This window comes from Quercus lobata, chromosome 9, assembly GCF_001633185.2.
Source record: "Quercus lobata isolate SW786 chromosome 9, ValleyOak3.0 Primary Assembly, whole genome shotgun sequence".
In the NCBI taxonomy this organism is placed as follows: domain Eukaryota; kingdom Viridiplantae; phylum Streptophyta; class Magnoliopsida; order Fagales; family Fagaceae; genus Quercus; species Quercus lobata.
The window spans coordinates 23,926,819-23,998,907 of NC_044912.1; the positions used below are offsets into that span (position 1 = coordinate 23,926,819).

Consider the following 72,089-nt stretch of genomic DNA (forward strand, 5'->3'; position numbering starts at 1 on the left):
AATGATAAAGCAGACTAACATTTGCTGCAGGAATTTTCAGGAAACCTTTGACTTTTGTGGGTAGAGTCACTGCAAACCCTCACGAGAGTAAACTCGTCCACTAGGGTGACCTAGGGGTTCAAAGACTTGCTGCACATGGGAAGTGCAGTCGTGTAATCTACGAAAGTGGCTTATATTTTAGTTTTAATTTTTCACTTTTAGTAGACATGGGTGCTTTGTGGATTGCTAGGGACTAGCAAGATTTAAGTTGGGGGGTGTGATAACGTCTTAAAATGTATACTTGTTATATATTTATATGGGCGTTATCTCCTTATTAGTATGCTTGGTTTGTATAATTAAGCCATGATTTGCATTAGTCCCTATTATTTATCTTTACATAATTTCTTGAATAAGATGCTATTCATTGTGTTTAATTTTCTACTTTCAGGAAATCATGTGAGAAAGATGAGTTTACAGGAATTTGTGAGAGAATGGAGGCTAAACTAGAATTAAAGTGGAGCTAAAGGACCATGTTTAAATGTCTAAGGAGGTGCAGCTGGAGTGCTTGGATCGTCTATCATGATTGGAAGCTCCAAATAAGGAAAGAAATCAAAGAGGCAGAATCTGAAAAGGAAAAATCTAATTTGAGCAATGATCAGTAATTTGGACGTATCTCTCTCCTCAAAATTCCAATTGACACAAGGCCAGATGGGTTGGAACCATGATTTAAATATCTACAACTTTCCAGTTTTGAGTTTTGCGAAATTCTCAATTTTTGACGGCCGAAATTAACTCACAAGTTACTGCTGTAAACCTGTACGGAAATTAAAATAGTAAATGTTTTATTTACTTTGGACACTTAGACATTAGGGTTTAGAAGGAGGCTGGGCAGAAAGAATTTTGGAGAGAAAACCTTGTATTTTCCTTTCTCTAATGGCAGCCTAAACTCTTTGCTAGGGCTAGGGGTTATGTTTCTTCTATACGGTATGAATATTCAATGTGATTCTTTCTAGGATTTTATCAACAACATATTTGATTGTTCAATTAGATTTCTTTTGATGTATTAGTTCTTCCATGCTTTCAATAAGTTCAATCATGTTTTTCTTATTGTTTAGAGGAATTTCTAATAGTTTCAAATAGAAATCAGGTTTTAAAGTGAATGGGTTTTTCTGAAAACTTTTCTAACCACATTATTAATTGAGGTTATCATGCGTTCTTGAATTGTCTCAGTTCAACCGAATTATAAGTTTTTAATTGTATAAGAACAATCAATTATAAAATAGATATTTTCTTAGATCACAAAGAATTTCATATCGATATAGGGAAACACCCCAATGCCCTAGTATTTACATTATTGATTAAAATCAGTTTTTATTATTATTCTTGTTTACAATCACCAAGCAAAAGTATTTTTCTTCTTCACTCAAATTGTTATTTAATTATATTGTCTTCGAATTTACCCTGCTCCTTGTGGTTCGACCTCGGTACTCCAAGAAATATATTGCTACGATCTCCTGCACTTGGGAGTGAGCAAGCACTCCCCACTTCTCTGCCTGTGTCTCCCCAGTTCCTCAAAAAATATGTAACAACAAAGTCTCTCTTTAACAGGTTCGGTCTTTCATTCACTCTACCTCTTTCTCACTCCCAAAAGTGGAATTTCCTATTTTGTAAGTTTAAAAAACAGGAGTGTTCACCGGTTACCTTTTGCATTTTTCTTTCATTTTTCTCCTTCTTTCTGCTAGGTTTTCTTGACTTACTTAGATTTGCATTTCGTGTTTAGTACACTTATATATTATATATATATATATATATATATATATATCTACAAGACAAATACTATTATTATAATACTATTATTATACTATTGTCACAGCTTCAACAAATTAAATACTTATATTCTTGAAAAGTCAATAAGATTCTAGTCTCCTTGTAGTTTTACAGACAAAGAAATACTCAACGGTACACTAATCAATATTATATTATTATATTTCCACAACAAACACCAACCATTCATTCAAATATATTATTTTAATCAAAAAAAATTTCAGCCATTCATTCATTAGCTTTTTGGCTCAGCACTCAACCATCCACTATCACTTTATCTCTATTCATGAGGGGATTTATTTAACCAGAACGTGCAGTATAACTTAAAACTATACAAAAAACTAAAGTGCAAGCAAAGAGAGTGAGAGAGAGTAAGTGATACTAGTGGCTTAGCAAGGCAATTGGATTCTGGCAAGTATGGAGAACGATGGTGTAGAGATAAGCAAAGATACTAACGGCACAAGAGAGTAATTGTAAGACAACGTTGCATTTTTTATTTTTCTTTTTTCTTTTTTTTTTTCTTTTTTTACTGGGAATTAGGGATTTGTTGAGGAAGACAGATTTCAGATTTTTTTTTGTTTTTTTTGTTTTGTAATTAGGGATATGTTTACCTGAAAGGAATTTCCTATATTTTTGGGTTTTTTAAAATTTTTTTTTTTTTTTTTGAGAAGATGGGTTTGTTCACATTGTTGTACTTTATTTTATTTTTTGAATTTTTTTCGACAAATTTATAAGGGTCAATTATAAAATTTTAAAGTATAAATTAATTTTTTTTTTTTTTTGGATGATCTGAATTTTAAATTTTTTGCTGTCAAATTCTAAATTTTGAAAGGGGTTGGGGTAGGAGGGAGGGGGTGGTGGTAAAGAAAAAAAAAAATTCGCTGCCAAATTTTAAACTTTTAAAGTATACATTCTTTCTTTTAAAAGCAAATTAACTATTTACGGCAGTTAGCATGTTTGTCATAAATAAAAACTCAATTAGGAAAAAAAAAAAAAAATTGCGATGGATGAATGTTGTCACAAATGTGAAAAGTAAGGGGGGAATTTTCCCTCCAAAATATTTTACCATTTTCGATGGCTTCATGTCTGTTGTTAATACCTTTTTATTTATTTATTTATTTTTTTTTTTTTACAATGGAATCATGTTTGTCACAAATAATAACACCATAAAAAAAAATATTTTTTGTATTCTCGATGCACAAAGGCCATCACAAGTGTTAATATTGTCGACAGTGTTTCTTCTGTCATCGTAAATAATACCCTCTTTTATATTTACAATGGAAGATTGTTTGTCGTAAATACTAACACCATAAAAAATATATATTTTGTATTTTCGATGTACCAAAGCCGTCACAAGTGCTAATAAATCCGACGGTTTTTCATCAGTTGTCATAAATAATACCTTACTAGCGACGAACATTTTTATGCTGTCATGAAAAGTAAGGCGGGAAAATTTCCCTCCAAAAAAAATCACATTTTCGACAAAAATAATAGGCATTTTCGACAGACTCATTTTGCCATCACAAATGTGTTGATATTTGATGAGTCATTGTCGATGGAAGAGACTTGCCGTCAAAAAAGCTAATTTTTATGATGGCATTTTGTAATCTTCAAAAATGTTTCGTTGCAAATAGCAATCTTTTTTGTAGTGCCAGTGAAGGCTTCTCAGAGGGGTCCTGCTTTTTCTCATCTATTCTTTGCAGATGATTTGATTCTCTTTGCTAAAGCTGATGGGGTTAACTGTGCAGCCATTAGAGATGTGTTGGACACATTCTGTAGCATATTCGGCCGAACGATGAGTGATGCTAAGTCAAGGGTATATTTTTCTCCAAATGTGGATAGGGATACTAGGGAGTCTCTTTGTGATATTCTGGGGTTTGTGTCAACACCGTATCTTGGTAAGTACCTTGGATTTCCACTAAAACAACCAGGTTCTTCCTCTTATGATTATAACTTTATTTTGGAAAGAGTGAAGCAAAAATTATCCGGGTGGAAGGCAAACCATTTATCCTTGGCTGGTCGTAGGATACTCATTCAGTCATCATTGGCTGCCATTCCTTCGTACATTATGCAGTGCTCTTACCTTCCGAGAAAGGTATTGGATGGGCTAGATAGAGTGAATAGGAACTTCCTTTGGGGGTCAACAGAATCAGCCAAGAAGATTCATTGGGTTGGTTGGGAAAAGGTGACAAAATCAAATGAGGAAGGGGGATTGGGGCTACAAACAGCCAAAGGTAGGAATGTAGCTCTCTTATCCAAGCTTAATTGGAGATTTCATATGGAAGGGGAGGCACCGTGGGTTAATGTTTTGAAGATGAAATATTGCAACAATCGAAGGAGAGCAGCTGCAAATGCAAATAAACTTCCTTGCTCCTTAATATGGACTGCTATGAAGAAGGGGGAGGGCACTTTCAATAAGGGTTGTAGATGGTTGGTGACAAAAAATAGCACTCTAAATATTTGGCACAACAATTGGACGAATGGGGGACCTTAGAAAGTTGATCCAAGGACCTATTTCCCAAGAAGCCAATCATTTGGAAATTAAAGATATTATGCTTGATGTGGGATGAGATTAGGAGAAACTAACATTTGATTTACCTGATGAAGTCAAGGGATTGATTTGTGCAATTCCCATTTCAACCTTAGGCGGTGGCTTGGACAAGTTGGCTTAGGCCGGGTCATCCAATGGGTCTTTTGATGTTAAAAGCGCATATGAGATTGCCATGGAGTCTTCTAATGTTATTCCCTTTTCGGCTAGTTGGATTTGGAAGGCAAATTTGCTGCCAAAAGTTAGATTGTTTCTTTGGTTGTGTGCTCACAATAGTATTTGTGTCAAAGTTTGTCTAGGAAGAAGAGGAGTGGTTCAAGATTAAGTACGTCCTATTTGCTGCAGTGGTGGTGAAACTATCTTGCATGCCTTAAGAGATTGCTCCCACCTGAAACATGTATGGAACCAGCTAGGGGTCACGACTTCTAATCATGAGTTTTGGCATGTTAATTTGTTGGATTGGCTGTCACTGAATGTAAGGAATAATGATAAGATGCATAGCTCGGGTACCCCTTGGAAAATTGTGTTTCCTTTTACTCTTTAGAGCATTTGGAAGAGTAGGAATGATATCGTTTTCAATAGGAAAGGCCAGAGTCAAAAATTGGTAATGGATATTGTGTATCAAGCTAAGGAGTATCTTTACTGTGTGGCTGCACCAAGATTGCAAACCCATAGAATCTTATGGAGCTTTTGGTGGGAGAGACTAGAGCAAGGGTGGAGGAAGTTGAACACGGATGGGGCATGCAGTGAGCTTCACGGCCTGGCTGGTTGTGGGGGAGTGGTAAGGAATGAGGATAGGCAGTGGGTAATCGGGTTTAGCAAGCGTATTGGGATCACTAGCAGCTTTACCACTGAGTTGTGGGGGCTACATGAGGGCCTTAAGCTGTGCTGCTCCTTAAATATTCGCTGTCTTGAAATTGAGATGGATGCCAAGTCCATTGTTGAAGTGCTTCAGAATGCAGATTATGTTAACAACACTATATCTCCTATTTTAGATGACTATAGGCAACTGATTACACGATTCCACCATGTCCGTATTAAGCATTGCTTCCGGCAAGCCAATCAATGTGTTGATGGCTTAGTTAGGATGAGTTGTAGGATGATTGCTGATTTCCTTATTTATGATAGTCCATCTGTGGACATTTTAGATGTATTTGAGGGAGACCTCAATGGGATGTATTTCAACAAGATAGGTCTTGAACCTTGTATTGGTGTTTAGTTTTAATGTTATCGTCTTTTCATCAAAAAAAAAAAAAGATCCAACCTTACTTTGTAGACCGCAAACCTATCTCTTCTTCTGTGTATATATGAACAAGTCTAGTGTCATAATTTGTGCCACAACTGGCCCATATGGTAAGTTGTGGTTGATGAAAGGGTGATAGTAGACTCATATAGGAACACTCCTCTACCAACCACAACTCGCCACAAGGACGAATTGTGGCACAAGACTTATTTGTGTTTAAATTTGAGATATATGCGTGTAGCATGATATATTGTACCTGATGTTGGCCCAACGTGTAGCCTAATATAATGCAACTGTTGTTTTAAGTTTTTTGTCTCTTGGGACCGACACTGGCTTTTGGCTGGTCCCCCCATGTCCTAGATATTGTCCTGGACTATTGTATACGCTTTTACTCTGATCAATACAATTTCTATAGTTTCTCTCCAAAAAAAATATATATATATATATATATATATATATATATGTGCATGTTAGGTTGCGTTTGTTTCGGCTTTTAAAAGTAAAAATGCGCTTTTTGAGATCAAAAATATAAAATAAGCGTTTGATGATGATTTCAAAAAATGCTTTCCCAAAAAAGTTGTATTTTGAAAAATCTATCCGTTTATGTTTTTGACTTTTGAATCTTCTACATCTTTCTATTAGTTCTGTTGTGGTTTACAACCTGCACATATTATAATATTATATTATTTTATTTAATTTTTAGTTTTAGTTTTTAGAACTGATAATAGTACTATCTACATACTACAATTTTGATAGTCATGTACAGTTTTTTAATCTTCCGCTATTGTTATATTATTTTAATTTATATTTAGTTTTGATTGTGGTTTGAGTAATCACACTAAGTTATTATTATTGTTAAATTAAAAAAAAATGTCATTATTGTTAATTGTCGTTTAACATATATTATTTGAGATAGTAATATATGTCCTTATTTATAAATAATATTAGTCATATGAAAGAAGGGAGCGTATAACCTTTTTATTTTTATTTTAAATACTTATAAAAATAGGGGGTGTACTTAGTTAGATTGTCTTTGTCGAGGATAAAGCAGAAGCCCACGATTATGTCAAGGTCAAGGACCAAAAGACAAATATATAGGGGGTGTTATTTTGATAGTCGTTTAATCAAACTAAGTAATCTATGTACTTATTTAGACGGTCTCTGTCGGGGATAAAGCAGAAGCCAACGATTATGTGAAGGTCAAGGACCAAAACACAAATACATAGGGGGTGTTATTTTGAGGGACAGACATGTGAATAGGACTATAATAATGCAATGATCCTATGGCACCCTCTTCTAGCTAGGACACTATTCTTCATAAAAGAACTACCTCTCAAATCTCAATTGCAAAGAGTACTGTTGGTGCGTATTGACTAATAGGTGAAAATTGCCAAAAACCACCATTTTCAGAAATTTGTAACAAAAAAACATTGTTTCGGAACTAAATGGGAATATACCACTTTTTATTTACTCGAGTTCTAAACGGTACTCTGTCTCTGAGCACAGAAGTAAACATAATAAACTGCACATGATTTCGTGATACGTTTTATTTTTGCAGAAGTGTGAAAATCGTGATAAGAATAATTCATTGTAGACTAGTATTGCTTCAAAAAGATTATGAGAGAAAAAACCTATATATTGAAAATCTATTAACAAAAACGTAGTATATGTAACAGTTACTAAGGTATCCACTTGATGTAACCGTAGCTCTTAGGACACAACTTTTATTGTATGGTATACGATATAGATTATTAATAGTGTATGTCTCACACAATGTGTGTGCATGCTATAATTTCATTTTGAAAAATTCAATAAAAATTATTTTTATGACTCATGTATAATATTAGTATGTATTATAATATTTTGAGAATTAATTTCAATTATATTACATATCATTGAAAATAAAAGAATATAAATTGTTAAGAATAATATGGTTAATATTCACTATAATATATTGTCCTTTAAACTTGGGGGTACATGGACTCCACAAGTATGGTACCCACTTAGAGAATTCACATTCGGTTTTTACAAAAAATTCTATTTTACCATCTCAAAACCTACTTTATCATTTATACCATACCATTTTACAACATACCCAACATCCTAATTTTTATTTTCCTATTCAACTCATTAAAATAATATATACTACCCAATAAAATAATATAATCTCATCTCTCTTACTCCCTTCTCCCCCATCAATCTGTTTATCGTTTCCTCACTATCTCCCTTTCAACCACCCATCACCACCACCTCTGTCACAAGAAACCCACCACTACCACCGCTAAAAAACCCATCACCACCCTCTCTACCACAAGAAACCCACAAAAACACAAAAAAAATCAAAGAAATCAAATAATTCACCACCACCACAACACCACAAAAAAATCTACGACAGCACAAATAATCCACCACCACCACCAGCAACAACACAAAAAGTCAAATAAAAATCTACCACCACCACGGCAACAACAACAACAACAACAACAACAACAACAAAAAATCAAAGAAAAATCCACCACCACGGCAACAACACACCCACCACACCATAGACAAAAACCCACAAAAAATCAAAGAAAAATTCACATGAAAACCCACCGGAAATCAAACGCATCAGAAACCTCTACCACCACCACACTAGAACAAAAACCCACCATTACAGCCCCTACCACTACCACCGTGAGGCACACAATGCTAGTCTCACCACACCACATGCCACCTCGACACGCCGTGCCACGCCCACGCTGATCTCCACGTCGTGCCAACGCCGATCTCCAACCTAGCTCCGATGGCATACTTTGTATGAGAGAGAGAGAGATGTGAGAGAAGGAGTGAGGATGAAGACAGAGATAGAATCAAAGGGGGGAAAAAATTGAGTGGCTGAGAGAGAGAGAAAAAAAAATATATAATATTTATCCAAGATGCAACAGTATCGTCATAAAAGTAAGATGGTACTGTAGTAGTAATGTAAAAAATTTTACAATTAGGAGACCAGGTAATGGGGGATTTTGGGACTTTGATGCTAAATATTTCCAGCATATGGCATTTACAAGACCCAATGTGAATGCTCTTAGAGTATTCACGTTGGTGGAGCTTTTTTTTTTTTTTAATAACTTTTTAGCAACTCAAAAAGTTACTTTATCTATTTTAACATCTTATTTTATAATACACACAATATCAGTGGTTGTAATTTTTTTACCTCTTTATTTAAATATTATTTCTTTATTATTTTCTTTTTCTTTTCCCATGCCCCTTTCTTTCCTTCTATTGCTCTTTCTCGTCTGAAGCAAAACCCAGTCACTTCCACCAGCAAAACCAACCAATCACAGCCACCTACCACCACAACCACCCACCATCCACTGCCACAACCACAACCGGCCCACCACAACTCTGATTGAAAAAAACAAAAACAAAAACAATCACCACCACCTCAAACCCAGCAGTGAGGCTTCTTCTGTGTCCATTGAAGCTCCCAGAGGCTGCCTCAGGTGCTTTCTCTCTCACCATTCTTTTTCTACTTCTTCTAACTCTACTTCAAATTCGGAAACCCCTTTTGATAGATACAAAACTCTGTCCAAAACACCCAAATCAGCCCCTAATGAGATGGTTTCAAAGCTATCCAAATCTAAGCTCTCAAGGGAGAGCAAACTGTCAAAATCAAATCTTGAAGAAAACCCAGATAGACCCATATCGCAGAAAGCACAAAAAATTAAGAAAAACCCACCTTGCTTGTACCAATGGCAATCTGGGAAGAGGAAATGGCAACTTGTTCAGCTTGAGCTAGTAATCTCTTTTTCTCCACCAAAATCTTCTAATATTCCCAAAGTTCCTCCTGTTCCATTTCATTTATTCCTTTGCACACTTGTCCACCTTTTTTTAACACCATGTGCTCGGGTTCAGGAGTTTCCTTCACTCTCCATACAGCTTCGACAGTAGCGCTGCAACCATCATCAGACAACCAGACTTCTTCAAAACAAAAAGGTCTTTGAGGAGGGGGAGTATCAATACCATCAGGAATTAGCCAAAAGGAGAGGTGATCGGAAGTATTGTGGGATTTGATGTGCTTCAGTATGTAGTTATTAATTATTATTAATTAAGGCTATGTTTCATGTGATAGAAAAGTGGGGTAATTGAAGATATTATTAAATAGGGTAGTCAACAGTGAGGGAAAATTTAATACTTTGCAAGGAGGAAAATTTTCTCTCTCCCTTGTAGGAGTCCATCTCTCCACCTCTGTGTGGTTTCTCTATCACCCCCTATGTGATCTCTCCCTACCACTATGTGGTTTTTTCTCCATGTGTGGTTTTACTCCACTTTCAATGAGTGGATTTCTTCTCCCCACTATCACTGTGGGTCTTTTCAACTAAATCTGATTTTCCCTAATCTTTCCCCAAATCTCAATAGACTTACCCACATTATCATACCCATCCTCATGAGTTTACTCAGGGAGGCAATCAGCGTCGCTTATTTGTGGGTCTGGTTTTGTCTTCTCTGTATAGTGGGTCAGCTTGCCGTTTGTGGGTCCTAGTGCGGGTATTGGCCAAACCCACAGCTGTGTGGATCGAAGTCCTTTTTGATAGCTCCGCCAGTAGCAAGTGCTTTTAATCTGGATGGTGGGTCTCGCTGCAATTACTCACAAACAAAGCCAAATCAATGCCAATCTTCGACAATGATTGCGTCTTCGGTGAGGAATCTTCCAAATGGTAATTTTTCTGATGCGTTAATTGTTGGGCTTTTTTGAGGTTTGGTTTTAATTTATGCTTATGGGTTGGTGATGTTATTAGCTGGATGTTGGGTTCTTTAAATTTGTGGGTGGTGTTTATAACAATTGTTGTTCTTGTATTGGGTATGAGAATTCTATCCTGGAACTGTCGGGGTGCTGGTAGAGCCCCAACAGTCAGAGCTCTCAAGGTGCTAGTTCATAAAAAAAGCCCAGATATTATCTTCATCTCAGAGTCAAAAGCAAAGTCTCCTAGGGTAGAAAAAATTAAAGAATGTTTGAAATTTAGAGGATGTTTCTATGTAAATGCAGAAAATAAATCTGGTGGTTTGGCCTTATATTGGGTTAATGGAGTTAGTTTGGAAGTTATCTATGATAATAAAAATATCATTGCATGTCTAGTATATTCTGATCCTCCTTCGAATGTCTGGCTTCTTCTTCTAGTTTATGGATCCCCTAAAGTTGCCCACAAAGAAGCTTTTTGGGAGTTAGTCACAAACTTGATAGAATCATTCTCAGGCCCGTGGATGCTACTGGGCGATTTTAATAGTTATAGTTCAAGCTCAGATAAGTGTGGTGGGAGCAGTAAAGGGGATTCTTCCTCCAAGCCTTTTCGTAATTTCCTATCTAATGCAGCAGCTATTGAGCTTGGATTCCATGGGCCCCAATATACATAGGTGGGTCGTAGAAGTGGTGGAGTTCATGTAAGAATCAAATTAGACCAGGGATGCTGCAACCAAGAGTGGCAGGAGATGTTTCCTAAAGCAGGAATAAAGCATTTGGCTGCCCCTACTTTGGACCACAAGCCAATACTTCTCGACACCCATTTTGAGAATAATATCATAAACAAGCCTTTCCGCTTTGAGGCGATGTGGGCTAGAGATCCTGAATGTGAGGAAGTTGTTGACCAAGCTTGGAGAAAATAATTTACTGGATCATATGGATTCAATCTAATGAAAAAAATAGCCCATTCAGGCTTCCTGCTGAGTAAGTGGAACAAATCTAGCTTTGGTCAAACCAAAACTAAAATCCTGGAGATAGAAAGGCGGATTGAAGTAATCGAGTCAAAACCTCCCAGTATTGAAGCTTTGAAGGAGGAAGCAAGCCTTATGATGGAATTAGAAGAGTGGTAAACCAGAGAAGAGATTAGGTTGAAGCAAAAGTCTCGTGAATTATGGCTAAAAGAGGGGGACATGAACTCTAAGTTTTTCCATGCCTCCACGCTGATTAGAAGAAGAAGAAATAATATATTAGAGATTAAATTAGAGAATGGGGGGAGAATTTATGGCAGGGAGAATATTGAAAAGTATTTTGGAGATCATTTTAATGAGCATTTTAGCACTTCAAACCCATCCTTCCCTGCTGACTTGGAGAAGCTAATTGAACCATGTATTTCTGCAGCCGAAAATGCAATGCTGCTCAAAATCCCTTCGGAAGAAGAAATCCAAAGAACGATCTTTGAAATGAACCTTCTGAAAGCCCCTGGGCCAGATGGTATGCCGGGATTATTTTTAAAAAAATTTTGGCATATTGTAAAGAACCAACTCATACTAACAGTTCAAAGCTTTTTCAGAGATGGTTGGCTGCTAAAGGAGATGAATGAGACCTTCATCACCCTAATCCCAAAGGTCCAAGGAGCTCATAAATTTGGGCATTTCAGACCTATTAGCTTATGCAACTTTTGTTACAAAGTTATTTCAAGAATACTGGTGGCAAGATTACGACCGTTGCTGGATAAGCTAATAGACCCTGCACAAACAGCCTTTATCCCTAACAAAAATATAGCTGAGAATGTTCTATTGGCCCAAGAAGTAGTGCACTCTTTCTCCACCACCAAGAAGAAATAGGGGTTTGTGGGTTTGAAGTTAGACTTCCAAAAGGCTTATGATAGATTAGAATGGCCCTTCCTAATCCAGGTTTTAAAAAATTTTGGTTTCCACCAGAAGTTCATTCACCTCATATACCAATGTATCTCTACTGTGAGTTTCACTCTTTTGCTAAATGGGGGAAAGGGCCCTAGAATCAGGCCTTTGAGAGGTCTAAGACAAGGGGATCCCATATCCCCTTATCTTTTCATTATTGGGAGCGAAGTTCTTGCCAGAATGATTAATAGATGCTCAACCCAAAGATTAATAAATGGCATTAAGATTGCCCCATCAATAACTGGAATCTCAAAACTCTTCTATGCAGATGATGTTTATTGGTCTGCAAGGCAAAACATTCAGAGATTAATGAGATCATGAACATCCTGGGAAAATATTGTGAATGGTCAGGCCAAGAAATCAATTTTGAGAAATCAGGGGTCTTTGCTTCAAAAGGGGTTCACTCTCAATTCCTGAATCAACTTAAGAATCAAAGAGGTTTAAAGAAGCTTTCCCAAGGTACTAAATATATGGGTGTCCCTCTATTTTTCTCAAGCAGCAAGAAGAAGGACTTTGCTTATCTTAAAGAAACTTTGGAATCTAAGGTAAGCAGCTGGAAGAACAAATCCTTGTCTTGGATGGGAAGAGCAACACTAGTGAAATCTATAGCCTTGGCTACTCCACTATACACTATGTCTTGCTTTCTCATTCCAAAAAGTTTATGTGAGGAGATGGATAGTATGCTAAAAAAAATTTGGTGGAGCCCATCAAAGAATTCAAACCGTTATTTCACTCCTCTTGCTTGGGACAATTTTTGCCAACCTAAATATTTGGGTGGCCTTGGATTCAAGCACTTCTCAGATGTTAATATGGCCTTCCTCTCCAAAGTAGCTTGGTGGATTTTAAATCAGTCCAACAAACCATGTGTGCAAGCACTTATTGCTAAATATAGGGTGAGAAGAAATTTGCTCGATGCAGATCCATCCAAGAAGGCTTCTTGGACATGGAAAAGTGTGGAATCAGCTAGGCATATTCTTGTGTCTAGAGCTTGTAAGGAAGTCAACAATGGGGAAAGCACTCTCACGTGGGAAGATCCTTGGGTCCTTGACCTTCCTAACTATAAACCGGTACCTTTGTCTCCTGAAAAGCAATCTAGCTGCTTGGTGGTGTCTCAGATTCTATCACCAGATAAATCAAGATGGGATAAGTCGAAACTCTATGAATTATTCACTGAAGAATTAGCCAAGGCTATCAAGAAAATTCCAGTTAAAGTGAGTCAAAGGGAGGACAAATGGGTATGGTTAAAATCCCATAATGGCAAACTTTCAATGAAGTCGGCATATATGGAACTTCTTGATCATTCTGAGCCCAATAAGTCTGACCAGGCGAAGTCAAAAATTTGGAAATCAAAAATTCATGATAGACTTAAAATGGTTTTATGGAGAGTTGCCTTGGATATTCTTCCAACCAAGGAAAAATTGACAAGATTCTTTCCAGCCATGGATCCTAAGTGTCCCCTATGTGATGCCTTACCTAAATCTTCCTTACATCTATTTGTTTACTGTCATGCTGCAAGATTTTTGTGGGCTGGTAATGAGTGGGGCTACAGACCAGATGCAATGCAATTTGATTGCCCAGGTTAGTTTATAAACTTTCTTTTATCCCCCCCAAGTCTCTTTTCATGGCTCTTATGATAAGGAGGGTTTCCTTTTATTTGGGGCTTTGGTGTTGGAGCATTTGTGGTTTGCTAGAAATCAAGCTATTCACAAAGGAATTAAATTCTCCCCAAATAAAGATCTCCAAGTAGTCTTAAAAAAATTCATTGAACACCGTGTTATGCTCACTGATGTCCCCTTAATGCTGCCTAGACCTTTTTATTCTTGGATCAGGCCTGAGCAAGGAGCTATTAAAATAAATTGCGATGTGGCGGTGGGGTTAGATCATTCATTTATTGCCATTGTGGCTAGAGATTGGAGAGGGGATTTGATTTTTCCCATGTCCAAACGGGTGGAAACCAACCTCCCTATCCAAGCAGAAGTTGAAGCCATTAATTTGGCGACTTGTGTTGCTATTAACCGTGGGTTTGAGTATGTAGTGGTTGAGAGCAATGCCAAAGCTTGTATTGATGCTCTCAAAGCCCCCTTTGATGAAGTGCCTTGGAGAATTTCATCCATTACAGCTGATACCCTTTTGTGGGAATTCCGTGGTCAACAGTTTGTTTTCAGGTGGAGTCCAAGAGAATCAAACAAAGCAGCCCATGTTTTAGCTTCTTGGTGCCTTGGGAAAAATTTATCTGGATGTTTTGGTCAGGGTTATGCTCCCAGCCCTTTTATGGATGTAATTAATTCTGAACTCTTATTTGCTGTAGTTGCTGGTTAGCCTCCTTCTTTTTGGTTTGTTAATAAAATTTTCTATTCATCAAAATAAATAAGGTAGTCAACTAGAAAGAAGAAATAATATTTTCCTTTATATATATATTTTGTTTTCTTTGTTTTTAAATGATATCCTTTAAACTTACATTCACAAAAGCACTATATCAATTACATTGCTTTGTGAAAGCTCGAAAATGTGTTAAAAACACAAGAGTTGTTTAGACCTCCAAATTAAAGTTACGGCTCGATAGATTTTACATTAACTTAATACTAAGTGCAGAATAGTGTAAATGTGAGCGGATAAACAAATAAACTACTCTAATCCATAATCAAGACAACACAGCAGTAAAATGGAATGTAAAAGAGTAGGAAAGAGAGATGCAAACACAAGATAACATGCTGATGTGTTATCGAAGAGGAAACCTCAGAACTCGGCAAAAAATCTCTCCACCGCCCTCTAAGCAGTAATCTATCCACTAGACAATCAGTTGGGATACATGGGTTAGTAAGAGACCATTCAAGCCTAATCTACCCGATGTACCTAAGCCCTCCAAGCTCCTACTCTAACAAGGCTTCTCGGAACTGTGTCTTGTCTAGCTCTCCAGATCCCACAATCCACCTGATTACATCCGCCATGCCTCATCGGCTTCTTTTGGAAATTCCCCAAAACTTCCCAAGTTCCAAAACACTCTCTACACTTTGAATAGGTGTGGGTTGTGTTTGGGTACAAATCTCCTCTCGAGGTATGACAATGGGAGAGGGATAGAGAAGAGGCTACAATGATTTCTCACTAAGGGTGAGTAGCTCTCTCTCAAAACGATGGGTGTATGTGTTGTAGAAAACCTGTCTAGGGTTTTTTTCTCTGAATGACCTCCTTTACATTTGTGGGTAATGAAGGTATATATAGTATCAATAAAGGGTAAGCAAGTCACACTTTAAAAACCTCCAGGCAGAATTTTTCGCGACTATCTCTCGGGAAGGCCTTACCTGCGAGACACTCACGAAAACGACAGCCTGGCACAACTCTTCAGCTTCCAAACATGTGCTCCTCACGTGGCTCTTTCGCGGGTTAGCTTCTTGTGAGCTTCTCGCAAAATCCACTGATTCTTCATTTAAGCTTGAGTCTTCACCAACTTAATACTAAACCCAATATAATAAAATCCCACAAAATACAAAGAACAAAATTAAAGCAATTACAACACTTTTTGTTATGGAATAAAGCCAACATAAAACATAGTTGTAAATCACAACTTTACACTTTGCATATAGGATATTAGAAAAGTAGAAAGTATACATGATAATATTAGACTGACCCAAATTCGAAGGAAAATACTTGACTTGAACTCAAATTTTTTTACCCGAAGCAAAAACAAGTTGATCCATGAATTGACCTGTTTCCTAGGGTCAACTTGGCTTTTATTTTATTTTTTATTTATTTTAAATTTATACCTAGCAGCATGGTTGTCAAAATCCCAATCTAGATCTTACGATTTTACGATCTCACTTGCCCAAAATGACCCGGATCTTTCAAGTATTTTTGCTGTTGTTTAGAATCGTACGATTCTGAAAATCCCGTATGATCCTGATTTCTTGTAATCTTCTTTAATTTGACAAAATGCTTAGTTGGAAGCAAATGAAAAATAATATCCCAATAGTCCAAGTTTTGCTATTCTAATGTAGAGAGATAGAGTGTCAGTTGGACCCAACTAAAAAATAACATCTCAATAGAGTGTCATGCTTTGAGGTTTTTGGCTTTTTTAAAATGATGCTTACAAATGAATGTAATGATGTATGGTAATTACATTAAATGGAGCAAATTTTTGGTTTTTTTATTTTTTATTTTTTATTTTTATTTTTATGAATGAATGTAAAATTTATGTGATTATTTAATATACCAATGAGTATTTTTTGTTTTTTTCTCAAATAATGTAGGATCTTACAATTCACGATCCCACCTACCTCTCACAATCCTGCGTAAGATTTCGATTTTGACAACCTTGCCTGGTAGTGCACAACTAAAAATTATATGTCATGCCACTGCCAACCCTATTGTGCTAGCAGCATAGCTAGTCACAACATTATTAGTTAAAAAAAATAAATAAATAAATAAAAATAAAAATAAAAATACCACGAAGCCAAAGCTACATGTAAACTCTGCCCTATCCCTGAAGTTCATATCTCACTCATTTCAAGTATAAATTAAGTAAAATTTGTGTGCATTTTGAAATTTTGGATGTCTACTTTCAAATGAAGCAAGTCTCACTAAGAACTTCATTATTATAAAGAAAAAGATATTGACTTAAAACTCAATTCCAACCCAATTTTATTGACGCAACCTTATTATAACATATTTTTACACTAAAATTTGACAACACATCTTTAAACTAGCAAATACATCATCCAAAGGAAAAGGGGAAAAAAATATTTACTACAGGTTTAGATAATATATAGTACAATTAATAATTTCAACTTCAAATCTGTATCTTAATTTATATATCAATAATTAAACTCATTGATCTTTATATGGTGGAATGGGCTGAATAAGTAATGACAATACACGGTCCTTAGTTTCATGGTTCCCAGCACCCTGTCCATCTCCATGTTGGTACATGCATTGGGCCATCCTTGCAAGGTTCAATGCAATTTCAATAAATGTTTCAGAGAAGGGAGAACTTGCAGCTCGGTCTTCATTCATCTTTTTCCATGTTGCACTTATCAAAAACCTTATGTGCTCACGAGCTTCTTCTTCACTAGCACCAGTTTCATTCATGTAGCATTGGATTGATTTGGGAACATCACCTCTTTTTAGCTCATCCTGAGTTTCCATATATATATAAATGGATGTTAGCCTATGAAGTATTCGGAGCATTCAAAATGAAATGTAGATAGTTCATTTCATGATCAAAATTTTATTTGTTGTATCTAATAATGTACATGTTACTTCGTTATTAAAATTTGAAATGACGTGACATTGGATATAATTTTGTAATATTTAATCTGAAGTAAGAAATGAATTCATTTGAAAAGTTTACATACCTTAGATGTTCCAAGATCATCTGCAAGTCGTAAAATCATTGATGACCAACGGATTATGTTGGGGTACTCTTCCAAACAATCCAAGGCCTCCTTTGTAATCGGATTTGTGACAAAAAAATAAGCATGCACCAGTATAGTTGGTGCTGATATTGAAATCCATGCATTCTCAATGTATTCTTGAAGGCTCAGTGTATATCCGCTATGGTACCACTTTGCCTCTAACAAATAAGATCTACATATATCTGCCCACTGAAAATTTATGATGGAAACAATGAATTAAAGTTAGTATAACACATCATGTGTTTAGGAAAAAAATGTTAAAAGGATTAATATAGATGAATTTAGAAGTCAAGTCCATACTGCTTTTTTAAAATATCGAATGACATGGAATCCTTGTTCCTTGAGTGTATCAAAGGTCATTTCATTAATTGAATTGTGAAGAGCAATGAAGCATATCTTCATATAATCTGGGAGTTCGTCTATTGCATTGATATCCCATCTGGAATTACAAAGAGTACCATCACAAATCTATATGTCAAAGACAGCTTGAAGCAGTTAAGGTGTAGTGTCATTAATACCAACCTTTCAACAGCATCTGTGAAGAGCTCAAGTTCATCCAAGGTGCCATACACATCGTAAACATCATCTATTGTTGTTATTAGTGCATTGACCTTTGTTGACATTCTCCTACAATATCCAAACTGAGGCTGAAATATTACTCCCACTGTCCATAAGAAATTCTCCATTAGTCTATCCCTCGCAAAGCTCAAATTCTCTGCAAGGCCTGTGCTCTTCCACCACCTTTGCATGAATCAAAGAAGAATATACGAATGTTAGAATTACAGAAATTTCTGCACTTTGTCATCTTCCATATTAGTCATATTAATCAAAAGTTTAAATTTTTAGACTAAAGGCTATTTAATATTTATTTTCTCATGTTTCCATGAGGTTTGATTTTTACCTTCACACTTGCTTTAGATCTTCTTGGTGGGCTGCTTGTACAATGTTGAAATCCAATTCTGCAAGCTCAAGTAAGATAGGGTTCATGTCTTGTTTGCTTCTATATATGTTAATGAACCATCTTGCTTCCGACCTAAGCATCCTCCAATGCAGTGGGAGCTCCAAGGAATGACTTATTATAATAGCAAGATTTTTATCTTTATTCTGCTTGACGTAATCTTCTAGATGTTTGATTGAGAAATCTCTTGCTTCATCTAAGATATTTTCACCTTCTATCGAAAGGAATGAGGCTTCATACAAGGATAGCATACCCATGGTATCCTCACAAAGGCATGCCTTGAACTTCCCTCTCTCATCCTTGAAACTATTGAAAATGTCTACAATGAACAACACAAAACACAACAGTTGACAATCATTAACTATATATGACATGTATGTTTACGGCAAGATTTAGGTACAATTCCTTACCTTTCAGTTTTCCAACCAAATTCACTCATATGATTGTATTATTTAATGTGATATGTAAACAATGTTACTTAGTGCCCATTTGTTTAAGCTTTTAGAAGCTGAAACGCGCTTTTTGAATCCAAATAAATAAAATGTGCGTTTGGTAAATTTTAAAAGTTGCGTTTTCTAAAAAAGCTATGTTTTCATTTGTGAAGGAAAAGCGCATTTCGCGAAAGCAGCCCTGAGCTCCATTGCAAAAAAGCGCTAGTGCGTTTCATGTTACCGTTGCTCAAATTTCCCAAAAACCCAATTTTATCCCTTTGTTTATAACACAATTTTAGAGCACTCCCATCAGGTGTGTTAAATGTGCCAAATGCTAAATATTTGGCACATTTAACACACCAAACACAAAAATAAGCTCTCATCAGCTGTTCTATATCTCAAAAAATTTAGAACACGTCTACAGTACCGTCTCAAATATGAGACGGTACGGAACAAAATGCTATACACTATTTACCTATATTTAATTCGTTTTTTCTCCCTCCTCCCTCATTTGTCTCTCTCGGTCACTCCGTCTGCAACCCATCGCTCTCTCTCTCTCTCTGTCTGGCATTCTCGCCTCGCCGTCTCACCGCACCGGCTCGCCGCGCCATCTTGCCACGCCATCTCGCCAAGCCATCTCGCCACGCCATCTCGCCAAGCCGTCTCGCCACGCCGATCTCACCACGCCGAGAGACAGAGATCGCCCAGGCTCGACCCACTTCCATCAGCGACGGCGACGGAGACGGTTTGTCGCTCTTGAAAGGTAACAAACACTGAAGGAAGAAAAAAAAAATGAGTTTGTGCCAATTTAATTTATGATTTAAGTGTAAATTGTAATTAATTTTATAATTGATTTGGTGGATTTGGGATGTGGTTTGTTTAAGGTTTCTGCCGGTGGTGGATGTGAATTTGTGCCGGTGGTGGGTTTGGGTTTGTGCCGATCTCTGGTTTTGTTTTGTTTTGTTTTTTTTTTTTTTTTTTTTTTTTGAGGCGGCGTTGGCAGATGTGGTTTGTGCGGTGGTGGATGTGGGTTTGTGCCGGTGGTGGGTTTGGGTTTATGATCTCTCTGGTTGTTTTTTTTTTTTTTTTGGTTGAGGCAGCGTTGGCGGATGTGTATTTGTGCTGGTGGTGGATGTGGGCTTGTACCGGTGGTGGGTTTGGGTTTGGTGCCTCACTCTCTGGTTGTGTTTTTTTTTTTTTTTTTTTAAGGCGCCGATGGTGGCCGTCGGTGTTTGTGTTGGTGGTGACCGTTGGTGATGATGATGATGATGATAGTAGTGATAGGGATAGGGAGGAGGAGGTAATATATTATTTTAATGTGTAGTAAATATTATTTTAATGTATAGAATTGAAGAATAGAACATCTGATAAATGGTATGTTGTAAAATGATGTGTTAAAATGATAAAGTGGGTTTTTGGTGTGTTAAAATGACATTTTTTTTTAGAGAGCTGATGAGAATGCTCTTACAAAAAAAACCCAATAATGAAACAGACCAAAACCAAAAACCAAAAAAAAAAAAAAAAAAAAAAAAAAAAAAAAAAAAAAACCAATCTGACCCATTTTTGCCGCATGTCGTTAGCAGTGGGGAAAAGATCAAGTAGCAGTGGGGAGGAAGACAGGCGGTGGTGAAGGCAAAGTAGATCAGCGGACGACGGAAGCATGTTGAGGAAGACAGGCGGCAATGAAGGCAGAGTAGATCAGCGGACGACGGAAGCGTGTTGAGGAAGACAGGCGGCAATGAAGGCAGAGATCAAGCATCAATCTGACCCATTCCTCCCTTTTGGATTTCCCCCTCTATCTTTGTTTGATGAGAATCAAATGGTGTGGTGTGTGTGACCTTTAAGTTTGTGTGTTTTGATGGGATAGAGGGAAAGAAACTTGCAGATGAAGTGGTAAGAGAAAAGAGAGAAAGAAAGAAGAAAAAAAGAAAAGAGTTTTGCGGCAACTAGAACGTTCTGGAGGAAGTGGTAGGGAAAAAGGGGAAAGAAGGAAGAAAAAGGAAAAGGAAAAAGATTAAAGAGAAGGGTACATGTGTGGAGGAGAAAAAAAAAAGAGGGAAAAAGAAAAAAGGAAGGAAATACGGATGGAAAAAAAAAGTAAAGAAATAAGGGAAAAATGAGAAATTAAAATTGAGAAATGCTACTACAATATTTTCACAATAAATTTTAAGTGATAGGTTATTATTAGTTAATATTTGTGAGAAAAAAATAATTTTTTTAGAAACTTTGAAAGTTCTTTTTAGAATAATTTTTAAGAAAGTATTTTCACAATACTTTTACAATACTTTATATATACATTGTCCTTTTTGATAATTTACCATTCAAACCACCACTTTTATAAGTGCTAGCCAAACACTCAGTTTTTTCAAAAAGTACTTTTTATCAGTTTTTACCAAACACTCAGCTTTTATAAGAAGCACTTTTCTATACTGTACTTTTTGAAAACTCCACTTTTTTAAAAAGCCCAGTTTTAAAAAACTTAACCAAACTCACCCTTAATTACTAACCAAGGCAACTATTTGGTTGAATTAAATTGGGGAATCTAAGGAAGTGTACTTGACTTTACCCTTAGATATAAATATCCACTAGTAAAATCCTATTTTTTTCATTGAATACCTTGAGACACACTGTATCCATGTTGTCTTAGTAGTCTAAATTTAAGAGCAGTGGCATATAAATTCTTCGCCTTCCATGTATCAATGTCACCACCATGATCATTGCTGTATAGAGCTTCTAATATTCTCTTCAGTTCTGCCTCGAAGTGATAAGATAATCCTAGCCTTTGCAAGACATCTATCAGCTCAAGTTGCTCTAAAGGGTCCCCCACTTTGTGAAGCATCATCCTCACTTGTTCTACCAACACATTAATTTGTCTAGTGCACGATTCCTCCTGCATCACAATTTTATGATTAAAAGGGTCTAATAGCAGCACTAGTAAAATTAACAAATGAAAACAATACCAAAAAATGTACCGCATATTTACTCCTCAGTGACTGAATGTAATCATATTGCCAAATGGGAGGTTGGTAATTTGCCGATCGCCGCGAAATTTCAGGACTACTTGAAATTTTGCTGGGATGCATGCATTGGACAGAGAAAGGAACGGTACCACTTCTGGGTGTTACAAGTGAGAAAGGAACTTTAGACGGGACAGGTACTCTAGCGAAATTGCGGATTGGGAGTGAGGAAAGTAGGGTGTGAGCCATTGACAAAGGTATTTGGTAATTAAAACTTACTATAGTTTTTACTATTCGATTTATAAATTCATTATTTATATTTTATACATGATTTTAAAATGCAAAATTTTAAATTTTAAATAGTTTATAGATGAGATATATCAATCTTAGATTATCTTGAAATTCTGTAAGTCTAGAGAGTATTAAAAAAAAGGTAATCTAAATGTTAATTTTACAAAATTCACATCTAATAAAAAAAAAATATTGAGTCATTTAATTTTATTTTTATTTAGAATTACACTAAGTGGAATTTAAACCCACCTCTATATATATATACTTAAATACATACTAGTCATATACTTGTGCGAAGTGCACACAAATTTGTCATGATTTTTCTTTTTGTCAAATGAAAGAAGGAGAAAAATATATTATATTTATAGGTCTCAAGTCCACCTCAAAATAATGTGACTATATTGTAATGGAGTATATTGAATATAGTATATATTTTATATTCATGAAAAAATTGTTAATATATGCCCATATTTATTGAACCTAGATTATGGTAATAAAGAGAAATAATACCATGACCTCATGTTCAAAACAATAGTTGGATCTTTGCATGTGAACATGATATATCATGTAATAGCAAACATAGTTTATGCTTCTGTGTAAAAGTTATGCGCAATATGTACTCTAGACCATGTATGTGTGCATAAATATATATTTATATATATATATATATATATATATATATTGAACTTTATTAAGAGAAAACAGCCATATCAGCTAGTACAAGAGAAATAAAGAGTGGTGGAATAGACTCCATCCACACCAAAAAATCAGAAATACAAATGGAATGTCTCGCTAAATTATGCGCTACCTTATTACCTTCTCTTTTTACATGAGAATAAAGTAATTGATTAAAAAAACTAGCATTACATCTGATGTCATCAATTAATAAACCAAGGGAAGACAGGTAAGGGCTGTTATGTCTCAAGGCATTTGACAACACCTGAGAATCCGTTTCCAGAATAGCTTGTCTGAACCCCAACTCGGTTGCAAACTCAAGGGCTGAAGAAGCTGCCAGTGTCTCAATCTCCAGGGGAGTATATTGCTGTGGCAGTAACTTAGGCATGGAAGCCATGACCAAGCCGTTACTGTCCCGGATGACGAAACCAATGCCCGATTTCTTTTGTTCCTTGAAAGTAGCCCCGTCGCATAAATTATTATATTTGATTTGTCATTATTGAGGGAGATATCATATATATATATATATATATATATATATATTTGTAATAGGAAAAACTTAGAGAAAATCCATTTAGATTCTACAATTAAAGTCCAATTTTGTCCCATATGTCCTAAATTATTTATTTTTAGAGAGTTTTATTTCTTAATTTTGAAGCCAAATGTGAGACCACATCATAAATATTCATCCAAGTGAATTATTGAGTACAAAAATCAAAAAGTCTAAAATTAATGAACTGTAAAAAAAACAAGAAAAAAAAGTGCTTCACAATATCAAAAATTAAGAATTGATAAATATATATATATATATATTTTAAATATGAACAATTTACATTCTCTAACTAATAATATTCTTACAAGATTTTTTAAAGACTTAACAAAATATAAGAATGACTATATATCAATAGTATTTAAATTATATATATATATATATATATATAAGAATTATACTATGCATTTTAATGTATTTCTTTTAAGTATATCCATACATATGCATGGAGTTACAAGCTAGTTAAAGATAATGAAGCCTAATCCTTTTCACGGCCTAAACATAATCCTACTTGGTGTGCAAACAAAGTAATTCAAATTCTAATTGCACAAGTCTTAGTATGGTGACCTTTCTCTATTCTAATCAATTTGAAGTCTTTTGGAACATGTAAAAAGCTTTTGTAGTTGAACATAAGAAAAAGCAGAAGAGAAATATGGATTACAATGAGTGGGTGTACGTAAAAGTTAGATTTTAGAGAGTAGTTTATAAAGATCTCTAAACCTCAACAAGAGTACATTTAAACATCATTTGTGCTAAAGATTCTAAAAATGACGTATTTGTGCTTGATAGAAAAAGGAGGAACAAAGATTAAAATGAGAACAAAGACAGGGGGTTACGTGGAAAACCCCATGACTAAGAGGTGAACAACCACGGTGGGAGTAAAGATTTTATGATCTTATCCCTGAGAAGATGTTGTATTCCTTTTCAGCAAACCGACGTTACATTCTTTCTGTTGTACATTTCGTGCTTTTTGTATGTTCATCTTTCTTCTCCTCTCTTTTCCTTCTCTAAGAGTACAAGGAATGTTTTTTGGTACACAAGGACAGGTGCCACTGCCAGCCCTATTGTGCTAGCAACATAGCTAGTAAAATAATTAAAACAAAAACAAAAACAAAAACAAAAACAAAACTAAACTAAACTAAGCCAAAGCTACATGTAAACTCTGCCCTATCCCTAAAGTTCATATCTCACTCATTTCAAATATAAATGAAGTAAAATTTGTGTACATTTTGAAATTCTGGATGTCTACTGTTAGATTCTAAGACTTTAGAAACTAAATGTATTAGAACTTCAATTTATATTGTTGGCAAACCATGATCAAAATATAGAGTCTAGTTTTAGGCTTACTCAAAGTGTGTTTATTTGTAAAATTGGAATTGAGTGATTGCAAAATTTATTGGACTAAATTTGCAAGACTCAATCGATCGAAAATTAGACTCGATCGATCGAATCTGATGCAGATTTATTTTTCTGCAGAATTTCCAATTCAGCCTAAGCCCATATGACATGTAGGGTTTTATATTTTACTCCAAATATAAAAGGAAAAACCCTAACTACGTTTTAGAGGTCTTTGATGTGTTGTGTTTTGAATCTCTTGTGAGATCTAGAGGTGTTTATCTTCATACACACTTAGGGTTATCAAGATCAAGATTCATGTCAAGAACTTGGTGATTGCTTTAGTTGCTACATAAAGAACTTAAAGAAGATCTGAAACCTTTGAGTAGAGTCTCAAAGTCACAAGTGGGAGTACTTGTGGTTGCAGTGGATCAAGAAAAGAAGTAGTCCGTGGACTTAGAGCTGTCACGTGGTCGTGGTAGTAAGTTTTCTACTTGAGGTAGCAATAGGATGTTAGTGGTCTCTATTGTACAAACTTCAATTCTTTCATGTGTTCTTTATATTTCCGCATTATTTACATGATATGATTTTCTTGTGTTAACCTTGATCTGAATAATTTATCTAAGTAATCACTTGGCTAAATAACTAGGTTAAACAACTTGTATTTTAAGAGGTCTAAAAACGTACAAGTGGTATCAGAGTAGGTTAGTTCTTGTATTTAGATCTTTTAATCTAAGAGTTGATGCTTGACCCCTATTGTCATGAAACACGGTCATTCTCTTGTGATCCGACCTCACTTTGATGGGAATAACTAAGCCTATTGAAAAGTAAGGATGAAAGCATTCCTACTAATGTGTAATCTCTCTTGATGAGATTGCCACATGTAAGGATTGTAAGGTTGAATTTAATCAACCATCTTGTTGGTTTTATTTCATGTCAAATTTGCTTGTAATTTAGCAATTAGTAACCCTGTGTTTAGGTGGGAATCATGTAAGGGTAGTGTGTGAGAGAGTGTGAAGAAATGCTCAAGATTATACAGTGAAGCAGGGACTCGCGGCTAGATCTCGCGAGTAGCTCACGGCTTGTAAGCCGTCAGAAGATGCACACGAGTGAAGCATGCAGAGAAGCTAAACCATCATGCTAGCTGTAGCATTATAGGCAAAAAGTCCAGACTGGCCATTCAGTTAGCTCACGGCTTGGACTCGCGACTCAGTCAAGTCGCGAGGCCAAGTCGCCAGTCCACTCTGTTATGGAAAAACTAACTCTTTGCATTCCTTTCTCACTCCAATATAAATACCCCTTATACCCATGAAATATAGAGAGCTTTTAGAGAGAATTTTAAGAGAGAAACCCTAGAGAAAAATAAGATTGACTCATCCACAATCTTTACATAGTGACTCTTCAAATTTCTCAACTCTCACCCTCTCCATTGTTACATCCTTGAGAGGTACATTAGTCAAAATCTTTTCTCATCATACCCATATCTGTGAGAAGGCTATTTTGGTGCTTGGGAAGCAGTTAGGAAGGGACCAATTCATATTGGTTGATGCTATGGGTTATAGCGGAATCCAGTAAGCTAAAGAATACAAAGGTTCGACGTAACCTTATTGGAGTAAGAAGCTTGGAGGGCTTAGGTACACTAGGTAGATTAGGCTTGGAGGGTCTTCTACTGTTCATGTATCCCAACTTCATTCTTTAGTGGATTATTTACTGCTTGGAGGGCGGCGGAGAGGTTTTACGCCGAAGGCTTTGGTTTCCTCTTCGATAACACATCGTTGTGTCGTCCTTGTGTTTACATCTCTCTTCCCTTAATCTTTGCTATTTAATTTCTGCTGTGGATGTGATTTTATTTGGTTTAGATTGTTTATCAAGTCTGTTATAAGTTTATGTTCATTTTCCGCACATATATTGTTTGATATTAAGCTTGAATTGGTAATTTGTAAATTGAGAGTCTAAATGTTCAAGGTGTTTTATACACTATTTGAACATTCAATTGGTATCAGAGCAGATACACTTGTTGTGGTTTGAATACCTAAGTGTGATCCTTGACCCCTTGTGTTATTTACCATGGATAGTGTTTTATATGCCTCTATGCATGTTTTGGATGTTGAAGAATGTAACATGCCACATGTTTGTGATAATGTTTCTATGAGTGATGATCCTCATGATTGTGATGCTATGTTACATGAATCTTTGGGTGTTGTTGATATTTCTAACATCAAACTTTTAAAGAAAAAGGCTAAGAAGTTTTATAAGGATTTGAGCAAGTTATTTTGTGAAAAGAATGATTTGATTGCTAAGCTTAATGAATCCAACAAATTGGTTGAAAGATATAAGAAACTTGCTGAAAATTCTCTTGAAAAACTGAAAGAGTTTGAATGTTTGAATATGGACTTGGATGCTAAACTTGTTTTGTCTAACAAACTTGTTGATGAGCTAAAATGTGAGAATGAATCTCTGAAAATGCATGCCAAGTGTTTGATTGTTGAACCTATTGCTAAAAATGATGAAAATATATGTTGCAATCATGTTGTGATACCCGATTTTGTGCCTATTGTGTGTTCTACCTCAAAGGACAAATCAGTGTACATTCCTCCACATAAAAGAAATCAAAAGGTGGAGAGAAAGGCTATTAAGTCAAAGCCTCTGTTTAGATCTCAAACTAAGGTTTTGGTTGGATCTAAATTTGTTTCAACTTGCCACCATTGTGGTGTGATTGGTCATATAAGACCTCAATGTTGTAAGTTGAAGAGAGAACAAAATCATATGGCAAGATCCCTTTCCAAAAAGCCTAGTGGGCCTAAACACATTGTTTGTCACCATTGCGGTGCTTTTGGTCATATAAGACCTCATTACTCTAAGTTTCATGCTCTGAAAAGAATCAAAAGAAAAGAGAAACTTGAGCTTCTTGGAAGGTATGCTAAAAAGGGTAAACTATTTTTGAGTGAAGATAGCATGTTATTAAAGAGTGTTTAATGCTCTTAACTCCTTGACTATGTGCATCTCCGGTTCTCATTCTTTCAACCCTCGTCTTACTTCTCATCAGACACTCATTCCAAACAATCGTTCCGTTTGGATGAGGAAGGGTTTCTGTGGTTGAGCTTTTGCTCTTTTAGTCCTTAATCTAATTCTTTCGATCTTTGTAGGATCCTTCATGCATTAGATGCTTCATTGTCATGCATTTGTGCATCATGCATCTCTTTATATGCATTGTTTTTATTGTTTTTGCATTTGATCTTACTTTTATGTTTTTGTTTTTTTATGTGTAAAAATCCAAAAACACATAAAAAGTGAAACATTCAAAAAGTTTGATCGTATATGTTTGAGCACATTTCACATATGAGTTTGGCTTAGTACCTTTGTACTTATGGCGTAGTGCATTTACGAGCTTAGCTTGTTATGTATGTGAAAGTTCAAATAGTTTATAAAACACCCTTGAACGTTTAGACCCCCAATTACAAAATAATCAATTCAAACTTTATAACAAACAACTAGTGTGCGGAAAATGAACACAAGCTATAAACAGAATTGGTAAACAATCTAAGCCAATTAAAATCATATCCACAGCAGAAAATAAAAGGCAAAGATTAAGGGAAGAATGATGCAAACACAATGACAACACAACGATGTGTTATCGAAGAGGAAACCGAAGCCCTCAGCGTAAAACTTCTCCACTGCCCTCTAAGCGGTAAGTAATTCACTAGAAAATGTAGTTGGGATACATGAACAGTAATAGACCCTCCAAGCCTACTCTACCTAGTGTACCTAAGCCCTCTAAGCTTCTTGCTCCAACGAGGTTGCGCCGAACCTATTTCTTTTCTAGCTTCCCAGATTCCGCTACTTAACCATAGCATCAACCAATGTAAATTGGTTCCTTCCTAACTACTTCCCAAAACACCAAACAGCCCTCTCATAGTAATGGATATGGTGAAAAAAGGTTTTGGTAAAAGGTCTCTTAAGGATTTAACAATGGAGAGGAAGAGAGTTGAGGAATTTGAAGAGTCTCTTATGTGAAGATTGTGGATGAATCAATCTTATTTTACTCTAGGGTTTCTCTCTTAAAATTCTCTCTGGAAGCTCTCTTTCTTTCGTGAGTATAAGGGGTATTTATACTGGGGTGAGAATGGAATGTGAAGAGTCAGGTTTTTCAAAACAGAGCTGGCTCGTGACTTGACCTTGCGACTTGACTGAGTCACGAGATTCAGCCGCAAGATAACAGAACGGTCAGTTGTCCTATTTTGTCCTATAGTGCTCCAGTTAGCATGACGCTTCAACTTCTGGCATGCCTAGCACGTGTGCATCTTCTGGCAGCTTGCAGCCGCGAGTCACTCGCGAGATCCAATCGCGAGTCTCTGTTTTTCTTGCACACTCTTGAGCATTTCATCACACTATCTCACTCACTACCCTTACAAAAATCCCACCTAAATACAAGGTTACTAAATGCTGAAATACAAGCAAATTTGGCACAGAATAAAGCCAACAAGATGGTTGATTAAATTCAACCTTACAGTATGCACATCTATCTTTGTGGGAAAAATCTTGAAATCTATGTGTGATTGTTGTAAATCGATTTTCAAGCTTATCATAAATGATTGGTCAATAGTCTTGATGGTTTTGATATTTGCATAGACTTATACCTATATATCTTTTCACACTTTTTATTGTTTTTGCTTATAAAACTCAACAAATGTAAATCTCAAAATGAAAAGAGATAATGAGCTGCAAAAGCTGTCGCACATACTAGTATTTGACTAGAAAAAAGAAAAAGCGACTTGTATTGAAAATGTATGATGCCCAAAAGCCAAATGCTTGTTCATCAAATTGAAATATCAAAAATTTCAAGCATTGATCTCAGAATGAGATGTATTGATTCAAAATGATCAAATGTTATAAATTGTAAAGAAGCCAAATGAAAAGCTTCAAAGATATATAATCATTTTCTTGTGGGAGGTCATATATGTTCATTTCTATAATTGAAATAGACCACTTGACTTAGTACTAATTGTGTATGACTTGATTGAATTGATCATTGAAGTTTCACTCTAAACTAAGGACTATTCCACATTTGATATACACACACAACACACATGCCTAATGTTCAATGAATGCCTTATTCATTTGTTCGATTGTACTTGTTTAAATGTTATGTGTGTGTGCTCAACTATATATGGATCAATCCAAAAAGATTTTTGATCATTTTATATGTTTTTGAAAGTGATTTTTATCACTATTTGCGTTCATGTTTAGTGCTTACTTTGTTTTTCATTATTTAAACATGTTCAGTGCTAAAAAACTAGTGTTAGAGTTTTTTGCGACTCACTCGCCAGTCGCAAAAATTTTCGCGACTCAGCTCACAACTCTTCAGTCGTGAAACCCCAGTCGTGAGTTCATCTAGAAGTTTTTGCAACTCGCCCAGTCGCGAAATGCCCAGAAACAGCTTTTTAAAGGGTTTTTCGTGAGAAACTTGTTTTAAACCTCTCCTATCCTCTCTTAAACCCCTTTTTCACTATTTTTTCATCAAAACCCAATCAATTTGAATAATTTTTCATTCCATTAACATCTCTAAGGTAATTATAAACTCGTTTCATTGATTTTGATCCTTAGATTATGTTTTGGAGAGTTTTGTGCTCTTGGTTGGGATTTTCATCATAAGAGTTGGGAAAACTTAATTTTTGTCAAATTTTTTTCATGGGATTGGTTTCTTTTGTTGATTTGCATTGGATGTTGTCCCCTTGTGGCAAAAAGAACATGTATTAAGGGTGGATTTCATGATGTTCATGCATTATTTTACATTGTTGTTCATAGTGTGCATACTAGGTGTTTGATAAAATGCCTCTTAGGCATTTTCTCACTTGTTTGGACTCTGATGAGTACCAAACTTTAGGGTTTCTCATGTTTCCTCACTAGGATCATGTTTGATTCATTGGTTGTGTATTTAATACACCTTGCCCCACATGTGCATTTTCAATGCTTTGGTAATGCATTGCACATAGCCACCTCTTGCACACACCATTGTTACCATTGTCATACATTGGTCTATACCTTGTTTCTTCATCCTAACATGACATATTTACCTTATGCTTTGTAGCATTTTGTTTTGTCTTTTGTTTGAGCTTCATTTCTCATTCATCTTGCACCCCTCATACACCATTCTCCTTGTTCATACCTTCATCTCTTGCCCTCTTTTCTCTTTAACCCCTTTGTCTATTCGTGTCAAAAAGGGGGAGAGTATACTCTAGAGAGTATACTGGAGAGTTTTTGTCATTTCTACATGGCTCTTGTGCACATCCTTAAGGGGAAAAAATTCTATTTCTCGTGCACATTTGTAGGGGGAGAGATATTCCATAGGGAAGATGCATATACCAAGGGGGAGAAGACATTGTGTTAATAAGAAAACTTTGTTTTGTTTGTTTTTCTTTATGGTTGTTTTCTTATTTGCTTTATGATGCTTTGAGTTATGTTTAATATCTATGCTTTGTTGTTCTCATTGCATCATGTTTGTGTGTTGGACATGCATACATCCTTATGCTATTGTGCTTCATTGAATACATGTTCAGATGATCATTTGCTTTGCTATGTGATCATTGTAGTCATTTCTATATTACTGTTTTGGTATATGATCAAGTTGCTCACATGTTTCACATCATGTTCACTTGATCGCAATTTACTTGTTACAATATACTTGTCCTTTTATTACTTGCTTTACCTTGAGGGTCTAATGTGTTTTGTGTAAGTATTTCAGATTACAGGTATATATATTCCAAGTTCATCACAATTCCTATGATTCATGATAGGGAGAGTGATATGATAGGGGGAGAAAGAGTTTTGTGTTATATTAACTATGTTTTTGTCATAGTTCATGATTATGCTTAGCTATTTAAAATACTTTATATTTTGTACCCTTGCTTTGTAGCATAGTACTTGTTGATTAATGTTTTGCATTTTCTTTAAGTACATCACTCTTGTTCCCTTTGTTGGATTTTTATCCTTGATGCATTTACCTAGTGTTTATGTATCGGTTGAGTGTTGGACATGCAAATGATACTTTGCATTGAGCTTATTAGCTTGCATATCCAGATGTTCATTCCTTGCATGAATGAGCATTGTGGTCACTATTTATAGTGATTGTTTGTTTTTGGTCAAGTCATGGTTTATTCTTTAATTCCATTTTTGCTTGATCGCATTATCTACATACAATGATCATATTGTGTTGTTGTGTTTCAGGAGATACTTGTTCTTATGGTTCAAGAGTTTTACAGATTCTAGAGTTAGGTGTGAGTGAGTTTTGTTCAACTGTTCCCAACTCACATGTTAAATCTAGAGTTTGTTTTAGGGTTTTGTCACGGAATAGCCAAAGGGGGAGATTGCAAGGTTGAATTTAATCAACCATCTTGTTGGCTTTATTCCGTGCCAAATTTGCTTGTAATTTAGCAATTAAAAACCCTGTGTTTAGGTGGGAATCATGTAAGGGTAGTGTGTGAGAGATTGTAAAGAAATGCTCAAGACTGTGCAGTGAAGCAGGAACTCGGGGTGGCTCGCAGCTTGCAAGCCGCCAGAAGATGCATACGAATGAAGCATACAGAGAAGCTGAACCACTGTAGCACTACAGGACAAAAAGTCTAGACTGGCCATTCAGTTAGGTCGCGGCTTGGACTTGCGACTCAGTCAAGTCGCTAGGCCAAGTCGCCAATTCACTCTATTATGGAAAAACTGACTCTTCGCATTCCTTTCTCACTTCAGTATAAATACCCCTTATACCCACGAAATATAGAGAGCTTCCAGAGAGAATTTTGAGAGAGAAACCCTAGAGAAAAACAAGATTGACTCATCCACAATCTTTACATAATGACTCTTCAAATTCCTCAACTCTCACCTTCTCCATTATTACATCCTTGAGAGGTACATTAGCCAAAACCTTTTCTCATCATACCCATATCTGTGATAAGGCTATTTTGGTGCTTGGGAAGCAGTTAGGAAAGGACTAATTCATATTGGTTGATACTGTGGGTTATAGCAGAATCCGGTAAGTTAAAGAAGACAAAGGTTCGGCTTAACCTCGTTGGAGCAAAAAGCTTGGAGGGTCTTCTGCTGTTCATGTATCCCAACTTCATTCTTTAGTGGATTATTTACCGCTTGGAGGGCGGCGAAGAGGTTTTATGCCAAGGGTTTCGGTTTCTTCTTCAATAACACATCATTGTGTTGTCCTTGTATTTGCATCTCTCTTCCCTTAATCTTTGCCATTTAATTTCTGCTGTGGATGTGATTTTATTTGGTTTAGATTGTTTATCAATTCTATTATAAGCTTATGTTCATTTTTCGCACATATATTGTTTGATATTAAGCTTGAATTGGTAATCTGTAAATTGGAGGTCTAAACGTTCAAGGTGTTTTATACACTATTTGAACATTCACATTTGTTTCAAAATGGATAAATAAAACTATATGAATCATATGATATAAAGTTAAAGACCCTGGTCCATACAACTTACTCAATAACACTTCTTGCAATTAGAAAGGAATACCTAGAAAGAGGAGTTATTCGAATAACTATACTCGCCATTTCCGCCATTCGTTGTGTAAGCCATCTTTTTGTCTCCTTCTCTCTAACTACGTATTTTCCTTCCTTCAATGCAGTAGTAAACTACAAATATATATAACACCGTTATATCTTGACAGTTGACCCACGTTAAGAGAGAGTGAGAGAGAAGAAAGATTATCGACTTTGACATTTCAAACAAATGAAGTATTCATGTTGCCATGATGGCTTGGAGAAGACACTCCCATGTGTTGTATACCTAGTCCACCATGATTTACCATATTCTAGTATAATAAAAATAACATTTTTAATAGGCCAAGAATGTATTAACTCCTTGTGATAGATTAACCAATTAATTAGCCAAGTTGATTAATTAATCAGATTAACATTCAATATGCGTGGCAACACAAACAAATCATCAATTAAACTAAATGTAGCGAAAATTAAATTGACACAGGTGATTTGTTTTCGAATGGGGAAAACCAACACAGCAAAATCCCTCTACCAAGTGATTTTAAGGTTACCACTCCTGAGAATCCACTATTATCAAAACAAGCGGTTACAAGTAAAGGAATCTCAGTACCTTATACCAACCTACAGTTAAACCCTTACCCCAATACCCAATTGGACTTGTTCTGTAGTGACAATCTCTTCTTTTCAATGCACAGCTCCCAATACGTGACTAACCAATAGATGCACAGATCCCAATACGCAACTTAATCACCAACTTAAGAAGAATGTTAGCTGCAAAGTTCTTCAGTTCATCCGCACAATGAAGATCAAGAAATTCCTTGGTCACAAAACCCTATGGTGTACAAACACAGCAGCTTCTTCAAGAAAGAGATGAACTAGGGCAAATTTTATTTCTGGTCATAATTTACATGAACAAAACTTTGCTTCACACTTACGCAACTTGTGTAACCTTTGACGGCCCTTAAAATAATCCTTATATATGTTTAGGGTTATGAGAAAAGAAAGCCTAAACACATACTCACGAATTGAATGAAAAAAAACTCTGAAAAACTGAGTTTCATAAACCTCAATAGATAGCCATCTATCGAGCTAGCTGTCCAGCCACGAGCTGAAACAACTTTTAAACCTCGATAGATGCTAGCTGTGGAGTTTTAAAATCTAGCACTTTCTCACTTGATTCTTGGACAGACTTGCATGGTTTTAACACTTGAACTTGAAACCTTGTTCCTTGAAGTATTGAACACATCCTAGATCTACCCAATTACAAGTAAAGTGCGGTTTGTCAAAGGATTAGCCAATTACATAAAATAATGACATATGTTCCTAACATTGAATCACATATGTCCTAACAATTTTCTCTCAAATTCCTCTGCAACAATAATGAAGTAAATGAACACCCTTTTTTTTAGTTGGTAGATTGGGGTGAGGGAGAGGAGAGATGATGTTTGAATTAAAAACATTGTGCACACCACCACAAAGAAGTGTTATTAGCATTCGACAATTTGCATGAACCCCAAAAATGAACAATTAGGTTAAGTGTGACAATCTATTAAGTGCAAATTTAAAGGATCTTTTTAAATAATTTAATAGTAACAACAGGGAAGGAAGATGTGAGGCTATGTTAAAAACACCATAAAGAACCTCATCAAATAATTGTAAATTTAATAACAAGATTTTTTTTTTCCTGAAAATGATTCTACTAATTTCAAATATAGTATTCCCTTGGTGGTGAAAAGCTGACAATATTTATAATATATGTTATATCCTCACAATGATGTCATGAAGAAAAAATTGGCATATTCTCATTATGTGATCATACATAAAGTCCAACTTTTGACAACCAATCTGGTTGGTTACGAAGTAAAAGGAAAATATTTAATATTAAAAAGGCAGATGGAGGAAATTTTTATAAGCCCTGCATACCGCTACAAAAAACACGTTTTTTTGCTGAATTTTTGAAGCCGTGTTTACAAAAACGCAGCTATAAAGTGGCTTTGAGCCGCGTTTGGTAAAAATGCAGCTACACCACTGGACGTATAGTCGTGTTTACAAACCTGGCTATAGACCAGCTCTGTAGCCGCGTTTTGTGATGTTTCGACTGCGTTTATCTAGGTAGGGCTTAAGCCGCATTTTAAAAATGCAGCTATAGAGAAATTGTGTTTATTTAATGAAATTTTGTTCATCATGTAGGTGAAATCTAATGGGGCTCCAATCCAGCGCGCAGATGTGTATCGAAAAGTATACTTTAGGAAAGATAGGGCTGTTGTTACTCCCTATGCACAAGAGAACATGGTAAGCACAATTTGAATCAAATTTTAGTGTATTTTGTGTTTGTATTGTTTATGGTGGGTAATATGTTATTTGGTTCTTGTGGAAAAACATACAGGATAGGATGGAAGAACTTTTGACTCAAGAGGGCATGCGACTACAAGGAGAGCTTTGTAGTGGAGTCCTCTAGTCCAAAGACGATGCATATGCTCAGGTGTTTGGTCCAGAGCATCCTGGATATGTACGTGGGGTGGGATTTGGAATCACCCCATCTGGAAGAAGTGGCACAAACCTTTCATAGTTTACCTCGACTCCATCGTCATCAAGCCAAACAAGCCAAAGGATTTTAGAGTTAAAGACTTCCCTTAGGGAGCAGCTAGCCCAATCAAAAGCAAGGCAATAAGAACAACTCTCCCAAGCAGAAGCAAGGCACCAACAACAAATGGTCAAGTAATGACACACATGAGAGAAATGTTCGCCCAACTTAGCCCTTGTATGCGTGATTTATGCCCTTCTCAGGTACCAAACAAATGTTATTTAACAATACACTACTTTTTGCAATGCATTGTTATGTGATATTAATAAAATACCTTTAATATATTCAGGATGGCAATGCTTGATGGGGACTCTCCATGGGAATGAAACTGTGAATCCTCAGGTAAAACAAATACAGGTATTCGTTATAACATATACAATTATATTGGGAAAAAAATAAAAATAAAAATCAAATATGTTCCTACCTTTGTTGGTTTTATTCCAATTTGAAGTTCTCACATCAATATATATGAAGCAAGAAGCAGGGAATGAGATGTACTATAAGACACAAAATCAAATTAGAAAATTTCAAAGTATCCTTGTACCAAAAACCTTTCAAGTGAACATATACATGCCTTTTACACTTACTAAATGTAGTTGATAGTTCCACGATGCATGAGTGTTTTCAAGTGTTTGCACTGTATGTATACATTCCTAACATTACACATGGTCTTAAAAATGTTCCAAGCTTATTTGTGTGATTTTGGGTGGGCTCAAGTTGATGCAAAATATGGCCCTTTTGCACTCCAATCTACTGCTCCTATTTTTCCTTTGCTGACTCATTCTCAATTGTGTAGGCTTGGTCCACTTAATGAAGAATGAATATATTTAATCTTGCTTTTTGTCCTAGTCAAACCTTAGGGATTTTTGCGAGCCCAATTCAACCCAATTTCATGTGTTCTCGTTCTCACAGGTAATTGGCAATAGCTATGGGCATTGGACTGACTGATCAAGTACCATGATGCTTGCTGGATATATGCATTTTATGATGTAAAAATATTTGTTGGGAACTTGTTCCTGGATATATGCATTTTGTGATGTAAAAATCTTTTGTTGGGAACTTGTTTTTTTTGGCAATGAAATTATCTATTTATGTAAATTATTTGGGCAATGAAATCTTTTGGCAATGAACCTGTTTTGTTTTGTTTGCTGGAAATTGGTTGGGAACTTGTTGGGTTTTGGCAATTGTTGAGTGCTTGCAGAATTGTAAATTATTTGGGCAGGAGCTTGTTTGTTGGGAACATAGTGTAAATTATTTGGGCAGGAATTGTATTTAGTAGGAAAAAAAGAAAAGAAAAAAAAGCACCTATAGCTGCGTTTTTAAAAACGCAGCTATAGACAAACCTAATGTAGGGGGCTTTAGCCGCATTTATAAAAGCAACCCAAAGATGGTCTATAGCCGCATTTTGAAAAACACAGCTATAGGACTGAGCCTACAACCGCATTTAAAATCGCAGCTATAGTGTGTAAAGTTGTGATTTACAAATTTGTATTGTGTTGGCTTTTATTCCGTGCCAAATTTGATTGTAATTTTGTTCAATCTTTTGTACCCTGTATTTGTTGTGGGAATTTATTGTAAGGGTTGTGTAATAGTGAGAGAGAGTGTGAAGACTCAAGCTATTGAAGAATGAAGTGCTTTCGCGGGTAGCTTGCGACTTAGCATCCCGCGAAGTAACTCATATGCCCTGCACATACTGGAATGCAAAGAGTCAAGCCAGATGGAGACAGCTGTGTCTCGCGAGTATCTCACGGGTAAGGTCTTCCCATGAGACATCTGCGAGACATTCTGTTCTCCCAACCTGTCCAGTCTGATACACACTTTCTGTGCCTACACTATTTATACCCACATTACCCACAAATGTAACAGAGAGCTTCTGAGAGAAAACCCTAGCTAAAACACTTGAGAGTTAGAAATTGTTAATCCAACAATTCTCTACACCTTTGTTTGTGGATTTTCCTCATCTCCTACCTCTCCATTTCCATACCATTGAGAGGTCAATAGCTCAAACACTTACCACACATTTTGAGAGTGTTCAGTAAGGTTTTGGTGCTGTTGGGAAATATTGGAAGAAGCCAAGGATGGCAAATGCAACATGGAGCTTGTTGCGGGATCCGGAGAGCTAGACAAGACACGGTTCCGAGAAGCCTTGTTGGAGTAGGAGCTTGGAGGGCTTAGGTACAGAGGGTAGATTAGGCTTGGAGGGTCTCTTGCTTACCCATGTATCCCAATTGATTGTCTGGTAGATCGATTACTGCTTGGAGGGCGGTGGAGAGGTTTTTCGTCAAGTTCTTCGATTTCCTCTTCGATAACACGTCTCGGTGTTATCTGTGTTTGCATCTCTCTTCCCTACTCTTGTTCATTTCATTTTACTGCTGTGTTGCTTTAAATATGGATTAGAGTAGCTCTCTTGCATGTTTGCTTGCGTTTACACTATTCTGCACTTAGCATTAAGTTAGTGTAAAAACAACCAAGCCGTAATTTGAATTGGGGGTCTAAACGAACTTTAGTGTTTTCACACTTTTTCGAGCTTTCATAGTGCCAAGCTATAACCGCGTTTTAAATGCATTCCAAAGCGAGTCTATAGCCGCATTTTGTACAAACGCAACTATAGGTCTCAACCTATAGCCATGGGTGGAAAAACATAGCTATAGGCTTAGACCTGTAGCCGCGGTTAAAAAAATGCGGCTATAGACCCACAAGGGGCTATTGTCGTGCAAAATAAGCCGCATTTGTAAACGCGGCTATAGCTTATAGCTGTGTTTTTAGGGTCTATAACTGCGTTTTTGAAATGCGGCTATAGCCCGCGTTTTTTGTAATGTATCCAGAAGAATCTGTCTATATGGATATGTACAAGTGCAAGTACCATTTTGGTTTTTTAAATTGGATTTTTTCGTTAAGACCTTTCTGAAAACTCCTTATTTGGGTATCATAGTCATTTGATTACAATTTTTTTTTCTTTTTTTCCATACCATTAAAGGGATAAATAACACAAAGTGCAGTTACAAGAGTGCAGAACCAACTGGAAAACGATAGCAAGAGTGCAATGGCAAGCGTGTTGCCACTTTAGCTACAAACCAAGTGTCTTTCACAATTACATGAGGAACCCAAAAAACATCACAATGCAAACCATTCTGGTTCATGAAACAATAGTCTGCAAGCCTGGTACTGTCCATCCAGTCTGTAACACATTCCTTCTTGATGGTCTGTGTAAGTCCTTTACTATCACTGATAAACAAAATATTCTGAAAACCTTGCTATTTGGCTGCCAATCCAGCTTCAATCACAGCCTCCAACAATGCTTCAGAGGAAGTTCTTGCAGTGATACTTGCTACTCCAAAAAACACCTTATCTCCCTGCAATGTTAATGCTTCATATACAATACCATATCTACAATGTCTCCTGCTTCTAGCTGTTGCAAAATTAAGTGACAGTCCCCTGCCGCTTACTGCTGCCTTGTGCTGGAGCATCTGCCATCTCTGCTTCTCGGGATCTGATTGCTTAAGAAGGAGTGCTTATACCTTCCTTGGTGAAAGATCCACAACAGCTTTTGTCTAATGTTCCTCCCAATCCTACCAAGTTCAGTGCCAATTCTCTTCCTGGTAGGACCACACTTGCCTCGCAGCTCCGAATCACATTGTAGACAGCCCAAAAAGCCAGGATCAGTCCTAACTGATGTAGAAGAAGAGTGACTGGAAGCTGTGTCAGAAGCATCTAAGTTCCTAATAGCATCCAACCCCGTATCAAGGCTAACTAATTGGACTGGGTTAGCTGTAGTTTGAAGGCCATGCATGTGCTGGTTTGGGCTTTGATATTGGGCCGAGCCACTGGCAGAATTAATAGAAGGCCCATGTCTCACATTTCCAACTACAGCCCGTAATCTAACCCTATCCTTTCTATTAACCAAGGAACTAATAAGTCCATCAGTAGACTCTGGGATTTGACCCATCTCCCATGCAGTCCCATGTAGCCATTTAGGACGATCCTTATTTAGCCTATCTAAATTAAACATCACAACCATCTCGAAATCACTCTCAGTTGCTAAAGAAGACCTTGTGACCTCCCTTAATTCCCCATTCATCATAAACGGACCTGCACCATTAACCTACACCTCATGTAGTGAATTATTGTTCTGAGATTCCTGGGTTACATGCATGTTAATGTGTGAGCTAGGTATCGGGTTAGGTTCCAAAGGAGGGTCTACATGCAAGTTTTGGTTCGGGTTTGGATTGTGTGGGTCTTCAGGAGATGAAATTGGGGAATTTGTAAGGGTTGGTGGAACAGTAGCTTTGTTGATAGACAAGGAGAGAATGGTTGTATGGAGTGATGCATGCTCAATGTCTTGGTGGAGAGGTGAGGGTTGTGATGTGGGGGAAGCAGAATTACTCTGGTTGAGAGTAGGAACAGGGGCCAAAGGAGGTTCAGGGTCAACAGTAACATGTGAAGGATGATCCTGTGGTAGATTAGCAACATCCATATTCCCATATCTTGCTCTAGTAGTCCAGCGCCTTCTCTTATTAAAATAAGCTCTAAATTCATTATGAAACTAGGGTTCTAGTGAATCAAAAGCATAAGGAACCTAATATAACCTTTGAATCCTCTGCCTTCGACGAATAAGCATACGTTCCACTTCATCCATACTCTCACTACACTTACTTCTAGTATGTCCTATGAGTCCACATTTAGTACAAAGTTTATGCATTCTCTCATATCTACATTGAACCCAAGTCCAAGTACCATCATCCAAATGGAGCATAAACCACAAGACAACAGGCATCCGTGGATTCAATCTCACTTTTATCCTCATAAATCTGGTATTCCTAGGCAGTCTATCTTCCCAATCAATTTTCTCAAAAGACCCAATCATTTGGCCAATTCTTTCTACTAACTCTAGATACTGATATTCTAATGGTAATCCATGAAGCTGAACCTAGATTAACACAAAGTTTAAATGTAACTTACTCATTACCAGATTTGGTCGCCATTTTTCCAGTACCAGCAATGCACCATCAAAAGACCAGGGACCCTCTAAGCACATATACCCCAAATCTTCCAGACTCTCAAAGTGGATCACATAAAAGAATGAGTCCCTCCCTACAACAGTCACTACTCCTCTAAGTCTCCAGATAAAACGGGTTAGGTGCTGAAGATAAGCTACAGAAAAGTTTCTGTAGTCCAAAACAAACCCAATGCGCTTTGAGTCCAAAAAAGGCGTTGCATGTGGATGGAATCAAGATCAACTTCCAGCAATGGGCTATGCCTTGCAAAAGGAGCTTCGATATCATCACTACTCTGTGAATACAAGTCGGATTCATCAGCAAAGGGATCAGCACTCACATCTGACCCACTACTCTCTATCCGGGCAAAGTCTCGATTGACAGAGAGATCATCCATAGGGAGAAACCTGACAAAGCTACGTCTCAAAACAGTGAAGAAGAAAGCCAGAGACCAGCAATACACATAGAGAACAAAGACGTAAAAAACGAAGAAAAGGAAGTCAAAACAGAGCAAAAAAGAAGAATAGAAGTAAAGTGTAAACTTGTCTTCAGATAGAGAAAGATACAAAGGGGGAAGACTAAGGCATAAAAGAAGGGACAAGAGTTAAAGGCTGGTGGTTGGAACAAAGTGGGACAAGACAGCTAATGGAAAGCAAAATGGAGGCAGAGTGAAAGAAAAGAAAAGGGTAGTAAAAGGTATAGGTTAGAGTGAATTTGGTTTGAAGTGTAACTCTCAATTAGAGAGAGAAGCACCCATTGGAGAGAGAAAAGGTTTGATGTCCCGACCCTCTTTGATTTTTACTTTGATTACAATTTAATGTTGATTAAATTGTAATCAAGCTGTGGAATGCCTTCCATAGCTTAATATTTGGGCCTTTCTTCATTGTTTTTGCAATATCATATTCGTTTAAGTTTGATTTGGGCTAATAAATAATTATTTTAAATGGAATTTAGTTACCTCAATATAAGCCTAAGTTCATCCCGATGGAATTGTTAGATTTTTGGTCAAATTGATCAACCTCGGGTCGATCGTGGTCAAACTTGAGGAGGTGTTTGAAAATAAGGTAAATTATAATTTATCCACATGTGATTTGGCTTAAATTTAAGTTTCCTAACTGTGGTTTAAAATTTAACATTTTACCAACCTGACGTTTGATAGAAATTTAAATTGCTTACCTGTATTTTGAAATCTCATGGTGTGAGTGTTCTGCTGGATTCTTTTTGATCTTATTTAATTTTGTGTTTTTATGTTTTTTGTGTTTTTAAAGGAGAAAAAACATAAAAGTGAAGGAAAATCATTTATTTATCCATTTTTTTAAAAGACTGTGGGCTAAGAAAATCTAACTAAATTAATCTCAAGTGGGTAAAATGTCAAATTTCAAACAACAGATAGGCAACTTAAATTTCAGTCAAACCACATGTGGGTAAGTTATAACTTGCCCTTGAAAATATGTATTTTAATGTAAAATGATGGAACTTGGTTGCTAGGTGAATTTTCCAATTTGTTTGATTGGCAGTCAACTTAGTCAAAGTTTAGTCAACAAAGAGCATTTTGATTCTTTTGATTTGTACTCAATATTTGGGCCTTTCTTCATTGTTTTTGCAATATCATATTCGTTTAAGTTTAATTTGTACTCTGTTCACATCTCTATGTTACTTTCAAATTCATGGTAAAAGCAATTTTCATGACCTTGTCCTTAAACGTAAAGCTCCACCAATGCTCCGCAACTGTATTTTCTAACTGGTTGCTATGCGTTTGAGTAAAATAAACAAGCTACCTCCATTTCCTGACTCAAATTTGGACAATTCATCAAGTTTCTTGTGAAATGAATCAAAGAACTCATCTATAATCTCCTCTCCAAAATGGTTCTTAAACATTCCTTCCATGCCAGCTCTAATTAGAGATGACAACACCATGCCTCTTGAAAAATTGCCACTCGGTTTTTCTTGAGGTAGAATCTCCATTTTTTCTAAGCGGAAACATCCATTTCGTTCCACAGCTGCTTCCACTTCATGGGGAGATGCAAAATATATTGGTAAATTCAATGTGTCCACTTTCTCTTCACTAATGATACCCTAATTCATGAGCAAATAAAGAAGTCAAAACCACATCAGTCTCAAGAAGTGTGTTTTTCCAATCTTAATTTCAAGAAATTGAAGGTAATATTTCTTATTAAAAATAATTCAGATATTTATTTGTTATGTTCTCGATATTGATCGATCACATTCAATCTGACATCAATTTCTAAAATTTTTGTATGAAAAATTTGTAGAAATTTTAGCATTTTTCAAAATAAAAAGATAAGCAAAATTAGTACTCAATGCAACATATCCATGAAATTTAAAAAAAAAAAAAATTAATTGACAAATGGATGATTACCTTCTTAGCCATGTCTGACAAGCAAGATTCCATGGTTTCTGTAATCGTATCTTGTGGATAAGGGGGTCCATTTGGGCGGCATGGGACGATTATTGCCATAAGTCCTCCACATACAACCTCTTGTGCTCTAGCATTTAGAAAGCAATCAATGTTCTTGGCATATTGAGCTGCATAAGACTCAAAAACTTTGGGTGAAGCATTTGAGTAGTGGATCCTCCCTTTATTCCAAGCAGGAGAGCTTTTGTCCAACACCTCATTTGGTACTTGAGAAAGAGATTGCACAGCATAGGAAGTGAAAACAAAGTGAATGGAGGCATTAGGAAATAAGGGAGAATGAAATGAACACGGCACGCCTGCTGCATAATATTTCCTCTCTGGAGGGAGGGATGAGAAGAGTGTGTTAAAATCATTCAAAGCATGATCGTTAAAGAAAACTTGGAATTCAGGAGTACTATGTCCTTGGGATTGATATTTGAGCTCCACGGCATCAATAATGTTTTGCACTGCCAAAAATGTGTTGGGTCCAATGGAGCAGCCCAAATCTGTGACTCGAAATGTGTTTGAAGAAGAAAAGTTCTTTATGTCAAGCTTTTCAGCTATTGCCTCGTTGATAAGTTCCTTGGCCGCAGCTATTGCTCCTCTCTAAAAAATAGAAAGATTGGGTTACTTATTATGTATGAGATGCTGAATCTAGTAATTTAGGCTTGTCACCAAGTAGGGAATTAAAGTGATTAGATTTATGTGTGAATTTCCAAGGTAGCCATTACTAAGATGACAAGGCGGGGCTCTCACTCGTGTTGGTTTCTAGGGATTTAATAGAAGAACTCCGCCGGTCCGCCCTACATGAGTGGATAACAATCACATATTATGTATGAAATAATCCTGTCATTATAGGTACAAAAGATACTACAGGAATAAGATAGTTTATTTCACGATTTTATTTCTAGCATCTTAAGAGCGTACATATTGTTACCTAATGAAGGTATCATTACCCGGCCAATATTTTAGCCTAAACAATAAATTTAATGCTCTTGGGCTCTTGGCATGTGTTACTCTTGTCCAATGGTTTTTTTTTTTTTTTTCATTATTATTTTTTGAAATCCTAACCTTTACACTCCAAACTTTGTACAAGAGGACAATAAATAATTGAAATTGAATTATGTTTATTATTTTAACACTATTTTTTCTTGAATTTTTACTATTTAATAGGGATATTTCTGAAAAGAATTGGAACATAATACTAATGGGGAATCCTCCTTCTTCCTTTTTTGCTACATGAATGAGGGTTTTTTTATTTATTTATTTTTTTATCAACATATTATTTGGTATTCATGTGAAAGGTTTCTGATCATGCAACTCAATTGTATGGGAGAATTCTTCTGTACATTTTTTTAAAGCCTATATTTTACATAATCTTAACCATTTTTACAAGATATTCTCTCATGTAACATACATTTTATTATTTTTTTTATGAAAATATATTTTATTATTATAGATGAACAGTTTGGATTATGTAAGCATGTTTAATGGAAAAAAAAAAAAAAAATTGTACTATAAAATGGCCAAAGATTACGTTACTTTTAATTAATAGAAACTCACAACTTATGGACAGTAACCCTGAAATTGATTCTAAAAATAAATAAAAAGTAAACCTGAAATTATACAATAGATATTAATAGAATTAACAACTTAGGATTATATTTGAATATTAGAATTTTCTAAAATTCTTGTTGCAACTCTATCATAGAGTTACTAAAATTTTATATTTCTATTTCGGAATGACTAGATTGAATTTTGCCATATCATTAATATTTTAAATAAATACCAATATTATTATAGTTATTTTTTTCAAATATGGCCATGGTAAAATTAGATCCATTCATTTCAAATGGATTTTTTTGTGTGTAGTATTATTCTCTTACACTTTCTGCTTCTTTATTATTTTTTTCACTTATTGTCGTACCCGGATTTTGGCCCCAATTCGACATTGTACCCCTAACCGTTTGAGGGTTTTTCATTCGATAAGGCGTGTTTGGACCAAAGAAAAAAAAAAGGTAAGTATGTGTGCAATACTAGGGTGATATGTGTGTGAGTGAATATTTTAACCTATGTTCATTTTTAAGGAATTGCCACCAATCATTGGGATTCTAAGGTATGATTGGTCATCTAAATCTAATTGATTTTTTTTTCTAATTTAGCTAAGAAAATCCTAGGGCTCCTAAGTTTTTTTTTAAAAAAAAAAACCGTCTCGAATTTGAAATTAAAGATTCAGAAGTTTGGTTACATGTCTAGAATGTATTAGGTAACCCACAACGCCTATCCAAAAGGATAGTACCTCATTTCAAACTTAATCTTAAACATGTTCATTTAAAGAACGACTTAAATTATTTGGCATTTGGCTTTTAAAAAGAATAATATTCATGTACATGTAAATATGACATGTGATCTATCCTAAGATGACATATAAGAAATGCCATGCATCTATCCTAAGATAGCATGTGAAAAACGGCGTGTATCTATCCTAGGATGACATTTTAGAAGTGACATGTATCTATCCTAAAACAGCATGTGAAAAATGCATGTATCTATCCTAGGATGACATGTGAGAAGTGACATGTATCTACCCTAAGATGGCATGTGAATAATGGCATGTATCTATCCTAGGATGACATGTGAGAAGTAGTATTATTTGAATGCATGGGCATGTGAACAATTTATTTTATGAAAATATATACTAAGTATATGATAGCATGGCACACACTAGGAAGGTAAATTGCATAGAGAATTAAATATAGCTCACTTTATGCCAAAGCATGGCGTAGCATACCAGATGCAATCTTTGCAATTTATTTTCCCAAAGCATTTTTCTCATGCAAAAAGACAAAAATAAATAACAAGAAAATGTTAAATTCCTATAAAGTGTGAAAACAAAGTTATTTGACAAATTTATTATTTTTAAAGGAAGGTTTTTGGCAAAACAAGGATTAAAAATGAATTTTTGGTGACCTCAAGGGTCTTTAAACAATTTTTGAAACTTTGGGGGTCAAAGAGTAATTTTGAGAAAGTTTTGGGTTTAAAGTCTAATTTTGGAAAATTTGGGGTTTAAAATGTAATTTTTGAGGTTGGAGGGTTAAAACGTAATTTCGAATTGGGCTTAATTTCAGTTGGGCCAAGGTTGAGTGTGGATTTTTTTTTATTTGTAAGTGGGCTGAGCTGACAAGTTTGCTCTAAGTGTGCCGGGCTCCTTGTATGTTTCGGATTGGGCCAAGGAAAGTAACTTGCCCTGGTCTTGGTTTTGTTTTACCGAAAGATGTGTAGACTTTGTGTACGTGAGCCCGCTGTGTTTTAGTTTGAGATGGACCTAAGGCTTTAGGAAAACTCATGGGTTTTGTTTTATTCGGGCTGGGCTTAAATTTGTATGGGTTTATTGGGTTCAAAGGTTAATCCTAATTGGGCTTGAATGTGTTAGAGTTTAGGTGCTGGGCTAGTGGGCTTAGAGCTGATAGACCTTAGTCCAACTATCCTAATGGACATCTTTAAAAGCCTACTATGACACCTCACACTCACTTCCCTTCTAACACTTTTTATCTCTTTTTGTTTTCTTTATTTTTCTGTTCAAAGCTCTCTCTTTTTGATCAGTGTGTTTGGAGATTTGGGTTTGGGTTTTCAAGGAGGGCTCTTTGTTGGGTATGGCCGAATGGTGATTGTGTTTGATGATTGGGTTTCTCTTGGCTGTGAAAGTTTCATGATTTTTCCGGGGTGATTTGAAATACAGGGTTTTTGGATTTGTTAGGGTATTTTAATTTTAGGTTACTCAAAATGGGTATTTTCTGTAGGTTATATGTTTGATTGCTTCTCGGTTTTGCTATGGCTGGTTGTGGTTGTAAATTTCAACATGAACATGTGTTCCGTGTTTAAAATGCAACCATGTAATGTGTGTGAGAAATCTGTGATCAAGCATAGGCATGTATGAAACTGATAGAAATGTCGGAGCTTTTATGTTCAAAACATACTTGACAGTGTGTGGATGAATGTGTGTTTGTGTGGGTTTCATATTTTGCCTTGACAATGTGTGTTGGATGTTTGTGTGAAGATGTTCAGAGAGGCATTGCATAGGCAACGTTTAACAAGCATTTGAGAAGGTAATAGATATTACCCATTTTGTTTGAGTCCTTCCTTTACTCTAGGTTTCTGCTTTGTGATGTTTTGCTTTTCTCCTTTTTGCTCTGCTCTATTTACTCATAGTTTGTGATCCTTTGATAGCTAAGAAAGGAACAAACTTTAGTTTGGATTTCAAATGAGAAGTAGGAAATAAACAAAAGAAAGTAAGGAAAAGGTGAGGAAGTTCTATTGGATCATCTCTACTTTCTTCTCAATCTTCCCTTTTTTCTTTTTTTCCATTTTTTTTTTTCTTTTTACTTTGCTTTCGTGCCTTGCTACTTGCTTTGTGTTGTTGCTGTTTGTGAAAAAGGAGAGAGTTTTTTGTGCCTTTGGTTCTGTCTTGGGAGAGAGGTTTGGCTGCTGTTTTGGGATTTTTCAGGTATTTTGGGGTTTTGCTTTTGGTTATGTTCCTTTTTGTTTTGCTGGTTGTATGGTGGTTGGGATTTTCGGGTTGGTAAAGCCATAAAGCAGAGGAGGGATTTTTTTTTTTTTTTTTGTTAGTGAAGACGTAAAAAGGAGGGATTTTCGGGCTTCTATTTTGAAGGTTTGCAGTGAGGTTGTTTGGGGTTTAGGGGTAGGTGTAGAAAGGATGAAACTTTTTTGTGTTCTCGGGGTTTCTGATGGAGGAGGGACTGGTGTAATGTTGGCAGAGGCTAAGGTGTTGTTTGGATGAGTGAGTTTTGAGTGATATGATTTTGTTTTCATCACTCATCATCCAAAATTTGTGGGACCCACAGAAATTTTTTTGTTTGGACACCATCACTCATGATCCGTGACTCAGTTTCCATCACTCAATTCTCTGATTTTTGAGTTATGAGTTATGAAAACTGAAAACACATTTTAGCTGTTTTCAATTCTCATAACTCATAACCCAATGGTATTTTTGTAATTATACACACATGGAGGGACCCACAGCTGCAACTTTTGACCTTTGACTCTTTTTTTTTTTTTTTTTCACTGGTTGGTCTTCCGTTCTTTTTTTTTTTTTTTTTTCACTATTCAGCCTCTCTCTTTTTTTCACTGGTTCGTCTCTTTTTTTTTTTTTTTCACTATTCGGTCTCTCTCTCTCTTTTTTTTTTTTTCACTATTTGGTCTCTCTCTTCTTTTCACTGGTTCGTCTCTCTCTTTTTTTTTCTTTTTTCTTTTTTTTTTCAGTTCATCCTTTTTTTTTCTCTTCACTGATTCTTTCTTCAGTTCTTCGTCTCCTCTTTTTTTTTCTTCTTTTTTTTTCCACTATTCGGTCTTCAGTTCATCCTTTTTTTTTTTTTTCTCTTCACTGATCTTTTTCTTCAGTTCTTCGTCTCTTTCTCTCTCTCTTTTTTTTTTCACTGTTCGGTCTTCAGTTCATCCTTTTTTTTTTTTTTTCTGGGTTCAATGAGTTTAGTTTTTTTTTTTTTTTTTTTTTTCTCACTGGGTTCGGTGAATTAGCTACTGGGGTTGAAGGAAAAAAAAAAAAAAAAAAGTAAAAGCTACACAAGGTACAACTATGGGGCCCACAAATAATTGAAAAATATTGAGTGATAACAAATGAGTGATGGTGCCAAACAGGTGGGGTGTTTTAAGTGATGAGTGATAAGTAATAAGTGATGAGTGATGAAAACTGAGTGATGAATGATGAGTGATGAAAACTGAGTGATGAGTGACCATTTTTTTAAACCAAACAAGGCCTAAGAGTCTGTTTGGCCAACAAAATTTGATCACTCAATTTCCGTCACTCAATTTTCATCACTCATCATTCATCACTCAATTTTTCACATCCGTTTTTGCCTTCATCACTCAGTTTTTATCACTCACTATTTTTCATACTATTTGGGGGACCCACGCCTATCATGGTGCAGCTTTTTTTTTTTTTTTTTTTAGTACCCAGAAACCCGAACTCAGTGAAAAAAAAAAAAAAAAAAAAAAAAAAAAATCTAGTGAAGACCGAACCAGTGAGAAAGAAGAAGAAAAAAAAAATCAGTTGGTCAAAAGGTGCGGCTGAATGGGTCCCTCATGTGTGTTTAATTACAAAAATCAGAGAATTGAGTGATGGAAACAAAAAATTGAAAACTGAGTTATGACTTGCCAAACAAACTTTTTTTTGAGAATTGAGATGGGTCTCACCATTTTTTAGAATTGAGTTATGGAAACTGAGAATTGAGTGATGAGAATTGTCAATCCAAACAGCCCCTAATTTGTTGATTAGATCACATGAGGAAAAAAGTGAAAAGTAAAGAAGGGAAATCATTTCTTAGGTTTGGTTGTACAACAAGATAAAAGAAAAGTGAATAAGTTGGAACGATGATATTTTTGTGAGGCCCACTATTTTAGCATTGACACAATTTGGATTGACATTAGAGGAAGGTAAAGCATTATATTATAAAATGATAAATATGTCCTTAATATTTTTTAAAAATTACAAGTGTTCTAATATTTTTCTCATTATTAACACGGGCACAAAGGTAAAAATATACAATATTCCTTTTTTTTCCCTTTGTATAACTCAAAGTATGCTAAATTTTAGCATGAAAGCACAAAAAGCATGCATTATCCGGATCCCCAATATAAAAAAATTTGCAATACTACTACAGTGCGGTCTTATATGTAGGACAACACTGTAGCAGGCTGGTATAATTTTTTTATTACTATATTCTCTCTCCCTCTTTCACTTTCTTTTCTTTTCTCTCTTTGGCTCTCTCCGTGTGACTCTATCCTCACTCCATCTCTCACATCTCTCTCTCGTTCAAGACTTGCCACCAAAGCTACTTGGGCCGTTTTGCATGGAGTTCATCGTGGGGGCATGTGGGTCGTGGCGAGGTTGTGCATGGAGATCGGCAGGGCAAGCCTTGCCCGGCAAGGTGGGTTTTGATTTTGGGTGGGTTCCGATGGGGTTTTGATTGGCGTGGGTTCTGTGGAGATCAAGGCCTTGATCGGCGTGCATGGAGATCAAGTTTTGATTGCATGGGTTTCGTTCCAATGGGGTTTTGATCGAGTGGGTTCCATGGAGATTGGGTTTTGATCGGTGTGGGTTCTGCTCCAATGGAGTTTTGATTGCGTGGGTTTTATGGAGATCGGATTTTGATCGAGTGGGTGCTAAAATAATGGATTTGTTGGTTTATGATTTAATGCCTTTTTTCCAGTGGGCGTGTGGCGTGGTGGTGGTTGTTGGGGTTCGGCAGCAATGGCAACTTCGATCACTTAAAAGATCGGCATGGATTAATGGTGGGTTTTTCTTCAAATTTTTGTTTTGGGATTGTTGTTGTGATTTGTTGGGGTGGCCGGTGGTGTAGTAGTGATTTGGGTCTGTGTTGTGGATGATTGTTGCTGGGCAAAGGACTGGGTAAGTGATTGTTGCTAGGTGAAGGAGGTGGTTGTGGTTTGGGTAATTGTTCTGATATGGCGGTACTGATCTGGTTTGGGTATGTGTTTGTGCAGCTACTAGGTAGTAATGTTATTGTTTCTCTTGATATTGAATACTTTGATGATTGGCATGTGGTGGGGTGGTTGGGTTTGGATGGTGGTGGAGTTGGGGTTTGGGTTTGTTCACGATGGAGAGAGAGAGAGAGAGAGAGAGAGAAAGGGGGGAGTAGTATACTTGATTGTAAATTTGACTTGGGTCTATAGGAGAAGATGATGATGAATGAGAGGCTATCTTGAACCTTTATACAAATTGGATCACTTTGGAGATGTTTCAATATTTGAGTTGCTTGATTGTTTGGTCAATTTGGTGAAATTATGTTTGCCAAGATTAGATTCGATGAAGTCATAACCACGAGCAATAAGTAATATCACAGGCCACACTGGTACAACGCATTTGAGATGGAATGGGACAAAGATATTACTTGCCGGTATAGTATAGAGATGAGACATAGCCGCTACATTGGTTAGCAACCCCCTATATCGTGTTCTTGCGATGAACGCAAGTGAGAGTGTCACGCCCCAAAATCCAAAAGGTCCAAAGCATGAGAAAGACATCTCAAAGTACCTGTAAATTTTTTTTTTTTTTTTCCTTTTTGACAATTCAATCCACATAAATCATATCCAATACCAATATAAAAAATTATCATAATAATTCCATTGAATATACTCTCAGAGTAAGTCAAAACTCTAAGCAATAATTACAAGAACCAATGGCCACAAAAGAATAGAGGTTTGAATAAATAATTACATATCAACAGCTTGTCCCATTAATGGGAATAAAGTCACAACCACTATAATACACAAAAAAATGAGTCAAGCCTACTCTAAGATATACAACAGCTAATATCTACATTACAAAAGTTCAGCCTCCATCAGTAATTAGTCTAACTACTATTACCTACCAAAAAGTTGTCTCAAAAGATTGTTGCCTACTCTGAAAAGTTTATAAAATAATGGAATGAGACAGAACCCAGTAAGTAGCATATTTAATGGGAGTGGGGGAAATGCAAGTTTCATCTTCAAAATAATAATATGACAAGAATGATTAAATAATGAAACACAAAGTTTCTCAAAGTAAATACCTTGAAACTATATAGTATTATCTGTGAGCATCAACAATATAATTTCCAAAATCATAATATCTAACATAAGATAAATTATCACAAATATACCACACTACCACATAGATTGGTTAAGGGATCCACCCATTCACAACTAACATGATATTGTTCTCTTTGGTATGTAAACTTTTGGCCCCATGGACAGCAGCCTCACCTATACCCTCAAGGTTTTTCTCTCCCCCCATGGGCAGCAGAGAGAGCACGCGTCAAATATGACCTCTCTTGCATGAGGTCTCTTGGCCCCATGGGCAGCAGCCTCACCCACACACAATCAAGGAACCTCTTCCCCCCATGGACAGCAAGGAAGAACGCGTCATCCAATGTGAAAGGGTACTAACCTAGATTTGATTTCGTTATCACAAAGACTACTGAAACCAAATCGGGTGGTCACCGGGAAATCACACATGGGATGGTGTTAAAACCACATAAATTCACAGGTTACATTACTTGGAAACACATAGTTCATATCTAGGTAGTTTCAGAAAAACCTTAAATAATCTAATTTCTACAAAATTTGTAAGGTTTTCAACTTCATTCTTGTTAAGAGATTTCTATCAATTTCCCAAATAATGCAAGACAAAATAAGCATCTTTGAATTTTCTAATATACCATAAAGTTCATGATTTCCTTATCAAAGATTAAACAAAAGATGCTCATTTTTCCATATCAACAATTCATGCATTTCTCCAAATGCTATACCAAATATGATGTACTTTTCATATATAATAATATATAATAGAGTCACAACACAATGCTTTTAAGAAAAGATATATCCATATATAATTTTCCAAAATGTGTTTGACCCAAAAACAACATTTATAAAACATGGTTATTTTCCAAAAATCCCATTAAAATGCTACTTACCTCGCAACCACAAAATCCTAATTCTTCAAGCTCCAAGGAGATTAGTTAGAACCTAAACAATATCAAGTAAACTTATCACAATAAGTATAGAGCTTAAAATTGCATCTAGCCACAATTTAGGAATTGCCAAATAATCACTTAATTAGGCAAGCCTAGTATTTAACCTCATCAATAATAATACATTCCACTTCCATAGTTTCTCAACAAATTGATTCACAAGGCATGAACTCCAATTTATAAAGTTAACCCATTTAATATCATCTCCAACATTATGACTAGCTTTCATAAAATTTACACTACATCATTAAGAGACCCATGAAAGCAAAATCAATATATCCTCCAAGACAAGAAATTTAGAACTTCAACTAACTCCAAATAAACACAATAGCAATGGAAAAATTAAATTTACCAACCATCACATGTTATAACTTAAAACCCCTAAATTTTCCACCATACATAAACCTTAAATAGTCATCAATAGCACAAATTATATATCCACTCATCAAATAATTCCACCAATACAAAACCCATACCTAAAAACACATAAATATCACTTACAATGCTCATAAATCACATGGGTATCATTATTAAAGCTTAGATAAAAATAACCTCGAGCAAAAGTGGAGAACCCACCAAAAAGATGAGAAATTTTTACCTCAAAAAAAAGGATGTGAAGGTGTTTATAGGTTCCCAAGAATTTTTCGGTGATCTTGCCAGAAAATAATGGTAGAAATGGTGGTGGTGGTGGTGTGGAAGTACCGGGGGCAACCCAAATAGATCATCAGGAAAAACATCTGAAAATTCCCTCACAATGGGAATGTCTCCTATCTCCAATTCTCCACTTTGTAAATCCACTACACTAGCAAGGAATCCTTGGCATCCCTTTCTAAGCAAGCAGTTTGCTTGTATGCATGATATCACACGAGGCATAAAAGGCAAATATGAAGCCTTAAATAGAAATTCTAATTCACCTGGAGGCCTAAACACCACCTCTTTCTCAAAACAATGCACACTAGCATGGTAAGAAGCCAACCAATCCATGCCCAAAATGACATCAAAATCATGCATATCTAACAACACCAAATCAACCAATAACTCTCTACCCTCAATGCAAATAATACAAGACTTAAGCACAAGATTAGTCATTAAAGTATCAGATGGAGTGAGAGTGAGCCGGCCAAAGAGGAGATAAGATGGAGTGATTGTGTGGTGGGTAGTGGGGTTAGGTGGGGCATGTGGGAACCCAAAATCTGATCTTGGCTTCTCCTTTTTTTTTTTTTGTGTGTGTGTTATTGACGAGACATTACAGAGAGTAACAATCACCGAGTGGTAGTTGCTTCTTGATTCATCAAGCTTGAAATAGTGTAGGAATGAAACTTGAATGTATATTCAAAGGCACATGGCGGTTGAGTAAGCCTTTAGCCCCCAATAATGCCGATGAATGAGTTATTGAGTTGTTTGCATAACCGCTTAATCATTGTGAAATACCAAGCATTGATAGCATTGAGAGTAAGCCATGTATTGCATAGCTTGATTATTAGCATGAATTGGTGGAGCCAAAGTTGGTGATTCCCTGTTGCAGCCACTATACCTTCTATGTAATTGCCAACAGACTCAACGCCTTGCATAGACAGCAGCTCCATTTGTTTGAGAATGAAATTGCAATTCCTTTGGCAAGAGAGCATCTATGATAACAGATGTACATAGAACTTGCATTGTTTCCTTGGTCGAGGAGTGGCTGTTTGAATGAAGGAGTACCACTAAGAACTTACTTGAAGATGAGTCGATTATAGAGTTTATTCTCTACGTATACTGATCCTAGTATACAGGCAAGATAAGATTTGGCAATGGCAGTGAAGTTGTGGGTGATGGTGTGGTTTCAACACCATTTGTAGCTGTGGGAGATCAATATTATGTGACACTAGAGGGAATTAGTGTTGGAGACACATATGTGCCCTTTAACTCTTCAGGTAAGGTTTCTAAGGGCAACGTTTGTATCGATTCAAGATCACCACCATTGACTTTGCCACCAGATTTTTATAATCGCTTAGAGGTGGAAGTGAAGAAGCAGATTTCAATTGATCCCATTAAAAATGAAACTCTAACAGGGACAAGGCTTTGCTTTAGAACTGAAATTACTAATGAAAATGGACCAAAATTGACTGTCCATTTTAAAGGTGCAGATGTAGAGTTAAAGCCTATACTAACTTTCAATCGACCGGTTCATGCATATGATATTTACTGCTTTGCAATTACTAATACTGCATTGGCATATTTCGGTGACGAAGGATTATATGGCAACTATGTTCAAGCAAATTTGTTGATTGGGTTTGACTTGGAAACGAGGATGGTCTCCTTCAAGCCGACTGATTGCACTAAACTGTAGTGTTTGGCACTTTCATGTAACATATACGATCAATGAAAGATATATATATATACCTATTCATACTTTATATATATAGCTTAATTATCTTTTTTATAACCCAAAAAAAAAAAAAAGACATTTATTTTCATTACAATCTAATTACATTTCTAGCTTAAAGAAATGTTTTTACTTTCTCTGTTTGTCTTCTGCAACCACTTCGCTTTGTTTATTTATTTATTTTTTAGAAACTGGCAAGACTTTGTATTAATTAAATGAAGAACGAAACAAATTACAAGAAACAATTGATCTCAAACAGAAACATTAATTAGAAAGAAAACTATCCAACCAAATAACAATATCTGCTATTAATTTCTTTAGCTTTGCAAAATACGAGATGAGCTGTGGTCTTACCCTTTCTACGGACAAGAGAAGTAGGTACCGCTAGAAAGATTCGTCTTAAACTTGAGAATCTTGAATAAGATTTCCAAAAGGAGCTAGAAAATCTTAATTATTCTAGAGAGCTGTCATCCCTTTGGTCTAGAGACGGAACTAAGACTTAGGGTTCAGAGCGACAAAATGTTAAAAAAAAAAAAAAAGGGGGACTATTTTTATCATATATTTAGTAAGTAAAACTATTTTTTAGTAATAAATAGTTTTTTTTTATTTGAGATAGTAAAAATTTAAAATAAAAATAATATCTACACCCCAAAAAAAAGAAAAAGAAAAAAAGAAATGTGATCGTAGAAGAAGACAAAAAAAAAAATTGTTTTGATTGGGAGAGAAATGGAACAAAGGTCTATTAGTTTTATTAAAAAAAATTAACGTGAACATTTTAGAAGTGACTCTTTTTTTGGGGATAGTTTGACAAAATTTGCAATAATTGCAATCTTAACGAGTGCAATATATGTGCACAATTCAAAAGTTGACAGATAAAATAAATGTTGTATTTATCATCTTATTTATGTTTAATAATCGTCTTTAAAGAAAGATAATAATTGTTGTTGTTAAAAATAACAATATGTACACAACAGGACACTACATTCAACTAACTTTATAAAATCTCAACAATTAAGTATTAACCATTCAAAGTTTCGAGGGAAAATTATTTTCTTGGTTCTTGACCTTTAAATTATGTTCATTTGGTTCTGACCTTTCAAATGTGTTAGTTTAGTCCTTAGCATTTTATTACTGTGTCGAAATGATCTCTGTGTTTAAGTGGTGGATGAAAAATTTTTATGTGGCTAATTGTGACAAAAAAAAAATAATAATTATTGCTTCCTTTCTCTCATTTTCGTTTGTTTTCTTGGCAACAAGATCGGCTCAAGGACTAGGCCTAAGACCCCACCACAAAAACAAATTTCCCCTAGGGAAAAAATGGTCGTTCTCATTGTAGAAGGCTCAAAATTTTATAAATGAGTGTGCACTTTTTTTTTCCTTTCTAATGAGTGATGCTAGGGATACTTGAAATTTAACTATAAACTTACAAACTAACAAGTCATCAATTATAAAATTGAATGTTCAATTAGTGTATAAAACAGCTTGAACGTTGTAAGGTGGTGGGCTATGCTAGTGGTGTTGGGCTATCTCCTGCTGCACTAAGCCCAAGTTTTCTACATAAGAGAGCTGGGACCGGTCCAGCTTCAGCTTAAGTAGGTCCGGCTTGTGCGCAAACTAGGCCAGGTCTGCCAGGAACGTGTTCAAGGCAGGCAAAACTGTTTTAGGCAAATCATGGTAGACAGACATAATAATAATAAAAAATATCTAGCCACTTAGTGGGGGAAATGACCGAACAGCCCTTGAACTCAATTACAACAGCAATATTAATCGTTTTCTTTGCGGAAGGGAAAGAACATAACAGAGAACATCAAATGTTGGTACGCATGGGTTAGTCAGAATATTAGGGAAATCAACCCAAAATCCAACCCGCAGGAGTAGGGCCATAAAGGAAAGAACGTTCCTTCTCAACGCAGTCAATCTCTCAGGCAAAGGTCCTGCCGTGGAGATTAACTGCCTTGAGGGAAACGGCCCTGAGTGGTTTTTCTACACAGATGTTCTTAAGGTTTTCACAGAGAGCCGGATTTCATGAGGGAGAGAAGGGACCAATTTACCGGTGCATGCCTACCGTTCTAATTCTCACTTTTTCTTTCTTTCTTGTGGTTTTCTTTCTTTTCTTTCCCACTCGTTTCTTTACTATTTCTTTTTAAGTTTTCTATCTCTTAGTCAAAGTTCCCGTTATTCCTCTCCTCTTTCTGTTCACGGCAAGAACCTCCTTTTATAGTGCCTGTCGTGACCAAATTTTACTGTTTTAGCCCTTAACTCCCTTTGTCTGGTCTGGGTGTACTAGCCGACCATCACTGTTCCGTCTGTGTGTCACCCTCCCATCACCAGACAAGGAAGAGTATTTTATTTGCTAGTCTGTCGTGGCACCCTTTCCTGCTACGGTCTGGGCTATTTCTCTCTCCCTATCCTTCATGGCATGCACCTAATGGTTCTAATTCAGCTTGTCTCTTTTGGGTAGTAAGTCATCCCAGCAGGATACCTCCCCGAAAGAACCTGAGCCGAAACCTTCAAAATAGATTTTTCCCCTCTCCCCACCACCAAACCATGCCCTCTGAATCTCTGACCCCCTGACCTCACCATGCTCTGTATTGGCTGGGTACAGGCTGGTGGTGTCTGGACCTTGCGCGTGCCTTCATTCCATATGTGTCCAAATCCTACCTGCTGCCTATTCGTCTGAAGTGGTCTGAAGGCTCGCCTTCCGTGTTTTTTGACCTTTTATGTGGGCTGCTTTTTTGTTTTCCTGCTCCCCTCAGGAGCTGGGCTTTATTTGATGATGGGCCTTACATTTCTTTGGCCCACTCCTTAGTTTCCCTCATTTCTTGCCATATCGTTCTGTTATTCCTGCTGTAATGATTTAATCCTACTAGGCCTCTTTTAGGCCAGCTGTTTACTCCTTCTCCCAGTGGCTTGGCATGGCCTCTGGTTTGCTCTTATTCATGGGCTTCTATGTCCCTTTTGTCTTTCCCTTGGGCATCCTTAACCCGTTTGCTTTCTTTGGGCCTCTTCGGCCCTTTTGCTAATTCTGCATTCCCATGAGCTTTTACTAACTTCATTGGGCTTCCCCGACCCAATAACCTTATTCTCATCCTTGGGGTTTATGGGCCTGCCATAAACCCCCTACTTTCTTAGTTTGCATTACTTTGGGCCTGCGGCGGCCTTTTCTCACTTTTCTACCTCATACACTGCCCATGGGATGCTATTTCTCTCTTTCCGGGCTTCTTTAAGCCCACTTGCCTCTTCAAGGCCCATTTGTTTATTTCTTGGGCCTGTGATCCATTATGCCTGCCGTTTGGGCCTAATGATTTTGCTATTTGCTTTGCTAATTCTTTGCTGCCCTTGTTATTGGACTTTCTTTCTTTCCACCTGGATTCTCACAAATGGCCATCAACAAATGTTTAGACCCCCAATTTACAAATTACCAATTCAAGTTTAATATCAAACAATTAATGTACTGAAGTTGAACATAAGCTTAATACAGAATTGATAAACAATCTAAACCAAATAAAATCACATACACAACAAAAATTAAATGGCAAAGATTAAAGGAAGAGAGATACAAATACAAGGACAACACAACGATGTGTTATCGAAGAGGAAACCGAAGCCATCGACGTAAAACCTCTCCGCCGCCCTCCAAACAGTAAATAATCCACTAAAGAATGTAGTTGGGATACATGAACAGCAGAAGACCCTCCAAGCCTAATCTACCCAGTGTACCTAAGCCCTCCAAGCTCCTACTCCAACAAGGTTACGCCGAACCTATTTCTTCTTTAGCTTACCGAATTCCGCTACTAACCATAGTATCAACCAATATGAAATTGGTTCCTTCTTAACTGCTTCCCAAATACCAAATGGCCTTCTCACAGATGTGGGTATGGTGAGAAAAGGTTTTGGTAATATACCTCTTAAGGATGTAACAATGGAGAGGGTGAGAGTAGAAAAATTTGAAGAGTTTCTATGTGAAAATTAGGGATGATTCAATCTTGTTTTTCTCTAGGGTTTCTCTCTCAATATTCTCTCTGGAAGCTCTCTACATTTCGTGGGTATAGGGGGTTATACTAGGGTGAGAGTGGAATGCGAAGAGTCAGTTTTTCAAAATAAAACTGACTGGCGGCTTGGCCTCGTGACTTAACTGAGCCGCGAGTTCCAACCGCGAGGTAATTGAATGGCCAGTCTGTACTTTTTGTCCTATAGTGCTCCAACTGGCATGACGCTTCAACTTCTGGCATGCTTGGCACGTGTGCAACTTCTAGTGACTTGCAAGCCGCAAGCCACCCGTGAGATCCAGTCGCAAGTTCCTGCTTCTTTGCACAATCTTGAGCATTTCTTCACACTCTCTCACACACTACCCTTACATGATTCTCACCTAAATATAGGGTTACTAATTGCTAAAATACAAGCAAATTTGGCACGGAATAAAGCCAACAAGATGGTTGATAAAATTCAACCTTACAATCTCCCCTTTTGGCTATTCCGTGACAAAACCCTAAAACAAACTCTAAACTTAACATGTGAATTGGGAACAATTGAACAAAACTCACTCACACCTAACTCTAGAATCTGTGTAGCTCTTGAATCATATGAACAAGAATCTCCTGAAACATAATAACACAATATGATCATTTTATGTAAAAAAAACTTGTAATGCATATGAGGCAAGCACAATGCGATCAAGCAAAATGGAATTAAGTAATAAATCATAGCTTGACCATACAAGAAATCACTATAAAATAGTGACCACAATGCTCATTCACACTTGGAATGAACATCCGGACATACAAGCTAACAAGCTCAATGCAAATTACTTGCATGCCCAACACTCAACTAATGCATAATACAGACAATATATGCATCTAGGAACAAGATCCTACTAGGACACAAGAGAGAGAGAGTACTTAAAGGAAATGCATAACATTTAGTTAGAAGTACTAGGCAACAAAGCATAAAGGCTGCATAAGCATGGTACAAACCATAAAAGCCTACAAAACACATGGAAACAAATCCTAAAAGCTTACAAAAGCAACATGGGTACAAATACAAAAAAATACTGAATAACATCTTTAAATATTAATAAACCAAAGTATCACAGCCAAACAAATCCATGAGTTTTATACCTTTAAACCAAAACTTTAACCACAGTGTATTAAACCCATAATGAGAGCATTATCCAAACATAATACCATAAGAAACATAAAGTAAAACTGAAACATAAACTAAATAAACACTGTTTATGACAAGCTCCCCCTCAAAATGGCACTCCCCTCAAGAGCTGCCCCTCAAAAATTCACCCCCTTTTTGACCAAAATGGCCAAAGGGTCATTGCTGGGTGTTAATACTGTCAAACTTGGCTGAAAGTATGTTGAGATGATCTTGCATTGTTGCCATCCTGTCAAAATGCTCATTTTGGACCTCTTTGAGTCCATCAATCCTCTCCAAAATGATCTAGAATGCATCTGGAGGTACATCTGATGAGGTAGAAGCTCTGCTCCTCTTGCCTCGGCTTCTAGATGTTGAAGTTTGTCCTGCAGCCACTATCTCAGTCTCCACTGGGTCACCTTCACCTTGGTCACCTTCCTCTTCATTACTTGGAAGATGAACTTGTATTCTGATGATGGTTAGCTTGTTGATGGCTGAAGGTGTAGGCATGGGGCTGATATCTTGAGGGATTTCAACACCATTAGCTCTAAAAAGCCTCATAGGAAGGTTAGGAAAGATCAGCTTAGGCCTAGAGATGGTTCTAGTCTCATCCACAATAGTGTCAAAGATGTGAGAGCTGATGTCAATGAAGGTTTTCTCCTTGAGTTCCATAAGGAAGATAGTTCTGGCATTGTTGATTGTAGTCAGCTTCCTCACTGGGTACAAGTTGAACATCATGATGGTGGTTAGGCACCTCATGTCAGCTGGAAATGCTGTAGTGTTGAAGCATCTCCCCTCTCTTTGTCCACCAATGCGAGTTTGGACAGTTTCTATAGATAGCATCCTGTCCTTGTAGTTGGTGAAGCCATGGTCACCTAAACCTTCAAGCCCTAGCACCTCATCTATGTCATGGGCATCTATAGTGAATTCCTTTCTTCTAACCCAACAGCTCAACTCATCCTCCCTTATCACAGCATTTGCATAGAATTCCCTTTATTAAAGGCTCACAAATTGCAGGTAGGTCACTCAACAATTTATCCCATCCTCTGCCCTCAAAACAACCTGGAATGAAGGTGTCCTTCAAGTCCCCTAAGTCTACAAACCTTTCCTGAATAATGGTTCCCCTTAAGAAAGAATCTCTATATCTCTCAAAGTGTTGAACAGACCTAAATAGGTTATGGTCTATTTTCAACCTTTTGTCAGCTTTCTTAGTAGGAGTCTTTTTCTTTGTAGGAGATGGAGCCATCTGTAAACAAGCAGAAAAGGCCACAACAACAAAGCATAATAGATGAACACAACCATTAGTAACAGGTTAGTGGTATAGAGAAGAACAGAAGATCAAGCCAACACTAAGACCATATTCAGCTTAAAAACAGTCATTGAAAGAGATATCTCATACTAATGCATAACACATAGAGATATCAATGATCAAAGAGCACAATACCTTAAACATGAAAGCTCTAGGGGACATTACCAAACATATACTTCAACATGCAATAATCAATTGGAAAGAGCCAAAAGTACCCCACAAGCAGTGTAAAACACACTCAACCAAAAATGGGGCATATGACTATGAGATATGTCATAAAGAGTATGAAGTGTTCAAACCAACACAGAGCAAGCAATATCCACAAGACAGAAGTAACACACATGATAACCATAAACAGTTTAAACAAATAGCCCAACCAACTAAACACAACCATTTTGAATCAACCAAAAACACACACAAAGTGCATTACAGTAAACCAAAAAAATCATAACATAATGGGTATGAGATTCAAACTCCAAACAGATCAATAGACACACTCAGTCAATATCAACCATGAAAGCAAAAGAATAGAGTCCTAAAAGCCTAATCAAAAATATCCAAAAATCCAAACACAACAAACATTCATCCAACCCATCACCGAAACAACAAATATCCCAAATCAAACCAACAACTCACAGATTCAAGTAAACAAAACTCAGAACATGAAGTATGTAGAGAGAAAGAGAAAACTCATACCTTTTTCTTGAAAATTTTGAGTTGAAATGTTGTAAAAATGGAAGTTTGTTCGAGAGTGACACGGTGAGTTTGAGAGTGTTTCAGGTAAGGAAGATAATGAAAAGTCACAAAAGTTCGAGGGAAAATTGAAAAGTTTTAAAAACTGACCTATTTACGCAAAACACGCAATTTTCACGACTAAGTCAAGTCACATTCAAGTTGCCAGAACACTTGAAAGAAAAACTTTTGAAAAATTTTCTGAGTGTTTTTCGCAACTAGAAATTCCACTCACGAGAGAGTCACGATCTGAGCCGCAAAAATATCTGTGTACCCCTCGCGACTAGACCTTCTACCCGCAAACAAGTCGTCAACCTGAGCCGCAAAAAGTAAGAAAACCATATTTTTGAAAAATATTCTAAGTATTTTTCACAACTAGGGTATTTACTCGCCAGTGAGTCGCGAAAAATCTTTGTATGGGCTCGCGACTGGAGCATGCAACTAGGCCAACCCGCGACTGAGTCACCAAAATAGGACAACACTGGTTTTGAAATTTTTTGTAAAAACAAAGTACTTTCCAAAAACAACTAAAACACTCAAAAATATTTTTGTGTTTGATCAACAAAGATTGAGCATGTGAAAACACATTTAATCAAGTACAATCACACAAATGAATATAGCATTCATTGAACATAGACATGTGTGTTGTGTGTGAATATCAAAAATGAGATAGTCCTTAGTCTAATGTGAAGCTTCAATAATCAATTCAATCAAGGCATATACAACTAGCACTAGATAATGTGACCCATCTCAATTGATCTTTTTGAATTGACACATCTCATTGTGAGATCGATGCCTGAAATTTTTTATATTTCACTTTGATGAGTTAGCCTTTGGCTTTTTGGAAATCATACAATTTTATTTTTGGTCGCTTTCCCTTTTTTCTAGTCAAATACTAATATGTGCGACAGCTTTCTCCTAGTCAAATACTAGGAGACTTCTATAGTCCTCCTCAGCTTTCTTCATCTTTTTCACAGCTGCTTTGGCCACCCTTGCATATTCTCCCGACTTCTCAAGGAGCGAATTGTAGTTCTCTTGAAGACCAGTTGTATCTTCATCTTCTTCAGCAACTGATTCTTCTACAATTCCCATGGATTCCACATCACTATGTTCCCCAAACTCTTCCACAAGCAAATTCAAGTCCTCCGAAGACTCAACATGAGCAACAGTCATGAATGCTGAGAAATTCCCTTCTTCATCACAGCTTTCCTCCAAATCAGAGGTGGAGGAATCTGAGTCACTGAGAGTGGTGGCATACGCCTTGCCCTTCGATCTCAAGTAATTAGGACATTCCTTTTTGAAATGACCATGTTCATTACACTCAAAACAAGTGACTCCTTGAGTAGATTGGGACTCCTTCCCTTCTCTCCTTTTGAAGTCCTTCTTCTCCTTTCCGGAAGTCATGAATTTCCCTTTATCACCAAATTTCTCACTGTTCTTGAACTTTAGAAATTTGCGGAAATTTTTTGCAAGGTAGGCAATGTCCTTTTCGACTACATCCTCATCTGATGAACCATGAGCTTCTACCCTTTCATTTATCGTCTTAAGAGCAAGTGATTTGCTCTTTCTTTGATTTGGCAATGAAAGCTCATACATTTGGAGAGAACCAATCAGCTCTTGGACTTTGATTTCATCAAGGTCCTTACTCTCCTCGATTGCAGTCACCTTTGCATGAAAGCTCTCCGGCAATGAACGAAGAATTTTTCGTACAACTTTCGAGTCCTCCGTTTTCTCTCCCAAGTTAAACTTGCTGATGACCACTTCATTTAACTTACTATAGAAAGAGTCAAAGGACTCATCCTCGCTCATCCTAAGCTCCTCAAACCGGGTAATCAGAATCTGTAGCTTTGTGTCCTTAACTTTCTTTGTACCTTCATAAGTGTTCTCCAAAATCTGTCATGCTTCCTTGGCAACAATGATATGAGAAGTCCGATGGAACTCATCTGGGGACACACCACAAAAAATCGCGTTAAATGCTTTACTATTAACATTAGACGTGGCGAGGGCTGCTTTATCCCAAGTGGATTTGGCTGCCTCAAGTCTTGTCCATCCTATATCAACAGCATCCCAAACGAATTCATCAATAGAACACAAAAATGTTCTCATCCGTACCTTCCAAAATGCATAGTTGCTACCATCAAAATATGGAGGTGCATTTAGGGATTAAGACCGGTCCATCTCAATATGGGGTCAAGGATCACACTCAGGTAATGATACCAATATAAGTGAACCCGCTCTGATACCAATTGAATGTTCAATTAGTGTATAAAACACCTTGAACGTTTAGACCCTCAATTTACAAATTACCAATTCAAGCTTAATATCAAACAATTAATGTGAGAAATATGAACATAAACTTAATACAAAATTGATAAACAATCTAAACCAAATAAAATCACATCCACAACAGAAATTAAATGGCAAAGATTAAAGGAAGAGAGATGCAAACACAAGGACAACACAACGATGTGTTATCGAAGAGGAAACCGAAACTCTCGGCATAAAACCTCTCCGCCGCCCTCCAAGCTGTAAATAATCCACTAAAGAATGTAGTTGGGATACATGAATAGCAGAAAACCCTCCAAGCCTAATCTACGCAGTGGACCTAAGCCCTTCAAGCTCCTACTCCAATGAGATTACACCGAACCTATTTCTTCTTTAGCTTACCAGATTCCGCTACTAATCATAGCATCAACCAATACGAAATTGGTCCCTTCTTAACTGCTTCCCAAACACTAAATGGCCTTCTCACAGATGTGGGTATAGTGAGAAAAGGTTTTGGTAATGTACCTCTCAATGATGTAACAATGGAGAGGGTGAGAGTAGAGGAATTTAAAGAATCTCTTTGTGAAGATTGGGGATGAGTCAATCTTGTTTTTCTCTAGGGTTTCTCTCTCAATATTCTCTCTGGAAGCTCTTTACATTTCGTGGGTATAAGGGGTATATATACTAGGGTGAGAGTGGAATGCGAAGAGTCAGTTTTTCAAAACAGAGCTGGCTAGCGGCTTGGCCTCGCGACTTGACTGAGCCGCGAGTTCCAGCCGCAAGGTAACTAAATGTCCAGTCTGTACTTTTTGTCCTGGAGTGCTCTAACTGGCATGACACTTCAACTTTTGGCATTCTTGGCACGTGTGTAACTTCTGGTGGCTTGCAAGCCACGAGCTACCCATGAGATCCAGTCGCGAGTTCCTGCTTCTTTGCACAATCTTAAGCATTTCTTCACATTCTCTCACACACTACCCTTACATGATTCCCACCTAAATACAGGGTTACTAATTGCTAAAATATAAGCAAATTTGGAACGGAATAAAGCCAACAAGATGGTTGATAAAATTCAACCTTACAAAAATAAAAAAATTCAAACACTCATTAATTAGGTTGTTAAAGTTCATCAATTACAATTATTATCACATCATATTGTGAACATTATGTAGTACATTTTGTATTTCTCTTTTTCTTTTCTAACAAGGCATTCAAAATAGAGGAGCAATAGAAATTTAACCCAATTGATACCCTAAAATGTTTCAAAAAATTGTTGCAAATGTGTTAGATCATCAATAATAACTAATCTCTTTTAATAGTTTGAGAATTTAATTTTTGTAAACTAATTCCTACAAAGTCATACATCAAATAACATGTATCTATTTATCTCTAAAAAGAAGACATAAAATTAAAATTTAGATTACAATTTTACTTAACTATACATCGTCTTATATCCAAATTAGAGTAAGCTTCTTTTAAAAAAATAAAATAATTTTTTTTCAATTTTTATTTTTTGTTAAAGTTTACACTTCAACTATGATATCCAATCCTTGATATAAAATTAACTTTAATTTAGCTAGTATTATTCATCAATTTATGAATTTAATGCAACAAATAATTTATCAACAACCAAGTTAAATGTCTATTGTATGCATGTATGTCTATTTATTCTTGTATTATTCTATCGCAGGTCAGCTATGTGTACTCATTATGCTGTAGGTAAAGGAACTGTTATTGTCATAATTTATCAACCCAGAGTCTCCTATTTTCTGGTCAATAAAGCCATGCAGATGTGAAGAAATTACCTCTTTATTGAAGAGAAGAGATCACTTCCTCTTTTCATTCACAGTGGGCGTATATTTTGAAAATTTTTCTTTTAAAGAAATGTGATAGTACACATAATTATTAATATTATTCACATGTCAATGCTATTGATTAATGTCAAATTTCGAACTAAAACTAAAGTTCTCTGTAGCATAACTACATTGCACACAGAAAGGTGTGTTCCTTTGCCATGGTATGCCCAAAGATTAAAACCAAAACAGAAAAGACAATAACAGAATGTGATTTTCTTGGTCAATATACCTACGCATATGTGAGGACATAGCTCTTTTTTTAATTGAAACAGTTTCAGTTATACCCGATTCTCTTCTCAAAATCATTGTAGGCGTATATATGTTAGAAAAATGCTTGATGTACAAAAAGTTTAACAATAGCTACACATGAACTGTAACTTCTAAAAAACAATTCACTACTTACAAAGCTAAGCAGCTATCAATCAAATTCAACAAACAAGATGTTTCTGAGTAATATAGAAATTTCAAGATATTTAAACCAAAATTAGAAATTTCAAGATAATTAATTATCTTTTGTTGCCTGCAGTGGTGACTGAAAACGTGAATGGCTTGGAGGTAGAAAAATCGAAGATGGTACTGATGCTGAAAACGACACCAGATCTAGAGCCACTGCAAGAGAAAGAGTGAAAGACAAGACAAAGAGACGCATGGTGCTTCTGAGTTTTTTGAGAAAAATTGAAAGAGAAAAAAATGAACGTAAGAGAAGTGACAGGAAGGCTTCCTAAGGAAGCAGTACGCAAGAAAGGAATGTTGGGAGGTCTGGAATGAACAAAAACAGACAAATTAGATGGAAATTTGACTAGGAAGGAATGTGGGGATTGGCTAAGTTATAGAAAGGTAAAGTAACTGCTTACTAATGGGAGAGCCAGTGATGGAGTCAAGACTTGAAATTAGGAGTCGATTTTGCTACTAACTGCATGAGGCGGCTCCGGTCTCCAGCTTTACTGTTTAGCCACTTAGGGTTTTTTTTTTTTATAAAGTGTCTTTGATGCATACTGTGGCTTGCAGGGTAAAGACAAAATTATTTTGTTTAAAATTTTTAAAGGGTCGAGTTGTTTATTTTAAGTAAATTGGTTAATTGAGCTTAATTTTTTTATTTTTTATTTTGGCTATTGGTAATTTTTGTTGATAAGCTAATTTTTATGCACTTGTATATTTTGTATTAGATTTTCAATCAATAAATTTTTTTATAGCCTTTAAAAGGAGGAAAATGCTAGAAAAAATTGTGGTTATAGCATTACTCTCAAAAGAATTAAAGATATTGTTAAGGGAAGTAAAATATAATTTTATAGACCAAAATTGCTAAAATCAATTCCTATATATACACTAATAGTTTTTTAAAAAAAAACAATTTGGGGGGGGGGGGGGGGGGGCATTACCCCCATTGATCAAGAGTAGCTCCGTCCCTGAGGAGGGCCTATTAGGACTTTATAAAATAGATGGAAATGGAGTTAGTCAAACTTATTATCAGGCTCATAAATGAGCCTAAGCTCAGCTTTTTTGTATCGAGTTCTATTGTTCATGAACAATTTTTTTTTTGTTTGGGCATGACTTGTTTACTAAATAAACTATTTATTGAGCCAAACTCGAGCTGTTTATAAACCGCTTAGTTCATTTGCATCTCTTAATATTAGTTAAAATCATGTTTTCACCATTTCAAAATTATAATTGAAATTGTGTTTTCAAGACTATGTACAGATATGTGCAACAAACCACCAAATATGAGCTTAATTGTATTAAAAATATAAAAAGAAGAATGAGTAAAGGTTTTTTTTTTGGCTGAGAAAAAGAATGAGTAAAGTTATGCTAAAGTGGAGGGTTCCTAGCTCCCTTCTTATATGTGTTACAAGAAAAGTGATTTATGTGATTGGCCAACTTATTCGCCTTAAGTATGACAAAAGGTTTTAATAAATATAAGTTACATTTAAGCCATGTGGTATCAACTCTTAGATTGGGATCATTATCGATCCCATTCTTGTTGCCATAACCAATTTGATGTAAGAAATGACTTTCAGATAACATTCCCACCCAAGATTGATGGTGGTATATGAATTTTAGAAAAACCTCCAAAACAAATAATAGGCAAAAAAGAGAACTAGAAAGAAAAATACAAACTTAAGAGTTAAGAGTTTGAGGATTGAATTGAACAAAGTTAAGAGTTGAGAGTTAGATGATTGAATTGAATTCAATGAATATGAAGTTATGGTACTGAATTGATTTTTAAGCAAAATTAGGGTGTGTAATTTGTATCTAAAAACAATTATAACAACAAATTGATCTTCTTCTTTGCCTTCAAAGTCGGTGTAAATGAGGGAAACTCGCGGCACAAATTGCCCTGTGGGACAAAAATTACCATGCAAAGTTACATAATAACTTGTCAATAATTCACTCAGTGCTTTTTTTTTTTTTTTTTGGAAAAATTATATAAAATTTATTGCTGAAATGTAACTATAATATTACAAGAAAAAGCTCGATAAAATTTGTTCCTTGCATTCCACAAGGAATCTCCTGTCTCTCTTGCAAGGAAACAAACTCAAGGAAGGCACCAAAGCTAACCATGGTGGGAACCCTCCACTTATTCATGTTTTCATGTATTAGTTAAAATCATGTTTTCACCATTTCAAAATTATAATTGAAATTGTGTTTTCAAGACTGTGTTCTGATATGCGCAACAAACCACCAAATATGAGCTTAATTGTATTGAAAATATGACAAGAAGAATTAGTAAATTTTTTTTTTTTTTTTTTTGGCTGAGAAAAAGAATAAGTAAAGTTATGCTAAAGTGAACGGTTCCTAGCTCCCTTCTTATATGCGTTACAAAAAATGTGATTTATGTGATAGGCCAGCTTATTCGTCTTAAGTAAGACAAAAGGTTTTAATAAATATAAGTTACATTTAAGCCATGTGGTTTCAATTCTTAGATTGGGATCATTATCGATCCCATGCTTGTTGCTATAACCAATTTGATGTAAGAAATGACTTTTAGATAACATTCCCACACAAGACTGATGGTAGTATATGAATTTTAGAAAAACCTCCTAAACAAATAATAGGCAAAAAAGAGAACTAGAAAGAAAAATACAAACTTAAGAATTAAGAGTTTAAGGATTGAATTGAACAAAGTTAAGAGTTGAGAGTTAGATGATTGAATTGAATTCAATGAATATGAAGTTATGGTACTAAATTGATTTTTAAGCAAAATTAGGGTGTGTAATTTGTATCTAAAAACAATTATAACAAAAAATTGATCTTCTTCTTTGCCTTCAAAGTCGGTGTAAATGAGGGAAACTCGCGGCATAAATTGCCCTGTGGGACAAAAATTACCACGCAAAGTTACATAATAACTTGTCAATAATTCACTCAGTGCTTTTTTTTTTTTTTTTGGAAAAATTATATAAAATTTAATAAGCCACTCTCCACTCCCCGCCTCCCTCTTCACCCTTGTTCATGACAACCAATAGCAAGTATAGAATCCTCTCTATTTCACTTGAGATAGATAAAATCTATTTTACAGTTAGAATTTTTTGTATGTATAGTATTACTACCTTATTTAAAATTTTAAATGACATGATACTAGATATATTTTTAGATTTTTCAATATTTAATTTGAACCTTAAAATGAATCTATTTCAAATGGAGAAAATTATTTACGGATTTATCATGTCTTGCAATATTTGGATGACATGTCAAGAGTTGACAACATCATATTTTATGTCCACTTATTGCATTAGGGATGCTATATTTTATGTCCACTTATTTCAATAGGGATGCTATAGCATAAAACAATCACAATGACCTATTAAAAAAGGAAATCAATCGCATTGCTCTCTGGGTCCAATTTTCTCGTACCAAAGTTTTTGCTTTCTTTAATTGTGCTAATTAATATAGAAGAAAAGTTGCTGCTTTCTTTAATTTGAGCAAGAAGGGATAGAAGAAATGAAGAATGTAGGCCAATGTTAACTTTATGAGTATGGAGTTGTGTGTTATAAGTATAAGGGTGTGTAATTTGTATCTAAAAACAATTATAACAACAAATTGATCTTCTTCTTTGCCTTCAAAGTAGGTGTAAATGGGGGAAGCTCGCGGCACTAATTGCCCTGTGGGACAAAAATTACCACTCAAAGTTACATAATAACTTGTCAATAATTCACTCAGTGCTTTTTTTTTTTTTTTTTTGGGCAAAATTATATAAATTTTATTGCTGAAATTTAACTATAAAATTAAAAGAAAAAGCTCAATAAAATCTGTTCCTTGCATTCCACAAGGAATCTCCTGTCTCTCTTGCAAGGAAACAGACTCAAGGAAGGGACCAAAGCTGACCATGGTGGAAACCCTCCACTTATTCATGTTTTCATGTTTTAGTTAAAATCATGTTTTCACCCTTTCAAAATTATAATTGAAAACGTGTTTTCAAGACTGTGTACTGATATGTGCAACAAACCACCAAATATGAGCTTACTTGTATTGAAAATATGACAAGAAGAATGAGTAAAGTTTTTTTTTTTTTTTTTTGTTTTTTGGCTGAGAAAAAGAATGAGTAAAGTTATGCTAAAGTGGAGGGTTCCTAGCTCCCTTCTTATATGCATTACAAAAAAAGTGATTTATGTAATTGGCCAGCTTATTCGCCTTAAGTAAGACAAAAGGTTTTAATAAATATAAGTTACATTTAAGCCATGTGGTATCAATTCTTAGATTGTGATCATTATTGATCCCATGCTTGTTTCTATAACCAATTTGATGTAAGAAATGACTTTTAGATAACATTCCCACACAAGATTAATGGTGGTATATGAATTTTAGAAAAACCTCCGAAACAAATAATAGGCAAAAAAGAGAACTAGAAAGAAAAATACAAACTTAAGAGTTAAGAGTTTGAGGATTGAATTGAATAAAGTTAAAGAGTTGAGAGTTAGAGGATTGAATTGAATTGAATGAATATATATGAAGTTATGGTACTGAATTGAATTTTAAGCAAAATTAGGGTGTGTAATTTGTATCTAGAAACAATTATAACAACAAATTGATCTTCTTCTTTGCCTTCAAAGTCGGTGTAAATGGGGATACTCGTGGCACTAATTGCCATGTGGGACAAAAATTACCACGCAAAGTTACATAATAACTTGTCAATAATTCACTCAGTGCTTTTTTTTTTTTTTTTTTTTGGCAAAATTATATAAACTTACAAGAAATTAAAGCTCAATAAAATTTGTTCCTTGCATTCCACAAGGAATCTCCTGTCTCCCTTGCAAGGAAACAGACACAAGGAAGGCACCAAAGCTGACCATGGTGGGAACCCTCCACTTATTCTCCACTTGGCCGTAGCTCTTAATTTACTCATTCTTGTTTTTTATATTTTTAGGCCATATAAAATAGTTTAAGTGCAACAAATATTACTCTTTATAATATAATTATTGTTCATATTTATATTTGGGAGAAAAATACAGGAAGGGAGACAAGGAAGAGAGAGATATGGAGATTAAACATTTCGATCACAAGCCTCTGTTATGGAAGATGTACAT

General features: G+C 36.0%; 4 protein-coding genes across 4 annotated transcripts; 1 reads left to right on the forward strand and 3 right to left on the reverse strand.

Annotated features, from left to right (window-relative positions):
* Positions 1–16,799: 16,799 nt before the first annotated feature.
* LOC115960984 (myrcene synthase, chloroplastic-like) lies at positions 16,800–19,572 on the reverse strand. Its single transcript, XM_031080020.1, has 6 exons — positions 19,506–19,572; positions 18,543–18,918; positions 18,164–18,382; positions 17,942–18,080; positions 17,582–17,830; positions 16,800–17,360 (listed from the first exon to the last, which is right to left on the reverse strand). Exons 3-6 carry the CDS (start codon positions 18,325–18,327, stop codon positions 17,055–17,057), a joined length of 858 nt encoding a protein of 285 aa, XP_030935880.1. The 5' UTR covers positions 18,328–18,382; positions 18,543–18,918; positions 19,506–19,572; the 3' UTR covers positions 16,800–17,054.
* A 1,930-nt stretch (positions 19,573–21,502) lies between these two features.
* On the reverse strand, positions 21,503–22,270 carry LOC115960985 (myrcene synthase, chloroplastic-like). Its single transcript, XM_031080021.1, has 2 exons — positions 22,003–22,270; positions 21,503–21,920 (listed from the first exon to the last, which is right to left on the reverse strand). Exons 1-2 carry the CDS (start codon positions 22,234–22,236, stop codon positions 21,636–21,638), a joined length of 519 nt encoding a protein of 172 aa, XP_030935881.1. The 5' UTR covers positions 22,237–22,270; the 3' UTR covers positions 21,503–21,635.
* Positions 22,271–42,662: 20,392 nt separating this feature from the next.
* LOC115961439 (loganic acid O-methyltransferase-like) lies at positions 42,663–53,996 on the reverse strand. Its single transcript, XM_031080424.1, has 3 exons — positions 53,610–53,996; positions 43,306–43,947; positions 42,663–43,001 (listed from the first exon to the last, which is right to left on the reverse strand). Exons 1-3 carry the CDS (start codon positions 53,994–53,996, stop codon positions 42,663–42,665), a joined length of 1,368 nt encoding a protein of 455 aa, XP_030936284.1.
* Positions 53,997–54,281: 285 nt separating this feature from the next.
* Positions 54,282–55,236, forward strand: LOC115961440 (aspartic proteinase CDR1-like). Its single transcript, XM_031080425.1, has 2 exons — positions 54,282–54,359; positions 54,673–55,236. Exons 1-2 carry the CDS (start codon positions 54,282–54,284, stop codon positions 55,234–55,236), a joined length of 642 nt encoding a protein of 213 aa, XP_030936285.1.
* The last annotated feature ends 16,853 nt before the right edge of the window (positions 55,237–72,089 follow it).

What these genes read in the sequence shown, in the direction of transcription:
- LOC115960984 (XM_031080020.1), bottom strand. Translation starts at nt 18,327, where the DNA reads ATGGAGAATTTCTTATGGACAGTGGGAGTAATATTTCAGCCTCAGTTT. An exon ending in TTCACAGATGCTGTTGAAAG is followed by an intron (nt 18,081 to 18,163) that starts GTTGGTATTAAT and finishes TTGTAATTCCAG; the next exon opens with ATGGGATATCAATGCAATAG. An exon ending in TTCGATATTTTAAAAAAGCA is followed by an intron (nt 17,831 to 17,941) that starts GTATGGACTTGA and finishes ATAAATTTTCAG; the next exon opens with TGGGCAGATATATGTAGATC.
- LOC115960985 (XM_031080021.1), bottom strand. Translation starts at nt 22,236, where the DNA reads ATGGCTCACACCCTACTTTCCTCACTCCCAATCCGCAATTTCGCTAGA. An exon ending in CACTGAGGAGTAAATATGCG is followed by an intron (nt 21,921 to 22,002) that starts GTACATTTTTTG and finishes ATTGTGATGCAG; the next exon opens with GAGGAATCGTGCACTAGACA.
- LOC115961439 (XM_031080424.1), bottom strand. Translation starts at nt 53,996, where the DNA reads ATGACTAATCTTGTGCTTAAGTCTTGTATTATTTGCATTGAGGGTAGA. An exon ending in ATCTATTTGGGTTGCCCCCG is followed by an intron (nt 43,948 to 53,609) that starts GTACTTCCACAC and finishes TCTATTTTTTAG; the next exon opens with AGAGGAGCAATAGCTGCGGC. An exon ending in TGTCAGACATGGCTAAGAAG is followed by an intron (nt 43,002 to 43,305) that starts GTAATCATCCAT and finishes CTCATGAATTAG; the next exon opens with GGTATCATTAGTGAAGAGAA.
- LOC115961440 (XM_031080425.1), top strand. Translation starts at nt 54,282, where the DNA reads ATGCCGATGAATGAGTTATTGAGTTGTTTGCATAACCGCTTAATCATT. An exon ending in AAGCATTGATAGCATTGAGA is followed by an intron (nt 54,360 to 54,672) that starts GTAAGCCATGTA and finishes TACTGATCCTAG; the next exon opens with TATACAGGCAAGATAAGATT.